Source organism: Triticum aestivum, chromosome 1A, assembly GCF_018294505.1.
Source record: "Triticum aestivum cultivar Chinese Spring chromosome 1A, IWGSC CS RefSeq v2.1, whole genome shotgun sequence".
NCBI lineage: Eukaryota > Viridiplantae > Streptophyta > Magnoliopsida > Poales > Poaceae > Triticum > Triticum aestivum.
The window spans coordinates 88,825,119-88,897,207 of NC_057794.1; the positions used below are offsets into that span (position 1 = coordinate 88,825,119).

Below are 72,089 nucleotides of genomic sequence, written 5' to 3' on the forward strand. Positions count from 1 at the left end.
ACATATCAAAAAAATATAGGAGCTATATCGCAAGCTATTGGTCTACAACATAGATATACAAAAACTAAGACTAAGTTCATGATAAATTAAGTTCAATTAATCATATTACTAAAGAACTCCCACTTAAATAGAAATCCCTCAAGTCATCTAAGTGATACGTGATCCAAATCAACTAACCCATGTCCGATCATCACGTGAGATGGGGTAGTCATCAATGGTGAACATCTCTATGTTGATCATGTCTACTATATGATTCACGTTCGACCTTTCAGTCTCCAGTGTTTCGAGACTATGTCTGTACATGCTAGGCTCGTCAAGTTTAACCCAAGTATTCTACATGTGCAAAACTGTCTTACACCTGTTGTATGTGAACGTAGAGTCTATCACACCCGATCATCATGTGGTGTCTCGAAATGACGAACTGTAGCAACGGTGCATACTCAAGGAGAATAGATTTATCTTGAAATTAAGTGAAGGGATCATCTTATAATGCTACCACCGTTCTAAGCAAAATAAGATGCATAAAAGATAAACATCACATGCAATCAAAATATGTGACATGATATGGCCATCATCATCTTGTGCTTTTGATCTCCATCTCCAAAGCATCGTCATGATCTCCATCATCATCGGCTCGACACCTTGATCTCCATCGTAGCATCGTTGCATCGAGGTCGTCACGCTAACTATTGCTTCTACAACTATCGCTAACGCATGGTGATAAAGTAAAGCAATTACATGGCGCTTGCACTTCATACAATAAAGAGACAACCCTAAGGCTCCTTCTGGTTGTCGATATTACAAAACATGATCATCTCATACATCAACATATATCACGTCATATCTTGACCATATCACATCACAACATGCCCTGCAAAAACAAGTTAGACATCCTCTACTTTGTTGTTGCAAGTTTTACGTGGCTGCTACAGGCTTCTTGCAAGAACCGTTCTTACCTACGCATAAAACCATGGTGGTGATTCATCAAGTTTGATGTTTTAACGTTCTTCAAGGACTGACCGCAATCAAATTCGATTCAACTAAAGTAGGAGAAACAGACACCCGCCATCCACCTTTATGCAAAACAAGTTGCATGTCTGTCGGTGGAATCGGTCTCATGTGCGTGGACATGTAAGGTTGGTCCGGGCCGCTTCATCCCACAATACCGCCAAATCAAAATAAGGCGTTGGTGGTAAGCAGTATGACTATCACCGCCCACAACTCTTTGTGTTCTACTCGCGCATATCATCTACACATAGACCTGGTTCTGATACCACTGTTGGGAATCGTTGCATGGAAAACAAAAAAATTCTACGGATACTCAATGATCTATCCATGGAGATGCATAGCAACGAGGGGGAGAGTGTGTCTACATACCCTCGTAAACCATAAGCGGAAGTGTTAAACAATGTGGTTGATGTAGTCGAACTTCTTCGTGCTCCAACCCATCAAGTACTGAATGCACTACACCTCCGTGTTCTGCACATGTTCAGCTCGGTAATGTCCTCCTCCTTCTTGATCCAGCAAGATGGCGAGGTAGTAGATGAGTTACGACAGCACGATGGTGTGGTGACGGTGATGGTGAAGTGATCTCCGCAGGGCTTCGCCTAAGCACTATAAAAATATGACCGGGGGTGTAAACGGTGACGGGGGGCGCCGCACATGGCTAGGAAATTGTCTGTTGTGTGCTAGGCACCCCCTCCCACATATATATACGTGGGAGGAAGGGAGGAGCAGCCAAAGGAGGCGCCCAAGTAGGAGGAATCCTACTTGGGGTCCCTCCCAAGCCGCGCCCCTTTCCTTATTTGGAGTGCGGGGAAAGGCAGGGGAGGGTGGCGCCCCCCCCTTCCTTTCTCCCATTAGAGGGAAAGGCAGGAGAGGCTAGCCCTCCCCCTTTTCCTTCCCTAGGGCTGGCCAAATAAGGGAGGGGGCGCACTAGCCCCCTTGTGGGCTAGTTTGTCCCCTCCTTTGGCCCATAAGGCCCATAACCTGCCGGGGGGTTCCCGGAACCCCTTCCGGTGACCCGATTCCTTCCCCCTTCAGTGTCCAAATAACATCGTCCTATATATCAATCTTTACCTCCATTTCGAGACTCCTCGTCATGTCCATGATCTCATCCGAGACTCCGAACAACATTCGGTCACCAAAATATATAACTCATAGAACACTATATCGTCACCGAATGTTAAGCATGCGGACCCTAAGGGTTCAACAACTATGTAGACATGACCGAGACACCTCTCTGGTCAATAAACAATAGCGGAACATGTATGCCCATATTGGCTCCTACATGTTCTACGAAGATCTTTATCGGTCGAACCGTTATGACAACATACGTAATTCCCTTTGCCCATCGGTATGTTACTTGCCCAATATTTAATCATCGGTATCTTCATACCTAGTTCAATCTCGTTACCGGCAAGTCTCTTTACTCGTGCCGTAATACACCACCTTGTGACTAACTCCTTAGTCATTTGCTTGCAAGCTTATGATGTGTATTACCGAGAGGGCCCAGAGATACCTCTTCGATACTCAGAGGGACAAATCCTAATCTCTATCTATGCCAACTCAACAAACACCTTCGGAGATACCTATAGAGCATCTGTCAGGACCCTGATCCTAAGCCACATTGATCTAGCATGTAACACATCATATCACTTTGCGGCCTCATGCAGGGTATCCCCACGGGTGCCTCCTTACCTGGCCCGGGACCGTTAGCGCCTTTTGGCTCATGTATATGATAGTGTCGCTAGCATCCATATGACAGAGAACCCGGGCCGACATGACTAGTCGTGAACCCAAAGTGGCACTAACTTATAGGGACAGACATACATGACCCAGCAACGAACGTGTCCGTCATCAGCGGGCTGTAGCAACTGGCTAGTAGGACTCCGGGAATCCGGACTGTAGTAGGCTGACAGGACTCCAAAAGACACCGCGTGACATTTCCCCGAAGGGACAAACACAAGATCGAAGAAGGACACATGTCGGCCAGTCTAAGTGTTCTGGAGCAGTAGCAACTGGGCTAACAGGACTCTGGTAAACCAGGTTGTAGCAGACTACCATGGCTCAGTGGAAGCACTAGATTACATTTCCCCATAAGAGAGGCTACTAAGGATAGACAACTAGGTTGTTGGATCCCACACATACCAAGCATTTCAATCATACACACAATATGCTAGATATGTATAAATACAACATAGCATCACAACAAAACTCTACGACTCAAAGTATCTATTCATTAGGCTCCGAGGAGCCAGATATTACAACCATGGGTCTAATGACCCAGCATTCAAGTCATACAAGCAACAAGCGGAAGCATAAACATGTCTGAGTACAGACAACTACAAATGAAAAAGGCTGAGAAGCCTGACTATCTATAAGACCCTCCCAAGGGTACAAGATCATAGCTGAGGTAACAAGCTAAACATCGAAGTCCATGCAGAACTACTAGCGAGACTGAAGTCTCTCTGCAAAACATAAATTAAGCAAACATGAGTACAATTGTACCCAGGAAGACTTACATCAGAACTAACTACATATGCATCAGTGTCAACAAAGGGGTGGTGGAGTTTAACTGCAGCAAGCCAGCTTTGACTCGGTGGCTATCCTAAACTACGACTGCAAGTAACTCTTTTGGGGTGGCGCACACGAGTCCACATATTCACCAAAACAATACACCACTATGGATCCGCTCCCGTCTCCCTACGAGAACGCCATCCATAGCACTCACACTTATCGTGCGCATTTTAGAGTATCCACTTTCACTTCTCTATGAACTGTACAAGCAACCTAGAAGTCCTTTACCGCGGACACGGCTATTCGAATAGATCATTTATAACCCTTCAGGGGTGTACTTCTTCACACACGCTCTCGCCACTTACCACCATGTACATGTCATGTATCTCGGCAACCTTCAAGCGGAAGCCTGGCGAGGGAGTCGACCACGACCTGACTAACCACACAAGTCTCTAGTCCAGGTTTATCGCCTATTCAGGTTCCATCCCCAAGGAGATCCTGTCGGGGTGTCGCTCACGGCCCCAAATAATGTGTGCAGGGTTCCCAAGCCCACCTCGACGGATGGATCTACGCTTGGTACACCGTCCCATGGTGCCTAGTCTGTCCCAAGCCCACCTGTACTGGGTGCCACTTGGTAGACTACTAACACTACCTACAAACACCAGAAACTAGTTGCAACTCCTGGACAGAGATCGAGGCGGTTAATAAGTCGAGAGAGCTTGGAGTGCCCGGAGCCCAATTTGTGGTAGTAGTTGTTCGTGGATCACAAACACAGAACTCAGTTCCTGAGGACGGTTTCAATGAGACAACCCACCATGTACTCCTACATGGCCTCTCATCGCTACCTTTACCAAATCGTATTCACACACTTAGCTCTCAACAGTAAGACATGTTCACCACATTCCAATTCATCCCCGATGAATCAGACCTGACTCAACTCTAAGCAGTAGCAGGCATGACAACAAGCATGAATGAGTAGGCACAACAGGGCTCAAACAACTCCTACTCATGCTAGTGGGTTTCATCTATTTACTATGGCAATGACAGGTCATGCAGAGGAAAGGGGTTCAACTACCGCAACATGTAACAGTTGAAACGTTGTTGTCCTAATGCAGTAAAAGAGAGCAGGAGCGGGAGAGTGGGATTGTATCAGAATGAACAAGGGGGTTTTGCTTGCCTAGAACTTCTGAAGATAATATAGCTCTTCATCGGTGTCATCGATCATGTCGTCGGAAACATCGTCTACTAAGAGGAAACAACCACCGGCAAACACAAAAGGAACCACAATCAATGCAATGCACATTCATATGAATGATATGTCATATTAAAGTACTGAATTGACCTAGTGCAACAGTTAGTCATATTCACTGAAGTGGAAATCAAACCTATAGCAAATTCCAACTCCAAAACTAATTACCATTTATTCAATAATCATGAATTGTCCTATTCAGTGAGGTTAACTTGTTCAAACATGCACGAAAATGCCATAAACAGATTCTTCATATTTTATTGATAATTTTTCATATATAACTTATTTCATTCTGAGCTACAGTTGATTTTCTATGTTTTTTTAGAAGTTTTAACTATTTTTTGGAATTCATAAATCATTTCTTGATTTATTTAAATCCAAGAAATGATTTACTGCATCAGCACTATGTCATGATGATGTCAGCAGGTCAAAAGACCGGCTCCAGGTCAAAACCTGGCTTGTGGGGTCCACACGTCAGTGGCACAGGGCTGGTTTGGGTGAATGACAGGTGGGACCGGTCAAGGGCCGCGTCAGCAGGGTCAGCGCTGACGCCTGGGGCCACAGTGATTAACTAAACTAAACAGGAATAAACTGCGGTTAGTTAAGGGCGTGGGGCCCTTGTGTAAGTGGGTCAGGGGGGTAATTAAGCTGGGTAATTAGTGCCTAACGACGGTGCCACATCAGCGTCACCGGAGTTCAACGCCGGCGAGCACACAGACGCGGCGACGTCCACCCTAGAGGCCATGGCAGTCATAACTGAGGGCACTAGGGGTTTGCCCTTGCCCGTGCGCATCTAGCAGAGGCAGCAGCAGGTTGCGAGGCGACTGGAATTGACGACGGCGATGGCAAAAGCGGCGGCTGGAGCTCGGTGGTTGCGGCTGGGAGGGCTAGAGCTCGCGGGCGAGGAAGCTGAGCAGCGTAGCGGCATCAACACAGCACGTGGAAGAAGTCTGCGAGCTCGGTTTAGTCGTTGGGGCTTGCTAGCGACAGCAGTGACGAGCGTGGCGTCGAGAACCTCTCGGCCATGGCGGGGCTACAGCGTAGAGGGCGAGCGCGACCAGGGAGAAGGGGGAGACGATGCGGGTGCTCACAGCGCGTCCGATGGCATCGTCGACGAGGTCGAGGGCGGTCGGGTTGCTGCGAATCGGCGATGGCGACCGGCGGTGCAGAGAGACGATGTCGAACTCGATGGCGTCTCTTCAGGGCACCCTAGCTCACGATCTGCGTTGAGGTGACTTCCCGATCGATGGCGGAGCTCCTAGAAACGGAATCGTGGCATCTCATCGATGGTGGCCACGCGAACGACGTACAGTGTCCATGGCTGCTCTCGGTTTGTGCTCGGGGAAGAAGCTAGAGGAGAGGGAGGGAGTTCTAGGTTGAGGGGAAAGGCAGAAGGGTTTGCGGGGCGTCTCCAGCGCGTGGATCGAGACGAGAGGGGAAAACAGGAGGTGGCGGGGAGACGTGGCCGCGGTCGGCTGTGATGCGGGCATGCAGCAGCTTCGGGGCGAGGGGAGGAAGACGACGGGCGAGGTGCTGGTGGGCTGGGCCACGTAGGTAAGTTTGCTCCAGGTGAGCCTCTATCTGTTTTATTTTCTATTTTCTTCTTTTGTTTTGATTTAGTTTCTAAACCAAATCATTTATGTAGCTTCTGAAAATTATTATGTGGCTAGATACAACATATTCAGACCCACTCACAAATTTTTAGAATTGTTGGACTTATAGTTCTTTTATAAGAGAATTAAATCCAACTCAAATACTTATTGATTTAAATCCAAATGGCCAAAATAACTCCTCAAAAATGTTCCATATTTTTGGTTTGGGTCAAAACCCTTGCAAAAAATATCAAACTTCACTGAAGTGCATTCTGGAAACATAGGATGCATTTTCCAGGGTTATTTGCCCTTCTTTAATTAAATTTTTGAGGCTTTCAAATTTCCTCAGTTCAACTTTCAGAATTTAGACATGATGCATGGATGCAATGCCACTACTTACAAGTATTATTCTAGGGCTGTGACAACTCACGCCCAATAAACAAGAATCTCGTCCCGAGATTCAAGACGTGAGGTAAGAAGACAGAGAGGACACAAGCTAACACGATCTCCAAGATCCAATTGCACTTCATAAGAACGCTGATTCGATCATCATCTTTGACTCGACGTCTTGCTCTGAGAACTCCATCCAACATGATAACAAGAAGAAAGGGAAAATCCTAGAAGAATCGATCTTCTCGAAGATCGAGCACCCAGGATCAATTCATGGAGTGAGACGTTGAAACATCTCTTGAGCTGAGACACAAGACACACATCGAGAGCAATGGCAAGAGGTATATGACAACAGTTCCATTGGGTAGGCAAAAATACCATGCTTAAGATGATGGTGCATGGTTTCAAGATAGCGAGGAAATAATCGCCATGATTCCATAACGGGGCACCTCAGGGAAGGTGACTCATAGAATTATTCCCTTAAGTGGCAAAAAGAATTAATTTTGACATAGAGATCATTGAGACTCTTTATACCAGCCTAAGGCAACCACAATCGATCATTTGAAGGAGTTCAAAAGAATGACATACTTGGACTAGAATGGATGATGTGGACTACCTTGTTGAAGACAACACAATGGATGATTTTGCTTATCATCGGAAATGGATGGGACCCATGGTAAGTCCACTTTGAAGATGATCTTGGACAACAACTACTAAGAAGGGCGACCCATGGGAAATTGGCACAATGGCGGTGCAAACTGGGAACAAAGTGCAACTGTTGGGAATGTTCCAACCATCATATCTGCCTGAGATTCAGATCCGATTGGTGATAGGATACTTCAGACTCGGCATGTCTGAAAAGAAAGTTTGCAACACAAATCGATGAGATGATGTTGCGAGATTCTTGGGAAATGAACTACGATAGGAAGCTCCAAAACATGATCTGGTTCTGCTGCATACATGTGAGCATGTTGTCCAAGACAAGAATGACCACATAGTAGTCTTACAATGAAACACTACAGAGTTCTGTTTGGGAGCCATCATCGAGGATACCGAAGTGCTTACATAAGTCCGGATTAGCTCTTAAGAAGGAACTTATTCTCCTTGAAAAAATCAGTCAGTGGCTTGGTGTGCTAGGGAATACATATGGAATGAAGGTTGCAAGTCTCCAAAACCAAAGAATACTCGCACGTATGCATGACTAACTTGGGATGATTCTAGAGGAAGCAAACAATCTTTCTTGAATCCACGGCGACAACTTACATCAAGTGCACGTGAATTAGAGGAAGTATCTTCCTTCATCCAAACATATACCTCATGAACGGGACGCGAAGGCAATGCTTACAAAGTTTCCAATACCAGCTTAATGTGCAACAAAATCATGGAGAAGATAAGGATGTTGTCGATGGGCTCAACAACAATTCATCCAGGTTTCCATATAAATGGAATTCCACAGTTATGTGAACATGGTGATAGCATTGGTTAGAACAAAAGATATAACGGAGTATGCTCGAGGGAAAACCACGAGTAAGACAACATTACAAACATCGTTGGTTCTGATTTGATTTGAGGATAGCCCACACTCAAATCAAAGTTTTGATAAGACAATAGGTCCAACAACTGATCACAAGGACCAATCGATGAAGATATCATCTTTCCTCAACACACACAAATATATCCCTTGAAATGAACTAAGCTAGGCAAGCTTTTATCTTCCAACTCTCCAAGTTGTTGTTTAGCTTAACCAGCTAGCTCAAGGTATCCAACACGGAACCTTGGAGAATGGGTGGTTTACAAGAAACCAACTTGATCACGAGCTCAACATAACAGTCAGGGCCAACCTGGTGATACTTCTGAGAAGATATTTGGAAAATCACGAACCACCGATATGTTATTAAACTCGAGACCAATCTTTCTTTTCAGGGCAAGACAATATGATCAAAAGAGCGAGAGATTGACACAACCCTAAATCATTGATCGAAGTGTGCACCAGAAATATGGACTAGGTAGCACGATCAATCTTAGAATGATGATTCAATAACCCGCACGCTAAGAATGAGAGTATTGTCCATTAACTACCAAGCAACGGAGTTGCTAGGAGCATTGATTTCACACATCATAATTCACTTGTCGGCATTCCGGTCACAACAACACAAAGACCGAGGGATGAATAATGATGGCGAGAAGTATCATTGTAGCGGGAATTCATAAGATGGTGTGCAATTCCCATGACATTCTTGATATAAAGATGGTAATATTCCAAGGTAGAATAGAACAAAAACTGGATTGGCATTTTGATCTGTGGAATACAACTACTTTGACCCAATCCTAGAAATGGATGAGGTACTGGAGTTTGTTTCTCCTAGTCATTCCGGAATAGAATGGCTTGACGGACCACAAGAAAATAGGCATCGATAACATGAATGCACAACTACTCTTGACCAACAATTGATACAAGAGGGTTAGAATACAACTAAAAAGGGACAACTCAACGGAAGATATAATTTTCTTTAAGTTTTAGATGCATCGATTAGCATGTTGAATAAATTCAACATGTTTCTTTCGAATAACCCATGCAGGAAGGTAGGACTAGCAGGTTCACAATATAGAGTCAAGAACTCATCAAGAGCACTCTTATTGTGATCTTTTGGTTCAAAAGAACTTCTGCCATAAGCAGTTCATGGTATTTGGAAGAAGGAAATACCACGGACCTCGAGGACTATCGCAAGGGTTACTAATATCCTAAAGGAACTAGCAACACTATCAACATGAAGTAAGTAGGGTGAATCTCGGGTCAAGAACCCAGGAGTAGAATACCTACTACTAAATGGCATCACAGGATACTTTCGAGAATGATGGCCAGAATCATCACACTGTGAACACAAAACATGGCTGAATTACTAGGTGGTTCTCTAAGATGCCTAGGGTCATAGTAATAGCTCCAACATATATGTCGAGGCAACAAAGTACCTCAACTCACCGATTAGTGTCATTAAACTGGCCCAAAGGAACATCGGGAACGGGAAGGAAGATTTGCAAGTGCATCAGACTATGTAGAAACTTGGGATGACTCAGACAACATAACGGCTGTAAATGCTCAAAATGATTTGAGACATCCTACAAAATAGTGACATAACCACTCAACATCACAATATCAAGGTTCCGAGACCAACTGTTAACACACAGAAGTACTAGAAACTGAACTGGGACTTGAATCTATCAATCTTATAAGTCTCTATCATAGTAACTCGTCATCCTGATAGATAGATGAGAAGGCCTAGTTCTTAATCCCCGTAGAAAATAAGAGGTTGACTCAGATCAGAAGGGCATAAGGTAAAGGAGTAAAAAGAGCCTTACGTTCCCTTCCACAATCAATCCCCTTATATAACTAAAGCATTTCTAGACTCAACTTCGACCAGTTTGGCTTGGTAATCCTACATGCAGTCATGCTCTGATACCAAAGCTGTCAGGACCCTGATCATAAGCCACATTGATCTAGCATGTAACACATCATATCACTTTGTGGCCTCACGAACGGTATCCCCATGGGTGCCACCTTACCTGGCCCGGGACCGTTTGCGCCTTTTGGCTCACATATATGATAGTGTCGCTAGCATCCATATGACAGAGAACCTAAGACGACATGACTAGTCATGAACCTAAAGTGGCACTAACTTACAGGGACAGGCATACATGACCCAACAACGAATGTGTCGGTCATCAGCGAGTTAATTCGGGCTGTAGCAACTGGGCTAGCAGGACTACGGGAATCCGGACTATAGCAGGAAAACAGGACTCCGAAAGACACTGTGTGACATTTCCCCGAAGGGACAGACACATGATCGAAGAAGGACACATGCCGGCCAGTCTAAGTGTTCCGAAGTAGTAGCAACTGGGCTAACAGGACTCCGGTAAACCGGGCTGTAGCAGACTACCATGGCTCAGTGGAAGCACTAGATTACATTTCCCCATCAGAGAGGCTACCAAGGATAGACAACTAGGTTGTCGGATCCCACACATACCAAGCATTTCAATCATACACACAATATGCTCGATATGTGTAAATACAACATGGCATCACAACAAAACTCTACGACTCAAAGTATATATTCATTAGGCTCTGAGGAGCCAGATATTACAACCATGGGTCTGATGACCCAGCATTCAAGTCATACAAGCAACAAGCGGAAGCATAAACATGTCTGAGTACAGACAACTACAAATGAAAAAGGCTGAGAAGCCTGACTATCTATAAGACCCTCCCAAGGGTACAAGATCATAGCTGAGGTAACAAGCTAAACATTGAAGTCCATGCAGAACTACTAGCGAGACTGAAGTCTCTCTGCAAAACATAAATTAAGCAAACATGAGTACAATTGTACCCAGGAAGACTTACATCAGAACTAACTACATATGCATCAGTGTCAACAAAGGGGTGGTGGAGTTTAACTGCAGCAAGCCAGCTTTGACTCGGTGGCTATCCTAAACTACGACTGCAAGTAACTCTTTTGGGGTGGCGCACACGAGTCCACATATTCACCAAAACAATACACCACTATGGATCCGCTCCCGTCTCCCTACGAGAACGCCATCCATAGCACTCACGCTTATCTTGCGCATTTTAGATTATCCACTTTCACTTGTCTATGAACTGTACAGGGAACCCAGAAGTCCTTTACCGCGGACACGACTATTCGAATAGATCATTTATAACCCTGCAGGGGTGTACTTCTTCACACACGCTCTCGCCACTTACCACCATGTACACGTCGTGTATCTCGGCAACCTTCAAGCGAAAGCCTGGCGAGGGAGTCGGCCAAGACCTGACTAACCACACAAGTCTCTAGTCCAGGTTTATCGCCTATTCGGGTTCCATCTGCAAGGAGATCTGGTCGGGGTGTCGCTCATGGCCCCAAATGATGTGTGCAGGGTTCCCAAGCCCACCTCGACGGATGGATCTACGCTTGGTACACCGTGCCACGGTGCCTAGTCTGTCCCAAGCCCACCTGTACCGGGTGCCACTTGGTAGACTACTAACACTACCTACAAACACCAGAAACTAGTTGCAACTCCTAGACAGAGATCGAGGTGGTTAATAAGTCGAGAGAGCTTGGAGTGCCCGGAGCCCAATGTGTGGTAATAGCTATTCATGGATCATAAACACAGAACTCAGTTCCTAAGGACGGTTTCAATGAGACAACCCACCATGTACTCCTACATGGCCTCTCATCGATACCTTTACCAAATCGTATTCACACACTTAGCTCTCAACAGTAAGACATGTTCACCACATTCCAATTCATCCCCGATGAATCAAACATGACTCAACTCTAAGCAGTAGCAGGCATGACAACAAGCATGAATGAGTAGGCACAACAGGGCTCAAACAACTCCTACTCATGCTAGTGGGTTTCATCTATTTACTATGGCAATGACAGGTCATGCAGAGGAAAGGAGTTCAACTATCGCAGCATGTAACCATTGAAACGTTGTTATCCTAATGAAGTAAAAGAGAGCATGAGCGAGAGAGTGGGATTGTATCGGAATGAACAAGGGGTTTTTGCTTGCCTGACACTTCTGAAGATAGTATAACTCTTCATTGGTGTCATCGATCACGTCGACGGAAACATCATCTACTAAGAGGAAACAACCACCGACAAACACAAAAGGAACCACAATCAATGCAATGCACATTCATATGAATGATATGTCATATTAAAGTACTGAATTGACCTAGTGCAACAGTTAGTCATATTCATTGAAGTGGAAATCAAACCTATAACAAATTCCAACTCCAAAACTAATTACCATTTATTCCATAATCATGAATTGTCCTATTCAGTGATGTTAACTTGTTCAAACATGCATGAAAATGCCATAAACAGATTCTTCATATTTTTCTGATAATTTTTCATATATAACTTATTTCATTCTGAGCTATGGTTGATTTTCTATGTTTTTTAGAAGTTTTAACTATTTTTTGGAATTCATAAATCATTTCCTGATTTATTTAAATCCCAGAAATGATTTACCACGTCAACATTACGTCACGGTGATGTCAGCAGGTCAACAGACCGGCTCCAGGTCAAACCTGATGTGTGGGGTCCACACGTCAGTGGCACATGGCTAGTTTGGGTGAATGACACGTGGGACCAGTCAAGGGCCACGTCAGCACGGTCAGCACTGACGCGTGGGGCCACAGTGGTTAACTAAACTAAACAGGAATAAACTGCGGTTAGTTAAGGGCGTGGGGCCCATGTGTAAGTGGGTCAGGGGGGTAACTAAGCTGGGTAATTAGTGCCTAACGATGGTGCCACGTCAGCGTCGCCAGAGTTCAACGCCGGCGAGCACACAGACGCGGCGGCATCCACCCTAGAGGCCACGGCAGGCGCAACTGAGGGCACCAGGGGGTTTGCCCTTGCCCGTGCGCATCTAGCGGAGGTAGCAGCAGGTTGCGAGGCCACCGGAGTCGAAGGCGGCGATGGCAAAGGCGGCGGCCGGAGCTCGGTGGTTGCGGCTGGGAGGGCTAGAGCTCGCGAGCGAGGGACCTGAGCAGCGCAGCAGCATCTACACAACACGTGGAAGAAGTCTGCGAGCTCGGTTTGGTCATCGGGGCTTGCTAGCGACAGCATTGACGAGCGCGGCAACGAGAAGCTCTCGGCCATGGCGGGGCTACAGCGTAGAGGGCGGGCGCGACCAGGGGAGAAGGGGGAGACGATGCGGGTGCTCACAGCGCGTCCGATGGCATCGTCGGCGAGGTCGGGGGCGGTCGGGTTGCTGCGAATCGGCGATGGCGGCCGGCGGTGCACAGAGACGATGTCGAGCTCGATGGCATCTCTTCAGGGCACCCTGGCTCACGATCTGCGCCGAGGTGACTTCCCGGTCGATGACGGAGCTCCTAGAAACGGAATCGTGGCGTCTCATCGACGGTGGCCACGCGAACGACGTACGGTGTCCATGGCTGCTCTCGGTTGGTGCTCGGGGAAGAAGCTAGAGGAGAGGGAGGGAGTTCTAGGTTGAGGGGAAAGGCAGAAGGGTCTGCGGGGCGTCTCCAGCGTGTGGATCGGGACGAGAGGGGGAAACAGGAGGTGGCGGGGAGACGTGGCCGCGGTCGGTTGTGATGCGGGCACACAACAGCTTCGGGGCGAGGGAAGGAAGACGACGGGCGAGGTGCTGGTGGGCTGGGCCGCTGGTGGCCTGGCTCTGGGCCGCGTAGGTAAGTTTGCTCCAGGTGAGCCTCTGTCTGTTTTATTTTCTATTTTCTTCTTTTGTTTTGATTTAGTTTCTAAACCAAACCATTTATGTAGCTTCTGAAAATTATTATGTGGCTAGATACAACATATTCAGAGCCACTCATAAATTTCCAGAATTGTTGGACTTATAGTTCTTTTATAAGAGAATTAAATCCAACTCAAATGCTTATTGATTTAAATCCAAATGGCCAAAATAACTCCTCAAAAATGTTCCATATTTTTGGTTTGGTTCAAAACCCTTGCAAAAAATATCAAACATCACTAAAGTGCATTCTGGAAACATAGGATGCATTTTCCAGGGTTATTTGTCCTTCTTTAATTAAATTTTTGAGGCTTTCAAATTTCCTTAGTTCAACTTTCAGAATTTAGACAAGATGCATGGATGCAATGCCACTACTTACAAGTATTATTCTAGGGCTGTGACAGCATCTTTATGATCACCCAGTTATGTTGTGACATTTGACAGCACACAAGGTATTCCTCCGGTATCCGGGAGTTGCATAATCTCATAGTTGAAGGAATGAGTATTTGACATGAAGAAAGCAATAGCAATAAACTGAACGATCATTATGCTGAGCTAACAGATGGGTCTTGTCCATCACAGCATTCTCCTAATGATGTGATCCCGTTATCAAATGACAACACATGTCTGTGGTTAGGAGACCTTAACCATTTTTTACCAACGAGCTAGTCTAGTAGAGAGACTTACTAGGGACACGGTATTTGTTTATGTATTCGCACATGTATTTAAGTTTCCGATCAATACAATTCTAGCATGAATAATAAACCTTTATTATGAATAAGGAAATATAATATAAAATAACAACTTTGTTATTGCCTCTAGGGCATATTTCCTTCAGAGACTCCGTTGACGGAAGACAAACTGCTGGCATGAGTGCATGACACTAATCTGGATTGATTGAAGCCACATGAGCGATCAATGATTCAACATGCATAAAAACGTAACATGTTATACTCGTTCTCATGCGTTGGACATATAATATTTGAGTCATTATTTTTGTGTTCAAATGCCAGTATACAAAAAACTCGTACGCTTTGTATTCAATTTCTTTCTCCATCATATTTTTTTCATGGAGTGGTATAGACCGCATGGCAAAATATTGGTATATACTCCATTGCAAATAAGTTATTTTTTAGTCTTCCATTGCAAATAAGTGGTATATACTCGTCGCAATAATATTACATATGCTCCATCACAAAAAATATGGTAGAAACTGCCCTGCAAAAGATGTCACATACCATCGCGCTTTGTATTCTATTTCTTTCTCAATAAATCATATTTGTTTCATGGAGTCGTATAGACCGCATGGCAAAAAAAATTGGCATATACTCCATTGCAAAGAAGATTTTTTTCTTAGTCTTCCATTGCATAGAAGTGGTATACACTCATCAACAAAAAGGTTACATATGCTCCATCATGAAAAATGTGGTATAAACTGCCCTGCAAAAGATGTTGCACATACTCGTCGCAAAGAAGATGCATGTACTCATCGCAAAAATATGTGGCATATACTCTATAAATAAAAAGTGTGGATGAATACCCAATCCCAAAAATTTAAGTATCTGGAGTTGCCCCTCTCCCTCGGAAGACTTAGGCATGTGGACCTTCAACCCTACATCGACAAAGCGGTGGCTCGTCTTAGCCCGTGGAAAGGAAAGTTCCTGAATCGTGCCGGGTGCACTGCTCTGGTTAAGTCCGTGCTCTCCTCCATGCCAATATTCTTGCTGACGGCTTTAACGGCTGACAAAGGCATCCTCAAGGCCTTTGCGAAGATCGGTCACAGCATGCTCTGGGCTTGTAAGGAGGCAGTTAGTGGAGGGAAATGCAAAGTCAACTGGCAAAAGGTCTGCCCCCCCAAGGAGCTCGGTGGTTTGGGGATTTTGGACCTGGAGAGGTTCTCCTGGGCCCTGAGGCTTCGCTGGTTATGGTATGAGTGGAAGGCTCCTGAGAAGCCATGGGTGGGCTCTAAAACCCCCAACGACGCCTCTGACATTGCCCTCTTCAATGTGGCTACTCGTGTCACCATCGGAAACGGCGCCAAGGCCTCCTTCTGGTCATCTTCATGGCTCCATGCTGCCCCACCAAAAGACCTGGCTCCACTAATTTTCAAGGCTTCCAAGAGGAAGAATCGGACGGTCTAGGACGCTCTCGCTGATAACAACTGGATCTCGGACATTGCAATGGATGCATTCACTGCCGATCACATGGAACAATACGTCCGCCTCTAGGAGCTCTTGTCGGATATCCAGCTTCATCCTGACACTGAGGACTCCATTACCTGGTCCTTGACCCCTATTGGGCGCTACTCGGCCAGCTCCGCCTACAAGGTCCAGTTCCTTGCCTCTTTGCCCTGCCAGTTCGGGAACATCATGTGGAAGACCTAGGCCCCTCCAAAGTGCCGTTTCTTTGCCTGGCTCGTAGTCCAGAACCTCTTATGGACCGTTGATCGCTTGGCGAAATGCGGATGGCCGCACCAACCTACTTGCGAGTTCTGCCGTACCTCCCTTGAGACGGCACGACACATTCTTTTCGAGTGCCGCTTCTCTAGACGTATCTGGACGGCCGCGACCTTCTGGCTGTCTTGTCCAGACCTCATCAGCAACATCGGGGGGGGGGGGGGTAGGCCTAAAGTCGTGGACTATTGGCTGGCCGTTTCGAAGTCCACCACCTCCTCCCCAATAGGCTTGCGCTCAGCTATCACGCTCATCACTTGGGAGATCTGGAAAGAGAGGAACGAACAAGTTTTCAACAATAAGTCCTCCCTGCCATCGGTTGTCATGAATAAGATTAGGGAAGAGGGGAAGGACTGGATCCTCGCCGGTGCTAAAAAGCTGGCGGAACTTGTAGGCTGTGGGGGGCAGTGTTCGCCCCCTTCCTCGTTTTTTTTTGTTTTTTGGCTCTTGCAATACCCCCATTTGCTTCTCCTATATCAATATAAGGCAAAAGCTTTTTTGTCCGTTTCAAAAAAAAGTATCAGTACAGTTACTAAGAGCAACTCCAAGGGAGAGATCCATTTTATCCGTCTGGGTCACCCGGACACAAAACTTGACCCAACGGGATGACCCAAACGGACGATGGTGTCTGCCTGCTGTCCTCCCCGGCCCAAACTTGGCCCAAATATAGGAAAAATTGGGTACGAAGCGGACAAAAGCGGACGCTCTCGTCGACCGCTGTCGTCCGCTTGTGTCCGCTCCTGGTCCTACCTAGCAGTGCCCCGCCCACGCACCGACCGAGCCGGCTCCCCGCTAAAGCCGCCCGTGCAACCCACGCCTTCATCCCGTTTCATCTCATCCGCATCCACACATTTCCAGACAAGAAAAAAGATATCCCCTTCCATCTCAATCCTACTCCTCGGCCTCCTCTCGCCACCGGGCCAAGCGTAGCAACCGATCGGTCGCTGCTCCGTCCATCCATGTCGTCGCTCGCCGTCCGCTGCAGGCTGGAGTGGGAGCTCGGCTGGCTCCGGGGCCTCTTCACGGCCGCGGAGCTGGCGGCCGCCGACCTGCTCCTGCAGCTTAGCGGGGACTACGAGGCGGCCGTCGCGGCGTCGAAGGCCACGATCTCCCCATCGCCGCGCTCGGCGAGCTCGTGCTGCGAGGTCCCCATCAAGGAAGAGAAGGAGCGGGTTGTCGAGGAGACGGCGCCCTTGCCGTCGGGGTCGTTGGACAGGCGGGCGAGGAGGAGCTCGGCAAGCTCGTGCCTCGAGGACCTCGCTGTGGTCGGTGAGGAGGAGTTGGAGCCCCCGCGGATCGCCAGGGAGACGGCGCCGGCACGGAGGAGGCGGGGCGCCGGTGTAGCTGTTGTCCGCTCTGTTCGCTTTTAGATTCTTGCGTTGGATGCCTGCAGTGTCCGCCTCATGTCCGACATGATACCCAAACGGACAAAAAACGGACAAAATCCGTATTCGTTTGGGTCGCTCCGTTGGAGTTGCTTTAAACTCTCAGGAATTGGAGCGTTGTGGTTAATCGTGGCTGGGTCCCCATCTGTCAGTCAGTAATTCACTCGGTTGACTGCTCCGTGACCCCCAAAGCCCGTATCCACCCTCCCGTCATCCCATCTCTCTTCTCCTTCTCCTTCCGAGCGCCACGACGCTAGGTTTTGCTGCCGCCGCCAGCCTAGCCCGGCCGGCACCACCACCTCCTTCTCTCGCGTTCGGGCGTCCCTGCCTTGCCTGGACCGCCTCTCGACTCGATCTCTCCCCTCTCTCCTCTTTCCCTCGACGGTGTGGGCGAGCAGGGAGACCGTGTGCCGACGGTTGAAGAGGAAGGTCGGCCTCATCCATACATCTCCAAGCCCAGATGCCCCACTTCCTCCTCCCCTTCCCCCGCCCCCACCCCCACCTCCACCTCCCCCTCCTCTTGCACATCACCTGGGCGGCTGGGCCATGGGATCCCTGCACGCACAAACCTAGCTCCAAGCAGCTGCTGCACGGTGGGGAATGGCAGAGGCTGAACGCGTGCAGCCCATGACGCTGGTGCAGGTTGAGCCTCCCCTTCCACAGGGATTCCTCTCCCTCTATGGATTACCAGGTAGGGTTCTTTCCACCTTTTTTTTCTCCTTTCCAAATCTCTCTACTTGCTCCATAGTTTTTCCTTTTCCCCACCTATGAGTTTGATTTCTTAGTTTTGATTCAGACTTTCAGGAATTACTGGAGCAACCACTGGACATGAAACACCCAAGAAGGTGACACTAGGTGGATCATGAACTTACATTTTATTTTGTACTCTGTTTGTATTCCATTTAGTTCTGACCTTTCCTTTTTCTTTTCTGAATATATGATGCTTAGGGGAAGGGCATTTTATGATATTATATGAGGAAAAAGTGCTATAACAGTGCAGGTTAGATTCTCCTTTTAATGTTGTTGATTTACAGTAGATTGGGAACGCATAAGTACAAACTGAATAACTTTACTTCTTTTGCTTTTACATAGAAGAATTAGTGCTAGCAAATTCAAAATAAATTTGCAATGGTCTAGATGAAGGTGCAGGATAACATATAATTGATCGGGTGAGTGTCAGATATAGTGTCCTACATTTGTGTTTTTTGAAACCATGTCCTCTTCCTTATCTTGCCGGCGCCTGTGGGTAAATCTGAGAAAAGTTTGATACCTGAACCATAACTCAACCAAACTCACGTGAGCTAGCTTGACACTTGAACCTAAACTAAACCCACGATAGCTCTCTTGACACCCAACCAAAACCAAACTTGCTGGGAATTTTAACCAAACCAAACTGAACCAAGGCTTCAACCATGGGTTGAAACTGTTTACATAAATAGGTTCAGAACCGTTTGATTAAATGGGTTAAGCACTATATTAACAATCAACCAAAACACAACAAGCACACTGAACCAACTTACTGCTTCACTCAACTGGAGTTTGACAATGACATCTCAAACTGAATATACATTACAAAGGACTCATATTCAGAATTGAGCATCAAGTCAACCTCTGACGAAATGAAATTAACAAAGAAACAACACAAGTAACCAGAGCATCAGGAATCCACATCATCTAAACAAAGATGGGCTATCAAATAGACAATCTATGTAACAAGCTTGGCCATGGCCACGGCGGCCGCTAGTACTCGGCGCAGAAGTTCACATCCTTCATGACAAAGATCATCACGCTGGCCGCGACACAAGCACCCGAGAACATGAGAATGGCCATGACCTGCAAAATAACATGGACATCATTTCACTTCGAAAACACTTGCTTATCACTGGAAGCCTAGAATATATATCAACGAAAAATAGTGCCGGCAACTCCTATTACAGGTTTTGGTGGATTTATTACGTGCTAGATGAAATGAACACACATTCCTACAAGAACAGAGGAAGAAATAGGGCAACAAGACCCGGCTGTGTTCCAGCCAACAAATTCAATGAACTTATGACATGCCTATGGACTAGCTGATTCATCACTCCTTTATTCATCACTCACTTGTCAAGAGTGTCATATCAAACCAAAGTCCAATAGTTCTACATACTAGTCTTGGCAATGTTTACTCGCTTAGCGACAGTGGTTTTGCTTGTCCAATCACTATAACGGAAAAAGGAGCAAGGCAAAGGCAAATCGATGATCAGGATCACATTTTTACCTTTTCTTGGTTTCAAGTTTTTAGCCGTGTGCTTACTGTCCATCTCCTGCAAATGAAACAAAGGATTAATTTAAAGGCATATGAACACTTATATGCTGCAAGTTTTATATATCACATTTTACACAAGTAGTAGAACCAAAATGTAATTGGTTAGCTCACCCTCCTTTGGTTTGAACAACCAATCTTTAGCACAAACAAGCACTTCTAGCATATCAGGGTTCAAAGAGCTTCTCTTGTCGCCTAGTATCCTCTTACCACAACTGAAGGCTGATTCAGATGCCACTGTGCTCAAAGGAATTGCAAGAAAGTCACGGGCCATAGATGCCAATATAGGAAACTTTTCGGCATGCCTCTTCCACCAACCCAAGACATCAAAGTCATCACCGGCCTTCTCGGATGCTTCTTCCAAGTACGCATCAAGCTCGGATTTGTGTACACGTGACCTCCGACGAGACTTGTGCTGGGCAAACTCTTCTTCCAACTTCCTTTTCCCTGCAATAGGTGATCCAATAGTGGTATTGCCTTGACTAGAAGGTGTCGAGTGTGCAGTGCTTATCGTTGCAAGTAGCTCATATTCCTTGACATACTTTCTCACCCATTCTAAAGCAATCTCCACTTGTTTTGTAATCTGCTCCTCGTTGGTGGACAACCTGCAATAGAAGAAATCCAAGTAATCTTCTTTCCTCCTTGGATCAAGGAATGTAGTAATGACAAGTGCATGGTTAAACTCAATGCCCTTGCTTTTTCTACGACGGTTAGGATCTGCATTCTCCTTCTCCTCGGGATCCCAATATTTATCGAGCTTCGTTTGCATCACTGTCGCCAACTCCTTCAACACATCAGAGGTCTGCCAACCCGGATCTTTCAATGCATGGCGAATAGAAAGCACAACCGGCAGAAACTTATGTGAAGTTGGCTTCCTGTGAGCTGAAACAATCAAGGTAAGTTCTTCAAAAGCTTTTAGAAACTCGCAAATAGCTTTTGCCTTCTCCCATTCTTCCTCACTTGGAGACTCTATCATCTTTCTATTGGCATAACAAGTGAGGACAGATTTGTACGTCAATGCATCTACAAGCATTTTCCAGGTTGAGTTCCATCTGGTTGGTGTATCAACAGAGATGCCTTTCTTTGCACATAGACCCATCCCACTTGTAATTGTATTGAAATCTTGAAGTCTTGAAGGAGAAGAGTCAATATACTTCAGCAGTTCACGTATCATGTCAATAGCTTCATGGATTACTTTCATTCCATCCTGAACCAAGATATTAAGAATGTGCGCACAACACCTGACATGCAAATGTTGACCTTCAAGGAGCAGCTCATGTTTGTGATATTTTATTAACTCCTCACATGCATTAGTATTATTGCTGGCATTATCTAGTGTCAAAGTGAATAATTTGCCCCTTATGCCCCATTCTGTTAAGCAACGAACTATTTCTTCTTCTATCGCATAGCCTGTGTGGGGATACTTCACTTCTGCGAAACTTATGGTCTTCTTGTAGTTGAATTCTGCATTGATATAATGGGCGGTGATGCACATGTAGCCCAAGTCCTGTGATGATGTCCACATGTCAGATGTTAAGCAAATGCGAGAATCCAAATTTTCTAGCTCTACTTCAATATCTTTCTTCATTCCCTTATACATCTTCACTGCATCATCATGAATTGTGTGACGACCCTTGATTTGAAACGCTGGCTGCATTGAGTCAATCCATGGCTGAAGGTGGGGATCTTCAAACTTAAGAAAGGGGATCTCAGCATGGACGCAATACTTGACCATGAGTTCACGACAAACTTTTTCATCAAACACAAACAGACCTTCGGATGGTTTTCTTTTCGGTCAACAAAAACCTCTTCCTGCAAGCCTCCTGAATTGATCGGCAAGCCTCTGCAATATGGGTCCTCAAACTGCTAGTCCCAAACTTGGTGTGAAGTTGCGCTCCACAGTATTTGCACACAGCCTTGAAATCACCATCTACGAGAACCAGATCTACTTCATAATGCTCCCATACCTTGGACCTTCTAGCATGTGGTACTTGACTCGTATTCTCATCCATGGAATCAACACTCTCCGAACCCTCTGATGTAGACATGCCTCAAATTACTAGTGAGTAATTACTATAGTGACTGATCGATCGGTCGAGTGGTCTGGGTTGGTGTGTTTTTCCCGTCCTTGGTGCGTGGCCTGTGAATGCAGATGCAAGGTGCAAGCAGGTTAATACTAGTACTAGTAGCAGTAAAAGTTAATGCATGTAAAATAAAATAAACGACAAAATCACTGGGAATAAATGTTTTGGATTTCAAATCTCAAAATAGATCAACCAACATCAAGGTTCGATAATCTACATGGCAAAAAATTGACTTAAAATTTTCAGTCCCAAACTCTGAACATGCAAAATATTTTTTCTTAGTTGATAAGGTCCACTAACTAAGTACTTCCTTCTTATCTCAACAATCAAAATTTAGAAAACCCTGCATAACGGTCCAGAGCATAAAAAGAAGTCATAGGAGTGCTAAGAACATTTTATTTTATTTTAGTTCCTCTGCCGACAGGATAAGAAGATGTTGGGTTTAGTACAACGTACATATGCCGACATTAAAGTGCTATAGAGCATAGTCTACATAAAGAAGTTCACGCCTCATATCTCAACAATCATCCCAATCTTATTATGGCAAAATAACCATTATGAAGCTACAATGTGAGTATAAAATAGTAAGAATCAGTGGTAAACAGTCCGCTGTCCAGCCCAGTATGTGATTTAAATGACGAACATGTGCAGACCAAATGAATTACACAACAAATCATCATACAATTTGCTGCTGCCATGATCAATATGAGCCAAAGTTTGCACTGCTTATTTTGTGAAGGAATAACAGTTTTCAATCACATCAATGGAGTGACTGATAAAGTGGTTCTATTTTTAAATGATCTTAGTACCTTGTTCGGTAAATCATTAAAAAGCGCTTATAAATCACTGCAGAAAGGAAATAAAACATTGGCCAACTGAGAAGCTATTAGGAAAAAATGGGTGAAGGATATTGCTATTGACTTATCTTAGTACTCCTTAGTACATAAAGAAAAACTTGAATACAGAATACCACTCCCTATAGTTTGTACAACAATGAGAAAAGTTACGCATCAGAGATTCAGAACAGACTTCATGCTAGAAATTGACCATGACAACTTATGAGAAGGCAGTAAACTAGCAGAGGTGCTGAATGCGCAAAATCGTCGAAAGATGTAAAGAGGTTTCGAGGATGAGTACCATCCAGGTATTATGGAATAGCAAGTTTGCTCTTTAACTAGACATAATTTTCCACGTGATATTGTTTCCAGTAGTTTGCAAACTGTTGGATGGAACTCTGCAATTCTGTAGCTATGAACAGCTAGCTGTAAGCGTGAATTCAACTAATGCCCAAGCTCCACAGATGCAACTACCGATGGCAACATTCATAACCGGCGCTTGGCATGAGCGCCGCCGGAGCACCGCTCCACATCCACGACAAAGCCAAACAACAAAGCGTCACTCGCCTCTCACAAATTGAAACTGAACCGAAAATGTATAGTCGTACAGAGAACAAATTGAAGTGGTTCTTTGTTGAGGAGCTGTGGAATCGACCTGGTTGTTGCTGTTGTTGTTGCAGAGAAGGAGGGGACCAGCAGGGGCACCTTGCCGGCGTTGCCGCTGGAGCACCTTGCCGGCTTGCCGCCGGAGGAGCAGGACCTGGTCAACAGGAGGAGCCGGTCAGAGAGAGAGAGAGAGAGAGAGGCGGGAGGGGGGGGGGGTACCTGCTGGCGGAGGGAAGGTGGCACAACGGAGACGACCCGGCGGTCCTCAACCCTAGCAGACGGGGAGAGGCGGCGGCACCAATGGGACGGCCAACTCGGGGTAGCTCATGGTCGGATATTCTGTGCCAAGGAGGGGGCGGCGCCGGAGGGAGACGGCGAGGCGGCGATGCAACCACGCAAGGAAGGGGGCGGCGAGGGGAAGAGACAGGGGGCGGGGGCGGCGCGGGGGAAGAGACAGGGGCAGCGTGTGGGAGCCTGAGAGGCAACGAACGAGAAACTGGACGCAGCGAACCGGGTTGTACCCACAGTTTGTAGCCCATAATGCATCAAATGGTTTCAGCCCATAACCAACTATACCCAAATTGGTCCTCTCAAAACCGAAACCAAACCAAACTTAAGAAAGCCTCAGCCCAATAAGACATAAACCAATCACGCCCATAATAAAAACTAACCCATTTAAACCAATTTTTCTAAAACCACTGCCAGATTTACCTGTGGGAGAAGGGGAGAGGGGGGCAGCAGACGTTCCTGCCGTGCTTTGCTGTTGGTGCATCCGTGGAGGAGGGCTGCCCTGTTGTTTCGTTGCTGACGGGTGTGCGCTGCCGCTCCTCTGGCTTGCCGCTCTTCCGCATCAGATTCTTCATGTTTCTTCTCTTCGAGAGGGGGGGGGGGGGGGCAGGGCTCGGTAGGGACGGCCGTCTGCTGCATCCGTGTCGGCCGTGTTGCCTTACTCCGCAGCAGGTTGTATTTCCTCTTCTCTTTGTCTTGGTTGCAGTTGGTTCTCTTCATCTTCCTTCGTTGAGGCAGGCTGCAAGTTCCAATCCCCCCAACTTTTCACTGTCTCCCAAATCGCCGACGCCGCGTCCTTTGATCCTGGCTGCCTCCAGCAGGTTGCTGTCCATGCCGTCTCCCTCGTTGTCGCGTCTTGCAGACTGGCGCGTCCCAGCAGCCAGTTTCTCCTCCCATCTGCTGCCCTCCTCCAGCCCCCCCTCCTGGTCGCACCTCCATCTGCTCAAAGTCCCTCCCTCTGAATTGGCGGGTGTGAGTTTGATACTTTGATTCATGCCGAAGTTTGGTAGACTCTGATATGGACCATGGTGGTGGTCAATTTTGTCCATTGATCCAAGCGTAAGCTTACGCATGGCTGATTGCAAGGTGAGCATACATAGTTTTTTCCATGATCTTTTGATGAGTGGATGTTTGTCAATCATGTAGAAAGTGTATACTCAACGAAACAAAAATGCCAAAGTGACCTTTAGTCCCTTGTTTTAACAAAAAAGTGTATGAATGCTTGACTGTGTATTATCTGTGTGAAGTAAACTGATCGACAACTAAATGAAGTCGCAACAATTATTTTCTTGATATCACAACCTGTGAAAGAAAAGCGCAGTTATTCGCCGTTATTTGGATACATATAGTACACATATTATTATAGTCTACTATTGCAAATTGATAATATGACATTATAGTCTACTAATATGACATTATAGTCTACTATTAAGATGATGATTGTTCTACTTCTAAATATGAATATTGATACTCCTCAAGGGTATAGTTGTTTCGAAGATTGAAGATAGGATATCAGAGTTATATTCCAAAAGGAATCGTTTGTCGCTGCAGGACTACTATTTTGTAATTCTATGTAATGTGTGTTGGTTGTTTACATTCTTAGTGTTTCAGAGTATCCAGGTTTTGAAGTATGGGGCAAACCAATGTGGCCATAACAAGTATGAAACCAACGACACTGTGGTGGCAATAGGCTTATAGCCATTTATGTTTTGTAGTTAATCAATGTACATGATGTTAAACTTCTGGATCTTGTGTTATTTTTGGAATAATCTGAATCTTAATTATTTGCACTATCCTGGACCGCGAAAAGGGCTCACTATGTTGTGAAATACAGCTATGAACCCACAGTTACTATGATGTTGAGGTTTTAGTTGTACGATAATCTGGTCCTTCTGAGCATATGGCCTGATGCAAGTTGCAAATGTGATAACTAAACAATAGGTTGCTCAAAGTTGTTCTAACTCTTTTTTTCTCAAGGTTATGGAGATGTCCTGATTGATTGGTAGGACTAGGGTTCCTACCGGCTCTACTCCTTAGGTTATAAGGGCATGACAACGGAGGTTGGGGGCGAGGGCGCGTGTGTCGGCACGTAGGCGCCGTCGTGAGGAAGGAGGAGGGCGGCAGCGGTTAGGGTTGGCGGCGGCTAGGGTTCCGGCTCCTCTGGGAGCCGGGCAATAGGGATAGAAAATATGTTTATTGCTTCATTCCAAATAGAGTCTTACATCCTATATTTATAACCTAGATAACTTGCATAATAATTAACCTAAGATAACTTGTGGGCCAAGCCCCTAACTACTGCCCAGTGGGCCTCCTCTGGTTATAAGCTAAACCGGTTATAACATCTCTCCCCGCCTGCGCAAACAGCTCGTCCTCGAGCTGAAAGTCTGGATAGTGTTGGCGGAAGTCGTCACGCTGCTCCCAAGTAGCCTCCTCCTCCGGAAGGCCCGCCCACTGGATCAGAATGAACCACACCCCGTGACGGAGTTGCGCCCGCAACACCTTCTCCGGCTCCGAAAGAAGACGTCCGTCGGCAGTCGGAGGCAGCGCAGGTGGAGCGCCCGGTGGCTCTCCACGAAAAGGCTTGAGCAGCCCCACATGGAAAACGTCGTGGATGCGAGCACCGGTCGGAAGCTGAAGGCAATAGGCCACCCGCCCAATGCGTTCCAAGACGGCGAAGGGCTCGGCGTAGCGAGGGCCGAGCTTGCGCTTCGCGCGCGGGTCTAGCGACTGCGTAGAGCGGTGGAGAGGACGCAACCACACCCAATCACCCACCGCGAACTCCGCCTCGCGATGGTTGCCGTCGTAGTAATGCTTGGCCAGCTGTTGGGCCTGGAGGAGACGCTGACGGACCTCAGCAAGTATCTCGTCACGGGTGTGAATAAGCTCGCCTGCGGCCTCCGTCCGCGTCGTTGCCGGGTCCACCGACAAGATAGGCGGCGGTGGCCGACCGTAGACCACCTCAAATGGTGTAGCACGCAGCGCGGAGTGATAGGTGTTGTAGCAGTACTCCGCCCACGCGAGCCAATCCACCCAAGCTCGAGGGCGATCACCTGTAACACAGCGCAAATACATGGCAATCACCTTGTTAACCACCTCTTATTGTCTGTCCGTCTATGGGTGGAAGGCCGTGCTCAGGCGGAGCTTGACGCCCGCCATCCTGAAGAGGTCGTGCCAAACATGGCCGGTGAACACCGGGTCCCGATCACTGACGATCGAAGAGGGGAACCCGTGAAGACGAACGATCCCTTCGAAGAAGGCACGAGCCACGGACTTGGCAGTATACGGATGCCCCAGCGCGATGAAGTGAGCATACTTGGAGAAGCGGTCGACCACAGTGAGAATGATTGATTTGCCGCCCACCTTGGGGAGGCCCTCGATGAAGTCCATGGAGATATCTGCCTAGACCTGAGACGACACGTCCAAAGGCTGAAGCAGACCAGCCGGCGTAATGTCTCTGTCTTGTTGCGCTGGCATGTCATGCAAGATCGCACCCAGTCACGGACCAAGGCGCGATCACCAGGAATGTAGAAGTCGGCGCGTAGACGATGGAGGGTCTTCTGCACACCCTCATGACCAGCCGAGTGAGCCAGCTATAGGACCTGGTGACGGAGATCATCATGTGCCGGAACAAAGACGTGGCGCCCATGGAGGAGGCCGTCAGTGAAACGCCAATGCTCCTCCAGGTCGCTGGCAGCTAGCTGCTGCCGAAGGAGGACAGCGTCGTCAGCGGTCGCCGTCGCCCGGCGAATCTCGGCAAAGAGGCCGAAAGTGGGCTCGGAGCGGATGCACAGCGCCATCCCCTTGGAGGCGCCGTCGGTGGAGTTGAGGTTGGCATCGTGGCGTGGCAAGGCGTCGGCCACGGTATTAAGACGACCCGGGCGATACTCGACGAAGAAGTCGAAGCCAAAGAGTTTGCTAATCCACTGGTGCTGCGGCACGGTCGAGAGCCTCTGGTCCAGCAAGAACTTGAGATTGTAGTGGTTCGTGCGAATCTGGAAAGATCGGCCCCATAGATAGGGCCGCCAATGGCGCACGGCCTGCACCAAGCCAATGAGCTCCCGCTCGTACGCCGCGAGCTTAAGATGGCGCGGAGCGAAGGGCCGGCTGAAGAAGGCGAGAGGACCATCACCCTGATGAAGCACGGCGCCGAACCCCGCACCCGAGGCGTCACAGTCCACCACGAAGGGGCGGTCAAAATCCGGCATCTGAAGAACGAGCCCCGTCGTGAGGGCCCCCTTGAGGGCCTCGAATGCCGCTGTCGCCTCCTCGTCCCAGGAGAAGGCGTCGTGGTGCAGCAACCGCGTGAGGGGCGACGCAATGAGGCCGAACTCCCGGATGAACTTCCGGTAGTATCCGGCGAAGCCGAGAAAACCGCAAAGAGCCCGCGGCGAGTGCGGTGTCGGCCAGGCTGCGACGGCCGCCACCTTGTCGGCGTCCATAGCCACCCCGTCGGTCGGGATGACATGGCCGAGGTAGGCGACGGAAGGCGTCCCGAACGAGCACTTCGAGCGCTTAAGATGAAGATGGTGCGTCCGAAGCTCGTTGAAGACGATGGTGACGTGCTGGAGGTGCTCTGCCCAAGAGGCGTTGTAGATTAGAATATCATCAAAGAAAACGAGCACAAACCGACGTAAGTAGGGCCGGAGGACGTCGTTCATCAGGGCCTGGAAGGTTGTCGGGGCGTTGGTGAGGCCAAAGGGCATCACCAAGAACTCGAAGTGGCCATGGTGAGTCCGAAACGCCGTCTTGGCGATGTCATCTGAGTGCATGCGCACCTGGTGGTACCCCGACCGGAGATCGAGCTTGGTGAAGAAGCGCGCCCCGTGTAGCTCATCCAGGAGCTCATCAACCATCGGAATAGGGAACTTGTCCTTAAGCGTAACAGCATTAAGGGCACGGTAGTCGATGCAGAAACGCCACGTGCTGTCCGACTTGCGGACAAGAAGCACTGGCGCGGTAAACGGCGAGGTGGAGATCCGGATGATGCCTGCCGTGAGCATAAGCGCACACTGCCGCTCCAACTCGTCCTTCTGCAGCTGCGGGTAGCGGTAAGGATGCACCGCCATCGGCGCGGATCCCGGCAAGAGATGTATACGGTGATCATATGCCTGGGCGGGCGGAAGACCCTGTGGCTCGGTGAAGAGGTCGCCGTGCTGTTGCAGAAGGTTCTCCAAGAGCGGATGCTCGGCCTCGGAGGTGGTTGCGGCCAGCTGAAGCTGAGGTGGTGCGGGCGTGGAACCCCCAACGCCGTCCCACTGAATGCGGCGGCCCAAGCGCCAGAAGGTCATCGTCAGCGCGTCGAAGTCCCCAAAGAATGGGATCGAGAGTCCGTAAAAAGTCGACGCCAAGGATGAAGTCGAAGCGGCCCAAGTCGATGCCCGCACAGGTGATGGAGAAGTGTTCCCCGCCGATGGTGATGGGGATGTCCCGCGCGAGGCCATGACACCGGAGGCGATCGCCGTTTGCCACCGTGACCCGAAGTTGCTCCCCGCCCGTCGGCTGAAGCGCTAAGCGATGCATGGTAGCCTCGGGCAGGAAGTTATGGGTGGAGCCTGTATCCACCAAGGCCACCAAGAGCTCGCTGTGGATCGTCACCGGCAAGAGCATGGTCCGCTCGTCATGGATCCCGGTGAGCGCGTGGAGGGAGACCACGAGGGCAGCCGCGGGTGCGCCCTCAGCCGCCGCTGGGGGTGGTAGTGCCGCGGCCTCATCGGCCAAAGCGTCTCCCTCGGTGAAGTCGATCGTCTCCAAGTAGAAGAGGCGCGGGCACACATGTGTCGGCGTATAGGGCTCGTCACAGTTAAAGCGGAGGCCCTGGCGCCGCCGCTCCATCTGCTCCGTTGGAGAGAGGCGCCGGAAGGGGCGCGTCGTGGCCGAGGTAGTGGGCGCCGGTGTGGCCGGGGGCGGCCGGCCTGGTGCAGGAGGCGGGTGGCTGGTCTTCCAGCCTCCTCGGGCCGGGGCAACCGGCAGCATGGCCTGGGCGCGAGCCTCGGAGGCCCGGGCGTAATACATGGCTGTTTGGAGATCCTGAGGGCCGCGAAGCTCCACGTCGACGCGAATGTGATCCGGGAGGCCACCAACAAAGAGGTCGGCGCCGCTGCGCCGTCACGCCCGGCGCATGGCACGCCAAGGCCTGGAAGCGGTCGGAGAAGTCCTGCACCGTAGAGGTGAAGGGAAGGCGGCCGAGCTCCGACAGGCAGCTCCCGCGAACCGGGGGCCCAAAACGGAGGAGGCATAGCTCGCGGAAGCGCTCCCAAGTAGGCATGGCACCCTTGTCCTGCTCGAGAGCGTAGTACCACGTCTGTGCCGCGCCGCGGAGGTGATAAGAGGCAAGCCAGGTCCGCTCCGAAGCGAGTGTGCGCTGCCCGCGAAAGAACTGGTTGCACTGGTTGAGCCAGTTGAGGGGGTCCTCCGTGCCGTGATACGTGGCGAAGTCGATCTTGGCGAACCGCGGCAGTGCCTGGGCGGGAACGCCGTGGCGAGCTGGCTCGAAGGTGCGGAGCAGCGAGGCGGGTGGCGCCTGGTCGGAGTACTCCGGGTAGGGACCGGCGGAACTAGATGGCCCCCCAAACTGCGGGAACGGAGTCGGCTGTTCGGGGGCCATGGTGTAGACTGGCGAAGACGAAGGCCCAGCCGCCCACGCTGGAAGTGGCGACGGGGAGGCCGGGAACGGGACCTGATGAATCAGGAGGCCGGTCGGCGAGGGTGCGCCCGAGCTAGGCAGGGGCGGTGCCGGTGGTTGTAGCGTCGGTGGCGGGGGTGGGCGGGGGCGTCGGTGGCCGGGGGGGGGGGTGGCGGCAAGTACCACAGAGGGGCCGCGGCCGGCGTGGTCCCGTCGGGGTGTCCCGCCTGGAACGGCAGCAGGGGCTGCCCGGTGCAAGTCGGCGCGGAGAACGGCTGCAGCTGTCCGGTGGCCGCCGCCTGCGGCATCTGCTGTAGCGGCCAGGGGCCCGAAGACGTCGTCGGCGCCAAGGGCCAGAGGGGCGCCGCGGCAGCCGGAGGGCCGCCTGGAGCGGCAGCATCAGAGGGGCGCCGTACGGGGAGACGCCCTGGGGCGGCCACGGCGTGTGGCCGTAGGCGGCCGCGGCCGCCGTCGGCAGGGGCATGTAGGGCCCAGCCGCGTACTGCTGCTGCTGTAGGTGGAGGCTCTGGACGGCGGTGACGAGGTCCCGCAGGGTGGTCGTGACCTGCTCCGGTGTGAAGACGGCGGACGGCGGTGGCGCAGGAAGAATCGTGGATGACGGCACGGCCGGGGTCGCGGTGGAGACGGGGCCCGCCAGCGCGGTTGACCCGGCGTCGTTGGCGCGGTGAGAGACGGCGCGGTGGAGCCGCTGGAAAGCGCCGGCGGTGGTGGTGGCAGCGACATGATCAGAACTTGGTCTCTGATTACCAAATTGGTAGGACTAGGGTTCCTACCGGCTCTACTCCTTAGGTTATAAGGGCAGGACAGCGGAGGTTGGGGGCGAGGGCGCGTGCGCGTGCGCCGGCGCGTTGGCGCTGTCGCGAGGAAGGAGGAGGGCGGCGGCGGTTAGGGCTGGCGGCGGCTAGGGTTCCGGCTCCTCTGGGAGCCGGGCAATAGGGATAGAAAATATCTTTATTGCTTCATTCTGAATAGAGTCTTACAGCCTATATTTATAACTTAGATAACTTGCATAATAATTAACCTAAGATAACTTGTGGGCCAAGCCCCTAACTACTGCCCAGTGGGCCTCCTCCGGTTATAAGCTAAACCGGTCATAACATTGATAAGTATGCTGACAAAGCAATATGGAACAAGGTTGTGAACATCCAAACAATGCAAGCATCGGTTTTCTGGTTGTGTGCTACATCTCCTGCATACTGTTTCTAATACCATTCAAATGCAGTTGATTGCTACATGGTGATGTTTTCTGCATCTTTTGTTTCATCGGTTCTTAATGTTTGGAAGGGACTTGGATTTCCATGTATGGGGTAGATGCTTCTATTATCATCATGAATTTTTTACATAAGAATTTTATTAATTATTAAATGCTATACTTTGGGCCTGTGTGATGGTTAGACAGTGGTCTTGAAGGTATTTTTAGCTTTCTAGACGGCCTTCATAGTTTATTTCTAATGCTACTGGTGGTTGTTAGGATTAGCTCATGATCTGTTGTGTGTAGATGTTCATCTATATACATGGGACTGAGGGATGTGATCTGATCTTTTATTTATGATTTTTTTAATTAGCAAGCCCGACGGTCTCCATTCCAAGGTTAGTGCTATCTTTTTTTTGTTGGTAAGTTGTGCCGTGCTGATTTCCGTTTTAATTAGTAGTATCTGAGACAGTGATGACTATTATCTCTTTGTGCTAAGTTGGAGTCATGTGGAAATCATTATTCATTTTCATTTTGGTTGCAAGCATGGCAATACGAAATGAAGAAGAATATGACAACACAGTGCAATGAAGTGCTTGTGAAGATATGAAGAATCTATCACAAGGATTGTGTTGTTCAAATGAGATGAGAGAAACACTATGGAGATGCATATGGGGAACTTCTACTTTGTCGCATCTCTTAATGATGTCCTGCTTTTTTAGTTCACTTCTTTTAATCTATTAATTTCTGTACAATTTCATGCATCCAATATTAAACTTGTACATGTACGATTCTGTCTAATGGTCGTTCCGCACTTGTGCACCTGGGACATGTTTGCTGCAGTAAAACTTTAGCTCACTTCCAATGTGTTGTACTCCTGAAGGGTGCCATTATTTGCCACATTTTTCATTAGTGCTGCCGTTGTATCTAGATTGGCTTTCGATGGCGTGCGTGCACAGCAGACCATGCCAGCAAAAAATCGTTTAAGCGCACGTTCATATGATCCGCTGAAGTCACACAAAAGCGTTCTAGCTGGCCGAGCGACAACTACCAGTCGCAGTATCACCACCGGGCGCGGCAGAGCGCGCCTATCCGTCTAGTATACTCCATTGCCAAAAAAAGGATGCTGATAACGCTGACCCATGTGATGGGAGTAAGGGCATGTATAATGGTGGATAAGATAGTCTTATCTTAAGTTTTGCATGTAATTTAGAGATGACAAAGAAAAATGTCTATAATGGATCATCTCTTAGCCTTATCTTTAATAACTAGTAATTCCTAAAAATGTGGTGAGACATATTGTGCTAAGAGATCATCTCTTGTTTTATCTTAAATAAGAGAAGACAAGCCTTCTCTTATGAGTTCTTTCTTCTCCATCTCATCATTTATCCTACGTGGCATTCCTAAGATAGCACCATTGTACATGCCTTAACACCCATCCACATGCCTTATAACTTATAGATTGCGCCATGTCATCACATGCATATGAGAATCTTTTTGAATTTCTAGTTTTTAAAATGTTTTATCTCCTAAATGAAAATCCGATTGAAGATTCGTTTTCACCACTAAATTCATCGTGACGAGATCTTCGAAACTAGATCTCATATCAATATGTTTTGATGATTTTTTGGTTAAAAGTTGCCAAGTCCATTGCACATGAATTGTCATGGTGTTTACACTGAAGTTGTCATGATATGTTTCAGATTTTTCTTCTACATTTAGAAGTAAATTTTGACATATTATAAAATGGAACTAGACTTGCCATGAATCATAAACTAAAATTGTCATGATATATGCACTTAAAATTGTCATTGTTCATACAAAAAATAATTTTCATGGTCAAAGCACTGGAATTGCCATGGTCAAAATACTAAAATTGCCATGATCTATAAACTAAAATTGTCACATTGCAACTTTACTGTAAACAGTGACAACTACAGTGTAAATATCATGACAATTTTTGCCTAATTTTTTTTGTTGAAACATATCAACATGTGATCTCTTTGAAAATCTCACCGAGACGGATTTAATAGTGAAAACGGATTTTTAATTGGATTTTTAATTAGAAGATAAAACATTTTTAAGTCAAAAACCAAAAAGATTCCCACTGATGTCATCTGTTTTGACGTGGCAAAATGAATGGTAATGGAAACGTTTGGGCCATATTGCTTCGTGCCACACGTGTGGGCGTTATCATTTGGGGAAAAAACGATACTGCGTCCATACTACATCACACAAATCTTGGTATACTTAGCTGCAAAAGTAGCCACAAATTTGTACTCCCTCCGTCCGGAAATACTTGTCGCAGAAATGGATACAAATGGATGTATCTAGAACTAAAATACATCTAGATACATCCATTCTCCGGACAAGTATTTCCGGACGGAGGGAGTACACTACTTCCATATAAGTGAGGATATTAATTAGTAGTGAAAGTGCGTTATATCGACTAGAGGGGGGGGGTTGAATAGACGATTTTTATGAAAGTCTTCATTCCTTGGAGTTTTGAAGACAAACAATAGAAATGAACCTATAACCATGCAGCGGAAGGTAGACTACCCTAGACAAGCCATAGTCAAGTATTTAATGAAGTGAAAGCACAAAGACTAACAACAGCTAGACAGTACGGATCAGGATGGAAGATAATATGAAACCAATCTGAACAAACAGTCACACAGTGAAGACAAATGGACAATGCAAATAGGTAATGACTTCACAAGGACCAACTGTAAATAAAGAGATGGGAAGGGTAGAACCAGTGAGCTTGGTGAAGACAAAGGTTTGGTAGACCAGTTCCAACTGCGGTGACAGTTGTACATCTGGTTAGGGCGGCTAGGTATTTAAACCTGAGGACACACAGTCCCGGACACCCAGTCCTGAACATGCAGCTCAGGACACTCAGTCCTCACCGCATTCCCCTTGAGCTAAGGTCACACAGACCTCGCCCAATCACTCTGGTAAGTCTTCAAGGTAGACTTTCAAACCTTCACAGACTTCGTTCACTGGCGATCCACAATGACTCTTGGATGCTCAGAATGCGACGCCTAACCGGCTGGAGGATTCACAGTCCTCAAGTGTAATAAGTCTTCAGATCACACAGACAGGAAGACTTAAGTGATGCCTAACACTCTTTGGCTCTGGATGTTTAGGGCTTTATCTTCGCAAGGAATTCTCTCTCAAAGGCTTCGAGGTGGGTTGCTCTCAAACGACAAAAGCCGTACTCTAACTCTGAGCAGCCAACCGTTTATGGTTGTAGGGGGTGGGCTATTTATAGCCACTAGGCAACCCGACCTGATTTGTCCGAAATGACCCTTGGTCACTAAGGAACTGACACGTGTTCCAACAGTCAGATTTCAAACACACACGGCAACTTTACTTAGACTACAAGCAAAGCTGATTTATCCAACTCTGGACAAGATTTGCTCTCATAGTCTTCACTCGAAGACATAGGATTTTGGTTAAGCATCACTTTAGTCATTCTGACTGGTTTTCTTGGACCCCACTTAACAGTACGGTGGTTCCTATGACTCAACAAAGAAGAAAAAGAACGATGAAAGAACTAAGTCTTCGCGCTCCATAGTCTTCATGTGATGTCTTCTCTTGTCATAGTCTTCAATGTGAATGTCTTCACATACGACCTTTGACTTCAATGTCTTCTTACATTTTTAGGGGTCATCTCTGGTAGGAAAACCGAATCAATGAGGGACTTCTACCTGTGTTATCCTGCAATTCTCACAAACACATTAGTCCCTCAACTAGGTTTGTCGTCAATACTCCAAAACCATCTAGGGGTGGCACTAGATGCACTTACAATCTCCCCCTTTTTGGTGATTGATGACAAACTAGTTGAAGTTTTCAACGGGGAATATAATATGTGAAATTGTAAAGGATAGGGGATTGTCTTCATAAGTGGCAAAGGCTCCCCCTGAAGATGTGCATATAAGTAATTTGCTTTTGGTATGCAAATGCACATGGCACGTTGTACTTGTGGAGATCCTCTTCAACTTATGATGACAATTCATCATGCATGAAAAGTATGTGAAGATAATGACATGCATAATGAAAAATGGACGTCTGCAAAATGATCTAAGTGCGGAATTTATCGTCGCACATGCGGAGTTTATCATCGCATCATAGAAAAGCAAAAAAGTAGCAGACGACCATCGAGTTTGAGTGTTACAACTCAAAGAACCAAATGTATCAAAACACGAGAGTTGTAAACACTAGGCAAAATATAAAACCACCGCCCATATGGACCCGCTTGAAGACTATCAAACTCATATGCTTCTCCCCCTTTTGTCAATAAGGACCAAAAAGGTTTGAAGACATAGAGCACCTACTCGTTCCCACGAGGAGTTGGTGAAGCAGCAGGGTCGTCGGAGTTGGTTGGCGGTGCAGACGAACTCGGTGCAGTGGTGATTTGCGCCGAAGGTGGTGAAGTAGCATCATCTTCATCATTGATGACACGTGCATTCACTGTTGCAGCAGAGGAGGAGAACTCAAAGTCTTCAAGAGACGAAGTTCGTCGCAGCACAGTCCTTCTTGGAGGTGTTGAGTCAAACTTGAAGCGTTCAGAGAAGCCATCCTCTTGAAGATCATCTTGAGAACACATAAGCGCCAGCCCTTTCCATGTACGCCGACAGGTTTCATGGGCAACAAAGGCATTCTTGGTGGCAAGGTTGTGAATCCTGTTTACATCCACCAAGAAGCTTTGCATTTGGCGCTTTAGCCAGTCATGATGCTTATCCTGTTTCTGATGAAGGGCAACCAGAAACTCTCGGTCATTGAGAACACGGGATCGCTTCTTGGGCCTTTGTGCAATGGTGCTTTCAGTGGCTTCAGTGAGGGCACGATGAGGTGCACGGGTAGTACCAGCCAGAGGATAAACACGAGTGACTGCTGGGTCGCCTTCAATGTGTTGAGAGAAACTTTGCTTATCAGCATTCTGAAGACTAAGGGGCTCCTTGGCAGGCTTTGGATAGATGGCTTCAACTGACATATCGATGTCAGGCAGAAAGATCCGATGATTGCAAGCAGAGGGCTGATAGGTGACAGCTGAGTGTAGTTTGATCAGCTGCATAATTCATGGAGCATAAAACTTCAAGCCAAAGAGATCATATCCTGATGCAGCAAGTTGGCGGATGAAGAAGTCTTGTGCATTGAAGCATTTGCCGTGAAGAATATGGAAGACCAAAGTCTTCATTGCACCTTCTAGCTTTGCATGTGGAGAATGTCCTTTGATGGGCCAGAGAGTTCGCCTTATGATGTGATAGATGGTGCGTGGCAGATACTCAAGGTCTTCAACAAAGAACTCCTTAGGATATTCAGCATCTGGATGCAAAGGCTTCATCATGCTAAGCATCTGACTCATGTTTGGTTCAGGCTTGTGAAAAATGCTCTCCATAGCTGCACTGTGAAGCTGACAACTAGGTTCATAAAGATCTCCTAGAGTGGGCAGATGTAACACCCTCGATGCGACTATATCTCCCACGTGTCGAGGCACGACTTAGAGGCATAATCGCATTGAAGGCATATGTCGCAAGTTAGGCAATCTTCACAACATCCCATGTAATATAAATCATAAAGGGGAGATAACATAGTTGGCTTACACTCGCCACGTCAATCAAGTACATAAATAACATTACATCAACCAAACACTCATGGCCCGACTACGACGCCAAAATAAAAGATAACCCAACATGCGACACGGTCCCAATCACCCCCAACTGGGCACCACTACTGATCATCAGGAAAGGAAACATCATAACGTTGAGAGTCCTCGTCGAACTCCCACTTGAGCTCAAGCGCGTCTCCTGGAGCAGAATCATCAGGCCCTGCATCTGGTGTAATAGTAATCTATGAGCCACAGGGACTCAGCAATCTCGCACCCTCGCGATCAAGACTATTTAAGCTTATAGGTAAGGCAAGGTAAATATGTGTGGAGCTGCAGCAAGCGACTAGCAAATATGGTGGCTAACTTATTCGCAAAAGAGAGCGAGAAGAGGAGGCAAAGTGCGAGCGAGAAACTAGAGAGCAACCTGCGCAAACATTACTCCAACACCGTGTCCACTTCCCGGACTCCGCCGAGAAGAGGCCATCACGGTAACACACTCAGTTGATTCATTTTAATTAAGTTAAGGTTCAAGTTATCTACAACCGGACATTAACAAATTCCCATCTGCCCATAACGCGGGCACGGCTTTCGAAAGTTCAAATCCCTGCAGGGGAGTCCCAACTTAGCCCATGACAAGCTCTCACGGTCAACGAAGGAATAGACCTCCTCCCAAGATGTTCCGATCAAACTCGGTATCTCGGTAATTCAAGACACTTCGACAGGTTAAAACAAGACCAGCAACACCGCCCGAATGTGCCGACAAATCCCGATAGGAGCTGCACATATCTCTTTCTCAGGGCACACTCAGATTGTCTTAGGTACGGGTAGGCCAGCCCAGAGTTGCCCCTGGTGGCCACCGGCAGCTGACAGGTGGACCAACACTCAGAGGAGCACTGGCCCGGGGGGGGGGGGTTAAAATAATGATGACCCTTGAGTCTGCAGAACCCAAGGGAAAAAAAGGCTAGGTGGCAAATGGTAAAACCAAGGTTGGGCATTGCTGGAAAAACTTTAATCAAGGCGAACTATCAAGGGGTTCCCATTATAACCCAACCGCGTAAGGAACGCAAAATCCGGGAACATAACACCGATATGACGGAAACTAGGGCGGCAAGAGTGGAACAAAACACTAGGCGAGAGGCCGAGCCTTCCACCCTTTACCAAGTATATAGATGCATTAAGATAACAAGGCAATATAATGATATCCCAACAAGTAAATAAATGTTCCAACAAGGAACGACCTTCAATCTTCACCTGCAACTAACAACGCTATAAGAGGGCTGAGCAAAGCGGTAACATAGCCAATCAACGGTTTGCTAGGACATGGTGGGTTAGAGGTTTGACATGGCAATTTGGGAGGCTTGAAAGCAAGTGGTAGGCATCGTAGCATTGTCATAGCAAAAGAGCGAGCAAACTAGCATAGCAAAGATAGTAGTGATTTCGAGGGTATGATCATCTTGCCTGCACAGTTGTCAGAGTTGACTGGATCCTCGAAAGCAAACTCAACGGGCTCCTCGTTAGCGAACTCGTCTCCTGACTCTACCCAAAGAAGACAAGCAAGCAACAAGGACACAATCAACCACGTGCAAGGATCAAACAAGACGATGCAAAGATGGTATGCTATGCGGGATGCGATGCGGGGTGCATAATGCAAGATATGACAGGAAATGCAAGAACCTGGCATCAACTTGGAAATCCAAGTGTGTCACTGGAAAGGTCAGATGAAATCGCTTGAAAACGATATAAAGAACGCCGGAATCGGAGTTACGGTTTGGAAATGGCAAGCGATTCAAATATGACACCTGTCTATAATTTACAGCAAGTAGCCATCTAAATGCAATGAGATGAACATGCTACAGCATCCAAACATGGCAACAAAATACATGGCAGGAAGTCATTCAAGATGCTTAACAAAAGTCTAGCACTGAGCTACGGCCAATTCATCCATTAACAGGTTCAAACAAGCATGGCAAAAATGCATTTGGTAAACACATTTCAAACTTAATGAAATTAACACTTGTCTAGAATATCAGATCAGATAGCACACTTTGGAGCATGAAAACTATATGCTACAGGTGCTGAACATGACAAAGTAAAGCATGACATGGAGCTACTCAAAGAGCTTAACAAAAGTCCCTTAGTGACCTTGAGCCAAAAGGGATCAGAAAGTACAATTGCAAGCATGTGAACATAGCAAAAACATAAGCAGATCACAGACTTAGTGAAAAACTGGCACATGCTGAAACATATCTCAAGTAGGCATGTTTACGAGCTCGATGCACTCACCACAGGGCAAGTCATGACAAACTAAGCATACACCCATTAAGAAGGCACAAAATGCAAGCTAGACATGTCAAGAACAATAGCATAGCATGCACGGATCAACTACAACATCATCGGCAAAATTGCAAACAAGTTGACAATCTGCCCAGATTCGCAAAGTAGCGAAAGTAGAGCTCGATTGACTCAAGCTAGGATGCTCCATAATTGCAAACAAAGACATGGATGGATAGAGAACTACAATATTAACAAAACATCCTTACTGATCATCCTCAAAAGAGGCACTGATCACTAGGAAACAACATGAACATATGGCATCATCAGATAAACAGCTCAAGGACTTAGTGGAAATGCTAAGTCCCTGAAAACAGAATTAACAAGTGCACCACTTTGCAAGCTTGTACTAGTCACCTCACACATCACAAAAATACATGGGTTGCACCTCTAGAGAGATGACAAAACCCTTAACAAAACATATGTAGAACTCATGGGCATAGCATGCACACAATAATCATGGCAAAAATGACAAAAAACTAAATGGAGCAGCAGATCTGACAATTTTCTCAAGTAGCCCTCTTCTAACAGCATTTCGGGCATCAAGATGAACTCAAATGAAAATGATGCAATGGAATTAAATGATGTACCCTCTGAGGTGAACATTTTGATATGCTATATGCATGAATCGGAGCTACGGATGCAAAGTTACGAGGCTATGAACAGGAGCACTTGGATCTGGAATTTTTGGACTTAGACGAAATTCAACCTCGCAGAAAAAGTCAACTCGGGACACGGAAGCCGAGGCGGTGGTGGATCTCGCCGGAGCTCCTCGCCGGAGAGGGGATCCGGCGACGAGGAGGACAACGGAGGGCGGCGGGGCCGAGGCGAGGGGCGGCGAGGCGCGGGCCGGGTCGAGGTGGCGGCGGAGCGGCGGAGGTGGCGGCGAGGCAGAGCGGCGGAGGCGGCGGCGCGCTCCGGCCGGCGCGGGTGGCGGCGGACGAGGGAGACGACAGCGGGCGAGGGAGACGAGGCCCCGGGTGGCGGCGGCGAATCCCGGGCCGCGGGGCCAGCCACGGGCCGCGCGGGCCCGGGGGAGTGCGGCGGCGATGTGGGGCACCCGTGCCACGTGGCGCGCCCCGGTTGGCGGCAGCTATTTGTCCAGGGGGGGGGCGGACATGTCCGGCGCGGCAGAAGACGGATCTAGGGTTTTCGGGGGTAGAAGAAGACCCGGAGTTCGGAGGGGTCTTTAAATAGGCATAGAGGGAGCTAGGAGAGTCCAAATGAGGTGCGGTTTTCGGCCACGCGATCGTGATCGAACGCTCTAGATGATGGAGCAGGTTTAGGTGGGATTTGGGCCAAATTGGAGGGGTGTTGGGCTGCAACACACACGAGGCCTTTTCAGTCCCTCGGTTAACCGTTGGAGTATCAAACGAAGTCCAAATGATACGAAACTTGATAGACGGTCTACCGGTAGTAAACCAAGGCCGCTTGGCAAGTCTCGGTCCAATCCGGAAATGTTTAATCCCCACACACGAAAGAAAGCTAGAAATGACCACCGAAGGAGAACGAAGCGCCGGAATGCAAAACGGACAACGGGGAAAATGCTCGAATGCAAGAGATGAACACGTATGCAAATGCAATGCACATGATGACATGATATGAGATGCATGACAACGATAACAACACACGGAGACAAGACCCAAACCCGAGAAAAATAAATAACTTAACGCCGGAAACGGCAAGAGTAGGAGTACAAATTGGGAAAGTTACATCCGGGGTGTTACAGCAGACCAGTGAGCTCAATGATATCAAAGGCTTTGGCTTCGTGATGAACATTGCCTGTCATCCACTCAAGGACCCAAGTCTTCGGATCTCTGTTGTAGCCACGAATATGAACAGTGGCATAGAATTGGAGCAGCAATTCTTCGTTCCAGTGCTCCTTGTCAGTGATGAACGACAACAATCCAGACTCTCTGAAGCAATCCAGAGCTTCTTCCAAACAAGGCAGACTAGTTATGGCTTCAGTGTCAAGGCGCATATGTGGGAAAATGCGACCTTGATTGTACAGAATGCATGAGTAATAACTGCGCTGCTGATAGCTCCAGAACCGATCAGAAGATATTCTTGCCTTTGAGTAGGGGTTCTTGGCGCTATTGAAGAAGGTGTTGTGTGCCTTGAAGCCATTGATATTAAAAGATCCAGGTGCAGATGCAGTACCTGGAAACCTGGGAAACCTTGGCATTGGCTTCTGAACCTGAGGCCTGTGCTCAACGTGATAGTCAAACTGAGGACCAGCAGCAGGCGGAGGAGTCAGAAAAGGCCATTTTACAGTGATAAGTTGGCCATAGTTGAATGCTTGCTCGATAGTGTGTGGCCTTGGTGGCGGAACAGGAGCAGTGGCATCAACAGAGGCGCCAGGCTGCACATCTATTGCAGGTGCATCATTGGCTTCATTGGCCTCTGGCACATTGGTTGGTGCAGGCTCCACATTTGCTTCAGCCATGACTACGTCATTGGCTTCATTTGTGTTGGTGGTGGCATCCTCAAGATTCTCAACCTCCACTTGATGAGCTGGAGGGTCGGGCACAGACACATTCACTTCATGAACAGCTTCTTCAGAGATTGGGGGTGTAGGGACACGATCTTCTTCTTGTTTGTCATCGACTGATGCAGCCGGATTGTCTTCAGCACCTTTGGCTTCAGACACGGAGACATTCACAGTCGGAGTGGCATCTGGAAACACTTGACGTGCAACAGATTGATGGTGCACTTCTCCTTCTGGAACGCTCGAAAGAGGGACTTGAGGCCTTGGTCCTTTGCGAAGCCTGCGTAGCGCTGGCGACGCCTGTGGAGATGGAGTTGGCTGGGCCTCAAAGTCATCATCTTCTTCTTGTACGGGTGGTGTGACTTGAGTACTCGGGGTGTCTTGTTGTTGTGGGTGATCAGCCCATGATGCATCCTGAGCAATTGGCGTCAGAGGACGACCAATGCTGATGAGTTTACTGTTCATGAGAACAGGCGATGATACCAAGTTGTGCTCGATCTGAGGAAGAACTACATCATCTTCAACATTGTCATGGTGGCCAATGTCTTCAGCAGCGGTGAGATCAACTACTGGAATGTCTTCAGCGGTGGGAACAATCAGTTGGCGCTCGTGGTGTTCAGATGCAGGGCGAACCATTGAGATAGGTTCAACAACTAAGGGCTCTGTGGGAGCAGCCCGATCCTTCTTGGTTTTGCGCTTCTTCTTAGAGGGAGCGACATCAGAAGCTTCAGGATTTTTCCTTTTTCTGGCTTCAGCCTCGGCAGTCCTCGTCTTCTTCAGTTCTGAAGCGGTTGACCTGACCTTTGGCTTCGAGCCAGTCATGCTGCTTGGGAAGACTATGCGAGGTCCTTCTTGCCTTGCAGGTGCAGATTGGTCTGTTGATGGCTTCTTCTTCTTTGCAACCATTCTTGGGTCGATGCCAGGACGACCAAGAGCCTTGCGCTTCTCAGCCTCATTGTAGGCTTGCACACACTTGTCAGCCAGGCTCTTCATGCGCTCACGAGAACATTTAGCTTCTTCACGCTTCTTGAGAAAGGCTTCTTTGAGCTCGTGCAGCATGATCTTGAAGTTTTTAACATCTTGCACGCTGAGCTTGGCCATGTGCTTCTTGAACTGAGCTTTCTCATAGTCGATCTTTTGCTTCAGTTCAACGATGCGCTGAGCTAGAGCTAGCTCAGAAGCAATGGCGCCAGTGAAGGCGGCACTGAGGCCAATTGGAAGTTGCAGATCTTCAAAGCTGAGGTTGGGCGTGTCAAACCACTCATCGATGAAGTTATGGATGATTGCCACATCAAAGAGAGGCAAATCATTGAAGATCTCTGCTTCTTCCTTGCTCTTGATCAGTTGCTCAAGAGCGTCATCTGCAAGATCTTCATCGCTGGACAGATCAATGGCGTCATTGCGCAGAATAGCAGCAGCAGTCAGTGCCTGATCAGTATTCTTTCTCATCTCAGTCTTCTTGGAGATACGTGATAGATGTTCAGACTGCACACTGTCTTCAGGAGGTGCAGTAGCCAGTGGCTTCGCATGTAAGACCTTTGGTGCAGGAGCAGGCTTTGAAGCTTTAGGCTTCTTCAGTTTCTTTGGCTTCGGCGGTGCAGGCGCTTCATCAGATTCAGCCTCATCTGCAGGCTCATCCACGGATGTCCCTTGAACCATGATATGAGTGATGAGACCTTCCAGGTTGTAGAAGGGCCCAACAAGATTGGGTTCAGCTTCGCGGGTGCCATCGGCACGGGGAGCAGAAGGACCAGGGTTGAAGTCTAGTCCCGATGACTTCTTGTTTTGCTTAGCCGAATTCTTGGCAAAATGGAAGTTGCGCTTGAACAGATTGTCGTCACGACACCATAGCAATGACGATGGGTCTGCATCCGCAGGCTGTGGTCCACGGACCATGCAGGGATAGAAGCCTTGTTCAATGGCTTCATCTCTAGACCTGGGTTGAAGATTTCTGTATAGGATGTCTCCCCATGGTCGCTTGATGGCATTCTTCTCAGCATATTCCTGGGTCACAAACCTGTACTTGAACCATTGCTCAACCCAGTATCTTCGAATCCATTGGATTCGTGTCTTGCGCTGATTGTAATCCTCTTCTGGATCTGTCTTGTACAGCTCTGAGAGGTCATCAGGCAGATCTCTTGATGTTCCCCCTCGACGCTGTCTGCCATCCTTCCTTGCTGATTTCTCTGTAGCCATGAACTTCAAACTGAATGGCTTCAACACGTTCAAAGGTTTCAAAGGCTTCCGCTTGCTGGTCAAATAGGAACTAGCTTCGGGAGAATTTATATGATGCTGTAAGAATTCTGCAAATGAATGCAGACTATGAGAACCAAGGGATTCTCCCACGGACATGTACCTGTGACAGCATTAAGGTGCGAGGGAAGGGGAAGAGGTCATATGCATTCTCAGAAGATTTTGAAGATAAATCAGTCTAGAAGACATTGACCTCATAGTGCGAAGACATTCACTCATAGATAGAGAGTTGGTTCCAGATTTGTACGAATCCACGAATAAGTACAAGTGAGGAATCTAACTACTTTATGAAGTATAAGTGAACATACTAGGTATATTATGAGATGCAGTATGAAATAGATCCAACTTGTGTGAACAGAAACTGCTTGTGGTAGAAAGTGATGAATCTATAGGATCAAAGGGGCCGTAAAAAGGAAGTTTTATTTACCACACAAAGAACCGCTAGACGGAGTGGGAGAGGAGGCCGAGTAGTTCGATCATCCGTGCCCTAACTTGGCGACGGAGGACACCTACGGCGACGGCGGAGAAGACGATGTCCGCAGCCGGCGTGAAGACGGCGTCGGTGAGGTCGCGACAGCTAAGCGCTTCGTCGCCGGCGTCGTCGAGGGCTAGCGGTGGCGCTAGGGTTTGTGCGAGAGTGGAAGAAAGGATAATGACTGAGGTGAGGCGTGTATTTATAAGGACAGGGACGGCACAGTGTTATTACACAGGTGCCCCTGGCGATTCACATCTGAAGGGCACGTGGCTATCATGCAACATATCAGAGGTTGTTCCACGTTCCCACGCATGCCTGGATTGTTGGGTGGTCGTTCCCACTTCTCCGGGTTTCAGGTGAAAGGATTTAGCATTGAAAACAGACTTAATGCTTGTCTCTGTATCTTTTGCTGACAAGGACGCAGAGAAGAAATTCGACAGTTTCAATAGAATGCATATGATTTGGAGAGATAGAGTTTGAGATAGAAAGCATAGAGAGGTTAGGGTCCGATCACATTCACTTAGTTCAAAAGATTTAACAAGAAGACATAGCTATAAGTGAATGCTGTAGAGGACAGAACACTAGTATATATATATATGTATGTATATATATATATATATATATATATATATATATATGAAAAGACAATCAAATCAACATAGTGAAGATAATCATGAAGACAAGTTAAGATTGAAGCCAAACCAAATGTGAAGACATACCAAACGTAACGCCATGAGTGAAACACTTCAAACAGAAAAATTTGGTGGTGGCGTTACCCACCGTATAGGAAGTATTAGACTCAGACACGGCGCACAATTATCGTGGCGCTCCGAAGTCAAATTCCACATTAATGTATTCACACTTAGAATGTAAGTCTTTATTGATTGAAGATATACTTTACTTCGTGTGTTGCACATCTAAGTCATCAATATGCATAAGTGTTAGGATGTGTGCCTGATCACAGGACATTTGAGGATTCCAAGATATTTAGCTCACACCGTAACTTGCAAAACCTCTTCTAGGGCTTGGTGAAGATATCTGCCAATTGCTCTTCAGTGTTGACGTGTATAATATCAATATCTTCCTTCACAACATGATCTCTGAGAAAGTGATGACGAATTTCAATGTGCTTTGTCTTCGAGTGCTGAACTGGGTTGTTGGCAATCTTGATGGCGCTTTTGTTGTCACAGTAGAGTGACACTTGCTTCAGATGAATGCCATAGTCTTTGAGTGTTTGCTTCATCCATAGAAGTTGAGCGCAGCAAGATCCAGCAGCAATGTATTCAGATTAAGTAGTGGAGAGAGATACACAGTTCTGCTTCTTTGAAGACCAACATACAAGTGATCGTCCCAGAAAATGACATGTGCCTGATGTAGACTTGCGATCCACCTTGTCACCAGCATAATCAGCATCCGAGAATCCAACCAGATCAGACTTTGAGCCCTTTGGATACCATAATCCTAGTGTTGGGGTGTGAGCCAAATATCGAAGAATTCGCTTCACAGCTAAGTGATGCGATTCCTTTGGTGCCGCTTGGAATCGAGCACACATGCAAACACTAAGCATAATATCTGGCCTAGATGCACATAGATAAAGTAAAGAACCAATCATGGAGCGGTATACCTTTTGATCGAACTCTTTACCATTGTCGTCGGGACCCAAATGATGTTTGGCTGGCATTGGCGTCGTGAAGCCTTTGCAGTCTTGCATCCCAAATTTCTTCAGGCAATCTTTGAGGTACTTCTCTTGAGATATGAAGATGTCGTTGCGTTGTTGACGTATTTGAAGACCAAGGAAGAACTTCAGCTCACCCATCATGGACATCTGATATTGCTCTTGCATCATATATCCAAACTCGTCTGTGTATTTCTGATTGGTGCAGCCGAAGATAATGTCATCCACATATATTTGGCACACAAACAGTTCACCATCATATGTCTTCGTGAAGAGAGTGGGGTCGAGGGAACTAGGTTTGAAGCCTTTGCTCTTCAGGAAGTCTTTGAGTGTGTCATACCAAGCCCGAGGGGCTTGTTTGAGGCCATACAGTGCCTTGTTGAGCTTGTACACCATGTCAGCATGTTTTGGATCTTCAAAGCCAGGCGGTTGTGCAACATACACTTCTTCTTCAATCTTGCCATTGAGAAAAGCGCTCTTCACATCCATTTGATATAGAAGAATGTTATGATGATTTGCATAGGCCAGCAGTATGCGTATGGCTTCAAGTCTAGCCACAGGAGCAAATGTTTCATCGAAGTCAATCCCTTCAACTTGAGTGTACCCTTGAGCAACGAGACGAGCTTTGTTTCTGACAACTTGACCATGCTCATCTTGCTTGTTGCGATATATCCATTTGGTGCCTATTATATTGTGCTTGCGAGGATCAGGACGCTTAACCAGTTCCCATACATTATTCAGCTCAAACTGTTGAAGCTCTTCTTGCATAGCTTGAATCCATTCAGGTTCCATGAAGGCTTCTTCAACTTTCTTGGGTTCAGATATTGAGACGAATGCGAAGTGCCCATAGAAATTTGCTAGCTGTGTTGCCCTTGAACGAGTGAGTGGACTTGGTGCATTGATGCTATCAATTATTTTCTCAATCTGTACTTCATTTGCAACACGAGGATGTACAGGACGAAGATTTTGCTCTTGCTGATCATTGTCATCGTTAGAAGGATTGTCTTCAGGCTGAGCATTGTCTTCTGTTTGATCAGGTGCGGAGATGATAAGTTCCTCTTCAGGCTGAGATTTAGATGGTATGATTTCTCCAGTTCCCATAAGTTTGATTGATTCACTGGTTGGAACTTCATCTAGCACGTTTGGCAAGTGCTCTCTTTGTGAGCCGTTAGTCTCATCGAGCCGCACATCCACTGTTTCAACTACTTTATAGTGAAAAAGGTTGAAGACTCTGTAGGAGTGCGGATCCTTTCCATATCCAAGTATAAAACCTTCATGTGCTTTTGGTGCAAATTTTGAAGTGTGATGTGGATCCTTGATCCAGCACCTGGCACCAAATACTCTGAAGTAATTGACATTTGGCTTCTTGCCAGTAAGGAGCTCATAGGATGTCTTGTTGAGAAGCTTGTGAAGATAAACACGGTTGATGATATGGCATGCAGTATCAATGGCTTCAGGCCAGAACTTTCTTGGAGTCTTGTATTCATCAAGCATCGTCCGTGCCATCTCAATGAGTGTTCTGTTCTTGCGTTCCACGACGCCATTCTGCTGCGGTGTGTACGGAGCTAAGAATTCATGTGTAATGCCCAAAGTATCAAGATAAGTGTCCAGACCAGTGTTTTTGAATTCAGTGCCATTGTCACTTCTGATGTGCTTGATCTTGATGCCATAGTTGTTCATGGCTCGATTGGCGAAGCATCTGAAGACATCCTGCACTTCAGTCTTGTAGAGGATTATATGCACCCAGGTATATCTTGAATAATCATCAACAATGACAAAGCCATAGAGACAAGCAGTAGTAGTAAGAGTTTAGTAATGAGTGGGACCGAAAAGGTCCATGTGGAGCAGTTCGAAGGGTTGAGTCGTTGTCATGATTGTCTTCGAGGGATGCTTGGCCCTCTTCATCTTTCCTGCTTCATAGGCACCGCATAAGTGATCCTTCTTGAACTTGACGCCCTCGATGCCTATGACATGCTTCTTCCTTGCAAGGGTGTGGAGGTTCCTCATGCCAGCATGCCCTAGCCTCCGGTGCCAGAGCCAGCATTCAGAAGCTTTTGCTAGAAGACATACGGCAAGTTGTGGTCCTGCTGAGAAATCTACCACGTACAAATCATCTTTCCGATACCCTTCAAACACTAGAGACTTGTCAGATTCCATTAGAACAAGGCAACGATATTTTCCAAACATCACAATCATGTTTAAATCGCAAAGCATTGAGACAGACATTAAGTTGAAACCAAGGGATTCAACAAGCATGACTTTATCCATGTGTTGATCCTTTGAGATTGCAACTCTACCTAGACCCAATACCTTGCTTTTACCAGTGTCAGCAAATGTGATGTGACTTTTGTCAGATGGATGTAAGGTTGAGTCCATGAGAAGGCTTCACTTGCCAGTCATGTGATTAGTACACCCACTATCAATAATCCATTCTGAAGCAGCTGGTGTCGTACCCTACAGTGCAGTTAGGGGGATAGGCTTCACGAAGAGAATTGTGAAGCATAAACATTTGACGAGCAAGTGGATTATGAAAGCTTAGATCGAGGTTAGGACTGATAGGGCAAGTAGCAAGCGACTCAGGAACAAAATACATAATAAGACCATTTGGGCATTTGATCTTGCGCCCTACAAGATGTTTAAGGTCCCCAACAATGGCTTCAGACGATTTTGGTTTTCGGCTGGAGACCTTTCCCTGCAAAAGAGAGTTAAGCTTTCTTAGCCACCCACATCTTCAAGGGTGGCTTCGAAGCAATGAGTCTAAGTGCAGCATCTGAGAACTTTGGCTTTGGAGCCCTAGCAAAAAGTCTTGCAGGTGGACAATAGTACTCATAAGGATAAGCAGAATAGTTTTTGGTCTTATGAACATGGCGGTTTGATGAAACGCGCTCATATTCATAGGCCTGAGTAAGGTTTCCCTGCAAAACATTTGCGTTAGTGCGACTCAGGTGAGTCCTCTGTCTGTATGAAGCCTTTGGACCATATGAAGCCTGTGGTCTGGGGTTTGTCTTCTTCACTTGTGGTGTCATGACGACATTCACAGGAAGATTCTCCAAACACCTTTTCGGCACCCAGACTTTCTTCATAGGCGGCCCATTCCTGCAGTTACTACCAATATACCTGGCAAACACTTCACCATTCTGATTCTTAAACAGTTTATAGTTTGCATCAAAGGATTCATCAATAACAATGGGATTAGCACAAGTGAAGCCAGATAGGGTGGATGGATCCGCTGAAGGTTCCTTTGCAGCAACCCATGTGGTTTTGGGGTACTGCTCAGGTTTCCAGTAAGAGCCATCAGCATTCATTTTCCTTTCGAACCCAACACCCTCTTTCCTAGGGTTTCGGTTCAGGATCTGCCTTTTGAGGACATCACATAGTGTCTGATGCCCTTTGAGACTTTTGTACATCCCTGTTTCAAGCAATGTCTTCAACCTAGCATTCTCATCAGCAATAGCAGTGGTATCCTCAGCAGAGGGGTTAGTTACCACATCAACAGTTGAAGATATTGCAATAGTAGCAGCAGTAGAACACCCAGCAACAGAAGTAGCGTTGTCACGCTCGATGCATTTAAGACATGGTGGTTCAAATCCTTCCTGAGCTGAACTGATCTGTTCGGCGCGAAGTGACTCGTTTTCCTTTTGAAGATCTTCATGAGCCGCTCTCAATTTCTCAAGATCTTGCTTCCTTTGAAGATAATCATAGGAAAGCTTTTCATGAGTTGTTGAGAGCGTTTCATGACGACTTTCAAGTTCCTCATACTTAACGTGAAGATTTTTTATGTCTTCAATTAAGGACTGAGATCGAGTCATTTCAGCGTCTAACAGATCATCGCTTTTGTCTAACAGTTTTTGAATATGTTCCATAGCTTTCTGTTGTTCAGTTGCAATTTTAGCAAGTGTTTTGTAGCTGGGTTTGGAACCACAATCAGAGTCATCTTCACTAGATGTTTGATAGTGAGTAGTGCGTGTGTTTACCTTGGCACCGCGTGCCATGAAGCAGTAGGTAGGAGCGGAGTAGTCCTTGTCATTTGCATCGGTGTCGGTGATGAAGTCATTGTCTTCAGTGTTGAAGATGGACTTGGCAACGTATGCTGTAGCCAGACTCGCAACGCCAGAATCGGACTCCTCCTCAGACTCCACCTCCGCCTCCTCAGAAGCGGACTCCTCCTCTGAATCCATTTCCTTGCCAACAAACGCACGTGCCTTGCCAGATGAGCTCTTCTTGTGTGATGAAGACTTTGAGGAAGACTTGGAAGAAGACTTTGAGTATTTCTTCTTCTTCTTGTCGTCAGAGTCATACTCCTTGCTCTTCTTCTTCTTCTTGTTCTCATTGTCCCACTGCGGACACTCAGAGATGTAGTGGCCAGGTTTCTTGCACTTGTGGCATGTTCTCTTCTTGTAGTCATGAGCAGAAGCTTCATCATTCCTTGAGCTTGATCGTGAAGACTTTCTGAAGCCTTTCTTCTTGGTGAATTTTTGGAACTTCTTCACAAGCATAGCAAGCTCCTTTCCAATGTCTTCAGGATCATCAGAACTGCTGTCAGATTCTTCTTCAGATGAGGAGACAGCTTTTGCCTTCAAGGCACGAGTTCGCCCATAGTTGGGACCGTAGATGTCTCTTTTCTCAGAAAGCTGAAACTCGTGTGTGTTGAGCCTCTCAAGTATGTCAGACAGATCGAGTGTCTTGAAGTCAGGACGTTCTTGAATCATCAGGGCTAGGGTGTCAAACGAGCTGTCAAGTGATCTCAGGAGTGTCTTGACGACTTCATGCTTGGTGATCTCAGTGGCGCCGAGAGCTTGAAGCTCATTTGTGATGTCAGTGAGTCGATCAAACGTGAGCTCGACATTCTCATTGTCATTTCTCTTGAAGCGGTTGAAGAGGTTGCGAAGGACACTGATTCTCTGATCTCTCTGGGTTGAGACGCCTTCATTGACCTTGGAGAGCCAGTCCCAGACTAGCTTAGATGTTTCCAAAGCACTCACGCGGCCATACTGTCCTTTGGTCAGATGACCATAAATGATGTTCTTGGCAGTGGAGTCCAGTTGAACGAACTTCTTGACATTAGCAGTGGTGACACCTTCACCAGCCTTGGGGACGCCATTCTTGATGACATACCATAGGTCGACATCAATGGTTTCAAGATGCATGCGCATCTTATTCTTCCAGTAGGGATATTCAGTTCCATCGAAGACGGGGCATGCAGCGGAGACTTTAATTATTCCTGCAGTCGACATAGCTAAAACTCCAGGTGGTTAAACCGAATCACACAGAACAATGGAGTACCTCACTCTGATACCAATTGAAAGTGCGTTATATCGACTAGAGGGGGGGTGAATAGGCGATTTTTATGAAAGTCTTCATTCCTGGGTGTTTTGAAGACAAACGATAGAAATGAACCTATAACCATGCAGCGGAAGGTAGACTACCCTAGACAAGAAATAGTCAAGTATTCAATGAAGTGAAAGCACAAAGACTAACAGCAGCTAGGCAGTACAGATCAGGATGGAAGATAATATGAAACCAATCTGAACAAACATTCACACAGTGAAGACAAATGGACAATGCAAATAGGCAATGACTTCACAAGGACCAACTGTAAATAAAGAGATGGGAAGGATAGAACCAGTGAGCTTGGTGAAGACAAAGGTTTGGTAGACCAGTTCCAATTGCGGTGGCAGTTGTACGTCTGGTTAGGGCGGCTAGGTATTTAAACCTGATGACACACAGTCCCGGACACCCAGTCTTGAACACACAGCTCAGGACACTCAGTCCTCACCGTATTCCCCTTGAGCTAAGGTCACACAGACCTCGCCCAATCACTCTGGTAAGTCTTCAAGGTAGACTTCCAAACCTTCACAGACTTCGTTCACTGGCGATCCACAATGACTCTTGGATGCTCAGAACGCGACGCCTAACCGGCTGGAGGATTCACAGTCCTCAAGTGTAATAAGTCTTCAGATCACACAGACAGGAAGACTTAAGTGATGCCTAACACTCTTTGGCTCTACGTGTTTAGGGCTTTATCCTCGCAAGGATTTCTCTCTCAAAGGCTTCGAGGTGGGTTGCTCTCAAACGACAAAAGCCGTACTCTAACTCCGAGCAGCCAACCGTTTATGGTTGTAGGGGGTGGGCTATTTATAGCCACTAGGCAACCCGACCTGATTTGTCCGAAATGACCCTTGGTCACTAAGGAACTGTCACGTGTTCCAACGGTCAGATTTCAAACACACACGACAACTTTACTTGGACTACAAGCAAAGCTGACTTATCCAACTCTGGACAAGATTTGCTCTCATAGTCTTCACTCGAAGACATATGATTTTGGTTAAGCATCACTTCAGTCATTCTGACTGGTTTTCTTGGACCCCACTTAACAGTACGGTGGTTCCTATGACTCAACAAAGAATAAAAAGAACGACGAAAGAACTAAGTCTTCGCGCTCCATAGTCTTCATGCGATGTCTTCTCTTGTCATAGTCTTCAATGTGAATGTATTCACATACCACCTTTGACTTCAATGTCTTCTTACATTTTTAGGGGTCATCTCTGGTAGGAAAACCGAATCAATGAGGGACTTCTACCTGTGTTATCCTGCAATTCTCACAAACACATTAGTCCCTCAACTAGGTTTGTCGTCAATACTCCAAAACCAACTAGGGGTGGCACAAGATGCACTTACAAGTAGTATATGCTTATAACGCCCCAGACACACCTGCCGGTGGTCGTTACTCATGGCGGGATCTAGACTGTGTTGGGGAACGTAGTAATTTCAAAAAAAATCCTACGCACACGCAAGATCATGGTGATGCACAGCAACGAGAGGGGAGAGTGTTGTTTATGTACCCTCGTAGACCGGAAGCGGAAGCGTTATAACAACGCGGTTGATGTAGTCGTACGTCTTCACGGCCCGACCGATCAAGCACCTAAACTACGGCACCTCCGAGTTTTTGCACACGTTCAGCTCGATGACGATCCCCGGACTCCGATCCAGCAAAGTGTTGGGGATGAGTTCCGTCAGCACGACCGCGTTGTGACGATCTTGATGTTCTACCGTCGCAGGGCTTCGCCTAAGCACCGCTACAATATTATCGAGGATTATGGTGGAGGGGGGCACCGCACACGGCTAAGAGATCAATGATCAATTGTTGTATCTCTGGGGTGCCCCCTGCCCCCGTATATAAAGGAGTGGAGGAGGGGGCCGGCCAAGGAGGGTGGCGCGCCCAAGGGGGGAGTCCAACTCCCACCAGGAGTAGGACTCCCCTTTTTCCTATTATGAGTAGGAGAGGGAAGAAAGAGGAAGGAGGGAGGAAGGAAAGGGGGGGTCGGCCCCCTCCCAATTCGGATTGGGCTTGGGGGGGGGGGGCGTGCCCCCTCCCTTGCTCCTTTCCCCTCCTTTCCACTAAGGCCCAATAAGGCCCATATACCTCCCGGGGGGTTCCGATAACCTCCCGGTGATCCGGTATTGTCCCAATCTTACCCGGAACCTTTTCGGTGTCCAAATATAGTCATCCAATATATCGATCTTTATGTCTCGACCATTTCGAGACTCCTCGTCAAGTCCGTGATCACATCCGGGACTCCGAACAACATTCGGTACATCAAAATATATAAACTCATAATGAAATTGTCATCGTAATGTTAAGCGTGCGGACCCTACGGGTTCGAGAACAATGTAGACATGACCGAGACACGTCCCCGGTCAATAACCAATAGCGGAACCTGGATGCTCATATTGGCTCCTACATATTCTACGAAGATCTTTATCGGTCAGACCGCATAACAACATACGTTGTTCCCTTTGTCATCAGTATGTTACTTGCCCGAGATTCGATCGTCGGTATCTCAATACCTAGTTCAATCTCGTTACCGGCAAGTCTCTTTACTCGTTCCGTAATACATCATCTTGCAACTAACTTATTAGTTGCATTGCTTGCAAGGCTTAAGTGATGTGTATTACCGAGAGGGCCCAGAGATACCTCCCCGAAAATCGGAGCGACAAATCCTAATCTCGAAATACGCCAACCCAACATGTACCTTTGGAGACACCTGTAGAGCACCTTTATAATCACCCAGTTACATTGTGACGTTTGGTAGCACCCAAAGTGTTCCTTCGGTAAACGGGAGTTGCATAATCTCATAGTCATAGGAACATGTATAAGTCATGAAGAAAGCAATAGCAACATACTAAACGATCGGGTGCTAAGCTAATGGAATGGGTCATGTCAATCACATCATTCTCCTAATGATGTGATCCCGTTAATCAAATGACAACTCATGTCTATGGTTAGGAAACATAACCACCTTCGATTAACGAGCTAGTCAAGTAGAGGCATACCAGTGACACTTTGTTTGTCTATGTATTCACACAAGTATTATGTTTCCGGTTAATACAATTCTAACATGAATAATAAACATTTATCATGATATAAGGAAATAAATAATAACTTTATTATTGCCTCTAGGGCATATTTCCTTCAGTCTCCCACTTGCACTAGAGTCAATAATCTAGATTACACAGTAAGGATTCTAACACCCATGGAGCCTTGGTGATGATCATGTTTTGCTCGTGGAAGAGGCTTAGTCAATGGGTCTGCTACATTCAGATCCGATGTATCTTGCAAATCTCTATGTCTCCCACCTGGACTAGATCCCAGATGGAATTGAAGCGTCTCTTGATGTGCTTGGTTCTCTTGTGAAATCTGGATTCCTTTGCCAAGGCAATTGCACCAGTATTGTCACAAAAGATTTTCATTGGACCCGATGCACTAGGTATGACACCTAGATCAGATATGAACTCCTTCATCTAGACTCCTTCATTTGCTGCTTCCGAAGCAGCTATGTACTCCGCTTCACATGTAGATCCCGCCACGACACTTTGTTTAGAACTGCACCAACTGGCAGCTCCACCGTTTAATGTAAATACATATCCGGTTTACGATTTAGAATCGTCCGGATCGGTGTCAAAGCTTGCATCAACGTAACCATCTACGATGAGCTCTTCGTCACCTCCATATACGAGAAACATATCCTTAGTCCTTTTCAGGTATTTCAGGATGTTCTTGACCGCTGTCGAGTGATCCACTCCTGGATTACTTTGGTACCTCCATGCTAGACTTATAGCAAGGCACACATCAGGTCTAGTACACAGCATTGCATACATGATAGAGCCTATGGCTGAAGCATAGGAAACATCTTTCATTTTCTCTCTATCTTCTACAGTGGTCGGGCATTGAGTCTTACTCAACCTCACACCTTGTAACACAGGCAAGAATCCTTTCTTTGCTTGATCCATTTTGAACTTCTTCAAAACTTTGTCAAGGTATGTGCTTTGTGAAAGTCCAATTAAGCGTCTTGATCTATCTCTATAGATCTTAATGCCCAATATGTAAGCAGCTTCACCGAGGTCTTTCATTGAAAAACTCTTATTCAAGTATCCCTTTATGCTATCCAGAAATTCTATATCATTTTCGATTAGCAATATGTCATCCACATATAATATCAGAAATGCTACAGAGCTCCCACTCACTTTCTTGTAAATACAGGCTTCTCCAAAAGTCTCTACAAAACCAAATGCTTTGATCACACTATCAAAGCATTTATTCCAACTCCGAGATGCTTGCACCAGTCCATAAATGGATCGCTGGAGCTTGCACACTTTATTAGCTCCTTTTGGATCGACAAAACCTTCCGGCTGCATCATATACAACTCTTCTTCCAGAAATCCATTCAGGAATGCAGTTTTGACATCCATCTGCCAAATTTCATAATCATAAAATGCGGCAATTGCTAAGATGATTCAGACAGACTTAAGCATCGCTACGGGTGAGAAGGTCTCATCATAGTCAATTCCTTGAACTTGTCGAAAACCTTTTGCGACAAGTCGAGCTTTGTAGACAGTAACATTACCGTCAACGTCAGTCTTCTTCTTGAAGATCCATTTATTTTCAATTTCTTGCCGATCATTGGGCAAGTCAACCAAAGTCCACACTTTGTTCTCATACATGGATCCCATCTCAAATTTCATGGCTTCAAGCCATTTTGCGGAATCTGGGCTCACCATTGCTTCTTCATAGTTCGTAGGTTCATCATGATCTAGTAGCATGACTTCCAGAGCAGGATTACCGTACCACTCTGGTGCGGATCTTACTCTGGTTGATCTACGAGGTTCAGTAGTAACTTGTTCTGAAGTTTCATGATCATCATCATTAGCTTCCTCACTAATTGGTGTAGGTGTCATAGAAACCGGTTTGTGTGATGTACTACTTTCCAATAAGGGAGCAGGTACAGTTACCTCATCAAGTTCTACTTTCCTCCCACTCACTTCTTTCGAGAGAAACTCCTTCTCTAGAAAGGATCCATTCTTAGCAACAAATGTCTTGCCTTCGGATCTGTGATAGAAGGTGTACCCAACAGTCTCCTTCGGGTATCCTATGAAGACACATTTCTCCGATTTGGGTTCGAGCTTATCAGGTTGAAGCTTTTTCACATAAGCATCGCAGCCCCAAGCTTTCAGAAACGACAACTTTGGTTTCTTGCCAAACCATATTTCATAAGGCGTCGTCTCAACGGATTTTGATGGTGCCTTATTTAACGTGAATGCGGCCATCTCTAAAGCATAACCCCAAAACGATAGCGGTAAATTTGTAAGAGACATCATAGATCGCACCATATCAAGTAAAGTACGATTACAACGCTCGGACACACCATTACGCTGTGGTGTTCCGGGTGGCGTGAGTTGCGAAACTATTCCGCATTGTTTCAAATGTAAACCAAACTCATAACTCAAATATTCTCCTCCACGATCAGATCGTAGAAACTTTATTTTTCTTGTTACGATGATTTTCAACTTCACTCTGAAATTCTTTGAATTTTTCAAATGTTTCAGACTTATGTTTCATTAAGTAGATATACCCATATCTGCTTAAATCATCTGTGAAGGTGAGAAAATAACGATATCCGCCACGAGCTGCAACATTCATTGGACTACATACATCTGTATGTATGATTTCCAACAAATCTGTTGCTCTCTCCATAGTACCGGAGAACGGCGTTTTAGTCATCTTGCCCATGAGGCACGGTTCGCAAGTACCAAGTGATTCATAATCAAGTGGTTCCAAAAGTCCATCAGTATGGAGTTTCTTCATGCGCTTTACACCGATATGACCTAAACGGCAGTGCCACAAATAAGTTGCGCTATCATTATTAACTCTGCATCTTTTGGCTTCAACATTATGAATATGTGTATCACTACTATCGAGATTCCTCAAAAATAGACCACTCTTCAAGGGTGCATGACCATAAAAGATATTACTCATATAAATAGAACAACCATTATTCTCTAATTTTAAATGAATAACCGTCTCGCATCAAACAAGATCCAGATATAATGTTCATGCTCAATGCTGGCACCAAATAACAATTATTTAGGTCTAAAACTAATCCCAATGTTAGATGTAGAGGTAGCGTGCCGACCGCGATCACATCGACTTTGGAACCATTTCCCACGCGCATAGTCACCTCGTCCTTTGCCAGTGTTCGCTTAATCCGTAGTCCCTGTTTCGAGTTGCAAATATTAGCAACAGAACCAGTATCAAATACCCAGGTGCTACTGCGAGCTCTAGTAAGGTACACATCAATAACATGTATATCACATATACCTTTGTTCACCTTGCCATCCTTCTTATCCGCTAAATACTTGGGGCGGTTCCGCTTCAAGTGACCAGTCTGCTTGCAGTAGAAGCACTTAGTTTCAGGCTTAGGTCCAGACTTGGGTTTCTTCTCCTGAGCAGCAACTTGCTTGCTGTTCTTCTTGAAGTTCTCCTTCTTCTTCCCCTTGCCCTTTTTCTTGAAACTAGTGGTCTTGTTGACCATCAACACTTGATGCTCCTTCTTGATTTCTACCTCCGCAGCTTTTAGCATTGTGAAGAGCTCGGAAATTGTCTTATCCATCCCTTGCATATTATAGTTCATCACGAAGCTCTTGTAGCTAGGTGGAAGTGATTGGAGAATTCTGTCAATGACGCAATCATCCAGAAGATTAACTCCCAGTTGAATCAAGTGATTTTTTATACCCAGACATTTTGAGTATATGCTCACTTACAGAACTGTTCTCCTCCATCTTGCAGCTATAGAACTTATTGGAGACTTCATATCTCTCAATCCGGGCATTTGCTTGAAATATTAGCTTCAACTCCTGGAACATCTCATATGCTCCATGACGTTCAAAACGTCGTTGAAGACCCGGTCCTAAGCCGTAAAGCATGGCATATTGAACTATTGAGTAGTCATCAGCTTTGCTCTGCCAGACGTTCTTAACGTCGTCAGTTGCATCAGCAGCAGGCCTGGCACCCAGCGGTGCTTCCAGGATGTAATTCTTCTGTGCAGCAATGAGGATAATCCTCAAGTTACGGACCCAGTCCGTATAATTGCTACCATCATCTTTCAACTTTGCTTTCTCAAGGAACGCATTAAAATTCAACGGAACAACAGCACGGGCCATCTATCTACAACCAAACATAAACAAGCAAGATACTATCAGGTACTAAGTTCATGATAAATTTAAGTTCAATTAATCATATTACTTAAGAACTCCCACTTAGAAAGACATCCCTCTAATCTTCTAAGTGATCACGTGATCCAAATCAACTAAACCAAAACCGATCATCACGTAAAATGGAGTAGTTTTCAATGGTGAACATCACTATGTTGATCATATCTACTATATGATTCATGCTCGACCTTTCGGTCTCAGTGTTCCAAGGCCATATCTGCATATGCTAGGCTCGTCAAGTTTAACTTGAGTATTCTGCGTGTGCAAAACTGGCTTGCACCCATTGTAGATGGACGTAGAGCTTATCACACCCGATCATCACATGGTGTCTGGGCACGACGTACTTTGGCAACGGTGCATACTCAGGAAGAACACTTTTTTCTTGAAATTTAGTGAGAGATCATCTTATAATGCTACCGTCAATCAAAGCAAGATAAGATGCATAAAATATAAACATCACATGCAATCAATATAAGTGATATGATATGGCCATCATCATCTTGTGCTTGTGATCTTCATCTCCGAAGCATCGTCATGATCACCATCGTCACCGGCGCGACACCTTGATCTCCATCATAGCATCGTTGTCGTCTCGCCAATCTTATGCTTCTACGACTATCGCTACCGCTTAGTGATAAAGTAAAGCATTACAGAGCGATTGCATTGCATACAATAAAGCGACAACCATATGGATCCTGCCAGTTGCCGATAACTTGGTTACAAAACATGATCATCTCATACAATAAAATTTAGCATCATGCCTTGACCATATCACATCACAACATGCCCTGCAAAAACAAGTCATACGTCCTCTACTTTGTTTGTTGCAAGTTTTACGTGGCTACTACGGGCTTAGCAAGAACCAATCTTACCTACGCATAAAAAATTACAACGATAGTTTGTCAAATTGGTGCTGTTTTAACCTTCGCAAGGACCGGGCGTAGCCACACTCGGTTCAACTAAAGTTGGAGAAACTGACACCCGCCAGCCACCTGTGTGCAAAGCACGTCGGTAGAACCAGTCTCGCGTAAGCGTACGTGTAATGTCGGTCCGGGCCGCTTCATCCAACAATACCGCCGAACCAAAGTATGACATGCTGGTAAGCAGTATGACTTATATCGCCCACAACTCACTTGTGTTCTACTCGTGCATATAACATCAACACATAAAACCTAGGCTCGGATGCCACTGTTGGGGAACGTAGTAAGATCATGGTGATGCACAGCAACGAGAGGGGAGAGTGTTGTCAACGTACCCTCGTAGACCGGAAGCGGAAGCGTTATAACAATGTGGTTGATGTAGTCGTACGCCTTCATCGGCCCGGCTGATCAAGCACCGAAACCACGGCACCTCCGAGTTTTTGCACACGTTCAGCTCGATAATGATCCCCGGACTCCGATCCAGCAAAGTGTCAGGGATGAGTTTCGTCAGCACGATGGCGTGGTGACGATCTTGATGTTCTACTGTTGCAGGGCTTCGCCTAAGCACCGCTACAATATTATCGAGGATTATGGTGGAGGGGGGCACCGCACACGGCTAAGAGATCAATGATCAATTGTTGTGTCTCTGGGGTGCCCCCCTGCCCCCGTATGTAAAGGAGTGGAGGAGGGGGCCGGCCAAGGAGGGTGGCGCGCCCAACAGGGGGAATCCAACTCCCACCGGGAGTAGGACTCCCCTTTTTCCTATTAGGAGTAGGAGAGGGAAGGAAGAGGAAGGAAGGAGGAAGGAAAGGGGGGGGGCGGCCCCCCTCCCAATTCGGATTGGGCTTGGGGGGGCGCCCCCTCCCTTGCTCATTTCCCCTCCTTTCCACTAAGGCCCAATAAGGCCCATATACCTCCCGGGGGGTTCCGATAACCTCCCGGTGATCCGGTATTGTCCCAATCTTACCCGGAACCTTTCCGGTGTCCAAATATAGTCGTCCAATACATCGATCTTTATGTCTCGACCATTTCAAGACTCCTCGTCAAGTCCTGATCACATCCGGGACTTCGAACAACCTTCGGTACATCAAAATATATAAACTCATAATGAAACTGTCATCGTAACGTTAAGCGTGCGGACCCTACAGGTTCGAGAACAATGTAGACATGACCGAGACACGTCTCCGGTCAATAACCAATAGCGGAACCTGGATGCTCATATTGGCTCCTACATATTCTACGAAGATCTTTATCGGTCAGACCGCATAACAACATACGTTGTTCCCTTTGTCATCGGTATGTTACTTGCCCGAGATTCGATCGTCGGTATCTCAATACCTAGTTCAATCTCGTTATCGGCAAGTCTCTTTACTCGTTCCATAATACATCATCTTGCAACTAACTTATTAGTTGCATTGCTTGCAAGGCTTAAGTGATGTGTATTACCGAGAGGGCCCAGAGATACCTCTCCGACAATCGGAGCGACAAATCCTAATCTCGAAATACGCCAACCCAACATGTACCTTTGGAGACACCTGTAGAGCACCTTTATAATCACTCAGTTATGTTGTGACGTTTGGTAGCACACAAAGTGTTCCTCCGGTAAACGGGAGTTGCATAATCTCATAGTCATAGGAACATGTATAAGTCATGAAGAAAGCAATAGCAACATACTAAACGATCGGGTGCTAAGCTAATGGAATGGGTCATGTCAATCACATCATTCTCCTAATGATGTGATCCCGTTAATCAAATGACAACTCATGTCTATGGTTAGGAAACATAACCATCTTCGATTAACGAGCTAGTCAAGTAGAGGCATACTAGTGACACTTTGTTTGTCTATGTATTCACACAAGTATTACGTTTCCGGTTAATACAATTCTAGCATGAATAATAAACATTTATCATGATATAAGGAAATAAATAATAACTTTATTATTGCCTCTAGGGCATATTTCCTTCAGACTGGTCCCACAAATCAATACTAATCTTTTCTGCGTACTTTGTGCTCACTCATGCGCATCCGGGAACAATTTTTCGGTCGGTCACCCATCCTGAAATTACTCCAAGCTGAGCACGCTTAGCTTTGGAGTTCTTTCTGAATGGGCTCTCAAAAAAAAGGAATTCCTTATTGATATGAGTAGTCTATCATCCCTAATAAGCCAGGCTATCACATACACCCTCACTTAGAGGAACCTACGTCCTCGTCAGGCCACATGAACGTCCCCTCTTGGCGCATACGTCTATGCATCCAGTCCGATACATGTGCCATGCCGTGTGCCACGACGGGTCACAAATATCATGAACAATATGACCGCGCACCTGTCCGCAAACATCCGTGTAACCACGCGGGGCGGCTCTAATACCAGCTTGTAACGCCCCGGACACACCCGCCGATGGTCGTTACTCCTGGCGGGATCTAGACTGGCCCCATAAATCAATACTAGTCTTTTTGCGCACTTTGTCCTCACTCGTGCGCATACGGGAGCAACTTCCCGGTCGGTCACCCATCCTGAAATTACTCCAAGCTGAGCACGCTTAACTTTGGAGTTCTTTTCGAATGGGCTCCCGGAAAAGAAGGAATTCCTTATTGATATGAATAGTCCATCATCCCTAATAAGTCAGGCTATCACAATGCTGCATGTCTGCATACCTCACGTGGACAGATAAGGGTGTGTGGTCTTTTATCCCTTAATTGTAGGACCAACCATGTCTTAGGTAAAGTAGATGCATGCATCGTTTACCGGTTAATTTGCTAGTTGTTGGGTAATATCCTTCAACAACCCATATCATGCAAAAAAAAAACTCCAAGGACCCGCTAAGGGATGGGAGTATGTACTCCCAGGAGTACGGAAGAGGAGTAGTTACCCCCCATATAGGGAAAATTCATCCTACCATCCAGGGGTAGTTACCCCACAAATTTCATATACTACCATATAATATTATATATACTACTTAATCATTATAAATATGTTCATATATTATATATAACATATTCTAAAGTGAGGTACATGAAAAAATTGCAAATTGGCCCATGATTTTTATTATATTTGTGAATACATATATATTTGTATGTAAAAAAGAGCATATTAAAAATACGATGCATACTACTTAAAAAGTAGTATATATACTATCTAAATATTTATATATACTATATACTACACGTATATACTCTCTGATTTGATAGATACTACATACATCGTACAAAACTCAAGTGGTGGTAACTACCACTGGTGGTATATATTCTAAGTTGAATACATCAATTAATTGTGACACCTTCAAAATTAGGAAGCATAATACATAGTACCTCCTCCGTCCCAAAATTCTTGTCTTAGACTAGACAAATCTAACACAAGAATTTTGGGACGGAGGGAGTATAAAAGAATTGAATGAGAGATCTTTAAGAAATTATTTACCCGGTCAAAATCGGGTGGCCAAATTATAATTGAAGACCTCAATTGAATGTGAGCTCTTTAAAATTAGGAGCTTAGTGTTATAGAGGATATAAAAGAATTTAATGAGATAGCTTTGAGAAATTGTTGACCTGATCAAAATCGAGTGACGCAATCTTAATTGAAGACCTCAATTGAATGTGGGCTCTTTAAAACTAGAAAGCATAGTGTTAAAGAGGATATCATAGAAAGGCCTATGCGGTTCTTCCAGAAATGAAACAGTTTGAGCTGCTTGATGACAGGATTGGAAATTGTTGTCTTGTCTAGGAAATGTCATGGTGATAAGCAAGTGTCAGTGGAATTCGGCTTGGGTGGCAGAATTCCTACGGCAGACAAATCAGAGCAAGTGTCACCTGCTTGACATGCAAGCCTATGGCAGAATTTTCTGAGAATGGCTAATCAGCCGAGAAATACGCATAAACAGTTCATCTGCCATAGCTCAAAAGCTGCAAAGATGATCAAAATCATTTGCTCAGACTAATCAGCCAGGAAATATGCATAAAAAATTTATCACCCGACAAAAAAAATCATAGCATTGTTAGAGGCTAATTGAATTTTTTCCCGGGGAAAATCATTGTCTCACAAACTTTGAATATTATACTAAGACCAGAAGATCGATTCTTACACATAATCAAAGTGGAAACAATTTAGTAGTCAAGTTCCTCGATGGTGAGAGCTGCCGGATGCTGGAACGTGAGGTGTTGGTCTCCCGAGCAGACTAGAGAAAGGGGTAACAAAAGTCGTTGGTACTGTTGGTTGTTAGAAGCCTGCACGAACAAAGCCGCCGGTTCTATTATTCGACTCGAGGTTCCCCGGCCAAATTTAGCGTGGAGCAAGTCTCGCAAGCGCCGCAAGAAAAAAGTCTCGCAAGCGCCGGCGGCCACGAGAGCAGCCTCGGCTCCGACCGATCGCCGCCAGCAGTAGGCCGACCTCCGGCGGCTGGCGAGCAAGCCAGTAAGCGCCCACCTCTTGTGTTCTTGCTCGGTCCGTCGAGCTTTTGTGGCGTGTGCCAATTTTTGTGGTGATTTCTTCTGCTTGCTCAATCTTTTTGGTGGTAGTTTGTGATTACTGATGCTTCAAATTTGTTCAGTGAGCCAGCGAGCTGGCGAGATGGCAGAGCCAGAGGCGCGGATCACCACTGTGGGTTCTTCAGCCTTCAGGTTCAGAGTAGACTACGAGCAAAGCAAGAAGCTTCCCATTGGCAAGGCCATCCACTCCGACGTCGTCTCCGCCGGTGGACACCACTGGAGGATCGAGTTCTTCCCGCGTGGCCAGAGCGAGGCCGAAAAGGGCGAGTATGTCTCCATCTTCTTCAGGCACATGAGCAAAACCAGAAGGATCAGAGCCATCATCGAGGCCTTCGTCATTGGCAGCGACGGCAATCCATCTGCGCCGGACATACTGCAGAGGACATTTCAAACCTTTGAAATCAACGGAGATAAAGGCCGCCACGACTCCTGGGGATGGAATCGGTTTGCCAAGGGAGCTATTCTGGAGAAAATTTTCTTAGCAGAGAGGCACGTCACGTTTGTATGCGCCATCATACTCATTGATGACAAACCTGCTATTCTTGTCCCGCCTTCAGATATCGGGACTCATCTTGGCCGCCTGCTTGATCGTACTGACGGCACAGATGTGTCATTCATCGTTGGTGATGAGACATTCCATGCTCACCGGGCGGTGGTTGCTGCCCGCTCACCGGTCTTCAGAGCACAGCTCTTCGGTTCCATGTCCGAGGCTACAATGTCATCCATTAGATTGCACGACATCACGCCTGCAACATTCAAAGTTATGCTTGGGTTTATATACATGGATGAATTCCCCGGAGAAGACGAGTCTAATGACTATTCCACTGAGATGCTCCAGAATCTACTCGCCGCGGCTGATCTATACGCACTTGATCGGCTGAAGGTTATCTGTGCCCAGAAGTTATGGAATACAGTTTCAGTAGATACAGTTGCAACTATGTTAGCTTGTGCCAAAACCTATAACTGTCAGGAATTGAAGAACAACTGCATTGACTTCTTCGCGGTGGAAGCAAATTTTAAAGAGGCCATGTTCACTGATGGTTATGCTTTGTTGCTTCTAAAATTCCCATCGATTACCGCTGAGCTCAAAAGGAGGGTTCGGGCATAAACACGTGTATACTTCAGGCGTTCAAGCATAGTTTTAGTATGGTGTTTTGGTTTTGGTGAGTGGTATCTGACATCTTGTGGATCATATAATCTGTATTTGCCGAGGAGGGAGCCTGGAAGCTAGATATTGTAGAATCATGTTCTTGAAGTGTTGGGCTTAGTTGCTATCGAGTATTGATACCGATAAATCATATAATTGCCAAATTAGCAACTCATTTCTCTGTTTTTCTCTTTGTTCTTTTGGTACATGTGGTGTCATGACTTTTAATGTTAACTCCATGGTGCTATATGATCAATACGTCATCCATCAGGCCACACGACATCAAACCTGCAACATTATGCTTAGGTTCATTTACAAAGATGATGCCGGGAGAAAACGAGCTTCAGGACTCTTCCGCTGAGATATTTCAGGATCTACTCGCTGCGGCTGATCGGTATGCACTGGACCAACTAAAGATTATTTGTGCCCAGAAGTTATGGGAAAGTGTATGTAGAATTGTAGATACAGTTGCAACAATCTTAGGCTGAAACTTACAACTGTCAGGAGTTGAAGAACAAGTGCATTGACTTCTTTGTTGTGGAGGGAAACTTCAAGGAGGCCATGTTCACCATGGTTATGCGCTGCTGGTTTCTGATATTACCATCGACTATTGCTGAGCTCAAAAGGAGAGTTAGGGTATAATGTAGTAGTGAGATACATCTGTGGGTGTATATAGTTCAGGTTTTAGAGCATAACTCTAGTGTGGTATTTTGGAATTGGTGAGTGGTATCGGGTAAGGTATCCAGCATCTTTTCACTGATTTTGTTCTTCCAGAATGTGAAAAAAAATGGAGCCGGAGCGAGGCGGCCGGGGGCCCTGCCTCCGCGCGCCTCCAGCTCCTCCCCGCGCGCATCCCTCCTCCCGCCGCCGTCAGCCTGCGCCGCCGGCCCTCGGCCGCGTGATGCTGGCGGCGGTGGGCTTGCCCTTCCCCGCGCGCGGTCCTCCCCTGCTCGGGCGGTGATGGCCGGCGGCGGTGCGCTTCGGCCGGTGGCGGTCCGGCGTCCTGGTGTGGAGGCCGGCGGTGCTCGCCTTGGTGGTGCCGCCTCTTGGCGGCGGGGTGGTCCGGTGGTGCTGGCCGGCCGGGGGCGCGTCCCTGGCCCAGATCTGGGCCCGTAGGGTTCCCTCTGGGTCCTTGCGGGCCGGCTCCGGCGCGACCGCGACGCTCTCTGTATGGGGAGGCTGGGGAGCGGCTTGGACTGGGACAGCGACGCCGGCGGCGTTCCAGCTGCTGCGCGGAGGCGGGAGCTGTCCGGGCCTTTGAGGGCCCGGCCGAGCCTGTGGGGCCACGGGCCCGGTATGCTCCTGCCATGGCGTCTGGTCGGCTACCGTCGTGGACGGTGGAGGTGGGGCCCTCCCGTATGCCGATGGTGCTGTTGCCCTAGTCCCGGCTCCTCTTCTCCGTTGTGCAGACCATCTTCGCGGTGCTGTGGTGAGACAGCGTGGGAAGCTTCGTGTTCGTGTTGGCGCAGGGTGGTGGTCGGTCTGGTGGCGAGCTCCGGAGTGCCTGAGGTAGAGGCTGGGATTGGGAGAAATCTTTGTTGGCTTTGCCGACACCGACGCGGTGGCGCCTGAGGGTGCCGCCGGACCTTCTTGGAGGGCGTCGGGGTTACCCTTCCTCTCTCATCGCCGTGTACCGGGGGAAACCCTTGGCAGCAGCGTCGTCATCGTCGCGTCCCTTCTTGGAGGTGTTGTTGGGTACCGGCACTTCGGAGTCTCGGAGCTTGGTGGGTGATCTCCGGTGGACGCAGTGGTCACGATGCTTCGTCGTTTTTGTTGATCTGCCGTTATCAGCATTTGTTTCTTTTCTTTTTTCTCTTTCCTTTCTTTTGGGCGTGTTTGTGCTGCTTCCGCCCCAGCCCCTATCGTTGGTTGTATCGGTTGGTTGCTTTGTAATACAAAGCGGGGAAAACCCTTTTTCGTAAAAAAAATGGAGCCATGATTCAAATTGTTGTCTTGTCAAGAGATGTCATGCTTTGTACTCGCGTGTGTTTGTAGTTGTCATTTTAATTTTACATTTATTTTTGTTTAGTGCTTGAAGCAAATCTATGTAGTTCATGCCTCACAGTCTACCTTTTCTCTATTTTAATACAACATTTGTCGCTGTCTCATATGTTCTATTACTTTAAAATATAAATCAAGAGCTCTTTTTACAATATTTTGCATTGGAGACGCGGCGAGCACCCGATCAACGCGTCCTTGAGGGCGCGGCGCTTCACCGCCTTGTCCGCAATCGGGACGAAGGCACCGGTATCTGCACGGGCCAGACGCGCGCTGTGCCGCCCACCCCCGCCGAGAACGGCGGCTTCCTGGGCAGCTGAGGGGGCGGTGGGAGCAGGCGCGGGGGCATCCAAACAGGGGGACCCACCCCCATGCATCGCCATGCAGGGCACGTCGTCGGGCGCTTCATCAGCCAGGTCGACGATGCCCACCGAGGAGCCAGTGGCGGGCGAGCCGGACAGGGCCACTGTCCAGTCCTCGCTCCCCCCCGCACCATCCATGGCCCCAAGGCGAGCGACAGAGCCGGGCAGAGGGGGAGCGCCCAGGACCCGAAGGACGGAGTCGAGGGCACCGTTGCCTCCCCCGCCACCGAAAAACCTGCCGACGGGGCGGAAGGCTGGGACAGCCGCATCACCGTGACGGCGCGCCTCGTCGGGCCTGTTGTGGGCGAAGGGAGGGGGAGGGAAGCGGAAGTACGACATGTACTCGCCGTTGTCGTCGAAGGAGCGTGTCATCGGCCAGACCGCGGCCGGCTCGATGGAGATGGCCCGCGTCGCCCACGGCCCGCCCCACGGCCAAACGTCACACAGGATGTCCCGTGTGCGTTCCAGGAGCACGACCACCCGGATCGTGGCGAGCTCATTGCCAGAGAGGGCGCGCGGGTCGACCTCGAGGACGCGCCCGAAGCCGGAGAAGGCGACGGGGATGCAGATAGGCGTAATGAACTCGGCGGGGAAGCCCGTAGCCGCTAGGAGGGCGCACTGGCGAGCGCGCTGCGGCACTCGCCCATACAGCTCCTCCCGGTGGAGGTCGATGCGCGCACCCTGGTAATGCAGGGGCTGGCTAGCGATGGCTTCCTCCCGGACGGCCCAGGACGTGAAACGGAGGTAGCAGACATCGACCGACGAAGGGACCGTGTCGAAGGAGAGGTCCCCTAGGTCACGAAGCATGGCAGCCTGGACCGCGGCCGTCGCGTTGATGAAGGCGCTAGGCGGTTCAATGGGGACCACGGCTAGGCGAAGCGCGGCCTCGATATCCCCGGCCGGCATGAAGACGTCCATGGCGTCCGGGCGCTGCGATTTGCCCGCAACCGACCCCCCGCTGCCCGAGGAGACCTCGGTACCGGAGGACGAGAGGCGCGATGAGCTACGCGACGACGACGGCCCCCATGGCTAAAGCAGCTCCGGCGGCGGCGCAGGGGCCGTCAAGGCAACTACCACCGGCTGCGGGTGGCCCAGCTCATCCTCCGCGGACGGAGGAGACAGCGGAGGAGAACGCACCACCCCGTCCAACGAGATATCTCGTGGGGAGGGCGTGGGTGAGCGAGCCCGCGAGCTGGGTTCCCCCACGTCAAGGCGCCTTGGAGCGATGGAGGACAGAGAGGAGGGACGCCGGGCCGCAGAAGGTTAGGGGGTTTGGCGGCGGGGAGGGGGCGGTGGCGGAGGCGGCGGGGGGGGGGGAGGGTGGAGCGCGGGGGAAACATGGCGGGGTGCGGGGGGGGGCATGGGGCAGGACTTGGACCGAGCACGGTGGCTGAAGCGACGGCAGCGGCGGCAGCACACCGGATCCCGGCGGTCTTTCATGTAGTGGAGCGAGGAGAGGCAGCGGAAGCAACCGCGAAGGGAGAGAGGAGGAGTAGGGCGCGGCTTGGGGCGGAGGGGGGCAGCTGGGGATAATAACGCGGTGCGGTAAGGGCTGCCACAGCCATCCCGGGGAGCGCAACTATTGGGGGAGGCAGGGGTTTAATTCCGTCACGGGCCCCCACATTAAAAGCCCCGTCGCTGTCCGGGTCAGGCGACACGGTGCTAGACGGCCCGAAAACCCCCTGGGCAGCGGCAGCCTGAAACCCCGCTCCCTCACCCGCGGCAGCAGTAACAACTGCCAGCGACCCCGCAACAGGCCCAGGCAAATTGAAGGGCGAAACGTGGCTAACAGTGGGACAAGGCAGGATGCCAGGGAGGAGAGACCTTGGGGGAGCCGAGCGCCCCATGGCCGAAAGGCTACGCCCACGCCCATGCGCCATAACCCGCGCCATGAAGGCGGCAGGTGGGGGAGCGGCCACACGCCCCCCGATGGCCAGCTTAGCCGCAGCATGCGCCTCCGCCACCGACAGGAACAGCCGGAGCTGCACCGTCGCGGAAGCCCCGACGCCGGTCTCAACCATGAGTCGGGCCACCGCCTCGCAAGCAACCTGGACAGAGAAAACCAAGGGCTTGACACCCAAGGCGACCAGGCGGGCGGGGCGCGAATAGAAGAGGATGGAAACCAGGGTAGAAACGGAGACGGCGGAGAGATGGGCGGCTGTCACCGGAACCGTGACCCACACAGTCCCGGGGCAGAGAGACGAGCTACGCCGGCTTGGGAGGGCAACACTGGACCGAAGGGAGGAGAAGACACGATCCTGGAAGGTTTTACCTGGACGAGGCACGACGCGGAAGACTCTCCCCGTGTCACTGGCCGTCTTGCTGCCGCCGGAGCTATCAGGGCGACGGCCAAGGGACGGAGCAGACGGCAGGGTGGCTGGAGAGGGGCAGGGGGGTGGTGGAGGGGTTGGTCGGGAAGGCGGAGGAAGGACGCCGGAGGGATCGCCTGGCTCATCGCCAGAGCTATCGCTCGACATCCAACCAGGGTTCTGGCTCCAACCAGGGATGAGGAATCAATTCACCCGCCTCCGCAGAGTCATGGAGGTGCGGGGGTTCCCGGCTGTTTGGTGCGATTGGATGGACCTCATCCTTCGGTCCTCTACGGCGGCGGTGCTACTCAACGGGGTCCCCGGGCGTTGGTTCGCGGTTCGCAAGGGCTTGCGGCAGGGGGACCCCATCTCCCCCTACCTCTTCCTCCTGGTCGTCGATGTGCTGCAACGCATGATTTGGTCGGACGGGGCTCTCCGACACCCCTTGTGCGAGAGGGAGCCGCCGGTGGTACTCCAGTATGCCGACGACACACTGATCATCATGCATGCTGAGGCGGGGGGCGCGGCTAGGTTGCGCGTCATCCTCGACCAATTTGCTGCCGCTACGGGGCTCGTCATCAACTTCTACAAAAGCACCCTTGTCCCCATGCATGTGGACGCGGCGGTGCTTGCGGCGGTGGTGGCGACATTCGGGTGCAGCGTTGGCGCCTTCCCGCAGACCTACTTGGGCCTCCCGTTGTCCAGCGACAAGATCAAGGTCGACGACTTTGCCCCGATGCTGGCCAAGGTGGACCACTATCTTGTGGGATGGCGTGCTAGGCTTCTGTCCCCCGCGGGGTGTCTGGTCCTTATCAACGCAGTCCTGGACTCCCTCCCTACCTATGCCATGGCGGCCATGCGGCTCCCGCCGGCTGTCCTGGCCAAGTTGGATGGACTGCGGCGTGCGTTCCTTTGGAACGTTGCGGGTCGGGCCTCTGCTGCTCAGTGCCTCGTCGCCTGGGACCGGGTTTGCCGAGCTAGGGCCGAAGGAGGCCTCGGCGTTCGCGGTCTGGGGGCTCAGAACGGCTGCCTCCTCCTCAAGCTTCTCCATCGCCTTCACTCCAGAGTGTCGTCCCGGTGGGCCTGCTGGGTTTGGAGCCTGCTGGACAGGCGATCTCTCCTGAGCCGTGGTCGCTCCCCTCTCTTGGGGGAGCACTGGGGGGCCCTCCTTGGGTTGCTGCCCGTCTACCAGGCGCTCACGCGTTGGAGGTGGGAGATGGACGGGCGACCTCATTCTGGCACGACGATTGGCTCGCCTGTGGGGTGCTCCGGGTGGCCTTCCCCGCCCTCTTCTCCCATGCTGCCAGATTGGAGGTCTCGGTGTGGATGGTGCGTCAGCAAGGTGTGAGGTCCTTGCTTGTACCGCGGCTCACCCCCCTGGCCGCTGAGGAGTGCGGTGCTGTTCAGAAAATGGTGGATGGTTACCTGAGGGTCCGGACTCCCGTCTCGCCACGCTGTGCGTGAGGCCCGGCGGGGGCTTCTCTGCTAGAGGTGCGTATGCCCTTGTGACCTTTGGTGGGGTGGAGGCGGCTCCGGCGTCCTTCCTCTGGTCGTCCTGCGCCCCGTCGCGCGTCAAATTCTTCGGTTGGCTCCTCTCCATGTCACGCATCCATACGAGGGACGTGCTCCTTCGAAAAACCATCCTCACGGCTGCGGAAGCGGGGTGCC

General features: G+C 48.1%; 1 protein-coding gene and 1 long non-coding RNA gene across 2 annotated transcripts; both read left to right on the forward strand.

Moving 5' to 3' along the window:
• The first annotated feature begins 18,077 nt into the window (after positions 1–18,077).
• LOC123191447 (uncharacterized) lies at positions 18,078–32,675 on the forward strand. The gene is made up of 3 exons (XR_006496791.1): positions 18,078–18,554; positions 18,660–18,718; positions 18,812–32,675. It is a non-coding gene; the product is annotated as an uncharacterized lncRNA (long non-coding RNA).
• A 31,674-nt stretch (positions 32,676–64,349) lies between these two features.
• LOC123100641 (BTB/POZ and MATH domain-containing protein 2-like) lies at positions 64,350–65,888 on the forward strand. The gene is made up of 2 exons (XM_044522564.1): positions 64,350–64,531; positions 64,668–65,888. Coding segments are annotated over exons 1-2 (1,047 nt in total). The 5' UTR covers positions 64,350–64,530; the 3' UTR covers positions 65,714–65,888.
• Positions 65,889–72,089: the final 6,201 nt, after the last annotated feature.